Below are 70,628 nucleotides of genomic sequence, written 5' to 3'. Positions count from 1 at the left end.
ACAAAGCCACAAGCCAATACAAGCCTACATAGGCCAAGACAAGCTGCTAGATATCGACATCAGACATAAGCCTAGGAAAACCCGATATGGTACCTACGGGAACCAAAGAGAGGAATCTAGCGCTATCTCTGATCTCGCTGGATGCGGATTTGAGGAGGAAGGCTACCCTGTTGTCGACTACGAGTCAGATCTTCAGACCGCCACGTCGACAACAGTTAGATAGGCTACCCCAAATATTGTACCGGTGTGATTATGATGAATAAGATCAACGACCGGCTTCGGCCAACAGGATGTAGGGTTATTACCTGATAATTCAGGGGCCCGAACCTGTATAAAAATCCTCGTCTCCATCTCTTTTACCTCAGTCTTGCGTATATCTTAGTACCAACGATCCCCATACTATGCAAATACCGGAATCGCGACATCAAACGTCGACAATACTCCATCCGTATTTTAATATATGACACCGTTGACTTTTCGACTAACGTTTGACCATTCGTTTTATTCAAAATTTTTGTGTAAATATAAAAATATTTATGCCATGCTTAAAGAACATTTGATGAATCAAGTCACATTAAAATAAATGATAATTATATAAATTTTTTACATAAGACGAATGGTCAAACGTCAAACAAAAAATTAACGGCGTCATGCATTAAAATATAGAGGTAGTAATACGAACGGAGTTTTCATAAGAACACATTCCTTACAAACCTTGACTAGGATTGACCTTCTTCTTCTTTTTTTTTCTTATACAGAGAATGGATACCGTTGTACACAACCCAACAACCGTCCATCCACTCGTCCAGGCGCTCACACCCCCGCAATCCATTCCGATTCGAGCAATGGGCGGCGCCGCCTCCGTGGAGCCGAACCGAACCCCAGCACCAGCACCACCACCACCACCACCGTAAGCCTCCCTCAACGACGACATCCTCCTCGCCCTCCCGTCCCTCCATGCCCTCTCGTCCGCGCGGTGCTCGCCTGCAGCTCGTGGGCTCCCGCGCCGCCCGGCTTTTCGCCGGGGTTCCGCCGCCTGCTCCACCCACCCGGACCCTGCCCCCTCGGGCTCTTCACCGACCACGGCGGCCTCACCATCCTCCCCGGCACCCCGGACTTCGGCCGCCGCCGCCGTCGCCCTCCGTGGAGCCACGAGCTGGAGGACTACGCCTCCCACGGTTGGCATGCCGTGGCGTGGCGACCTCCTCCTGCTGAACCCACAGGAGGCTCGCCATCCTAAACCCCTTTGATCTGGGACGTGTACTTCATCCCCGCTGTTGCTCGGTGGCATCGTGCTGGAACAGGAAGAGCATGGAGCTTCCGCGCTGTTCCGGTTTACAGGGATGAATTCAGGCTTTGTGCTGCGGTCTTTTCGTCCTCCGAGACCCATGGGATTGGAATTGGATCATCCATATCGCCATCCATGGGTTGAGTTTGCTGGAGACAGCAACATGAGGCAATGCTGGCGTGCTAGTGGATGGCTCGATTTACTGGCCTTACGATGGTGAATGACGCTGAACACCGTGGCCATGGAATTCTCCAGGGTGGAATTACCATGGGAATTAATGACACAGGGGTTGCAGTTTTATGGCTGGGGAGACTAAGGATTGAGGGCTTTGCATTGTGTATGCAATAGACTTCCTCATCCTCATCTGGATCCCTAGAGTCGTCAGGAACGGAATTGCGAGATGGGCATCACAGAAGATATTCTCTTTGACACCCATATCTCAGTTACAAGGGCATGAGAGTTGTGTGAGTTAGGGCTGGTTATGTGTACTTGGCAACAGTGGAGGTCATCCCTGATGACCATGCCCCCTACTTAATTCTTCTCACTTTGCCTGGAGAACATGAAGCTTGAGAGACTGTTTCAGGAGAGATTTCAGGAGACCGTATATGTATGGCCTGGCTTCCTTTGGTTTGTGATGATGGGAGCTTTGGACATGAAGTTGAAGGCTCTCAGTGACAATCATCGGGGTATGATTTATCCATTCTCTAATACTGTTTTTTTTTTTCAGATGCATAAAACAAATACCTAGTTGACAAAGGTTGTTCTGAAATCATTTGATACACTGAATTTACTGATGGATATATTGACCATTTGAATCCTATAGAATGTTGGATGCCGGTCGGTTCCGTATTTCCTTTGCTGTACCTGTTATTCGGCATATTGCTCCTAGACTCCACCGACAATGTATTTATGTCGGCATTTCTTTTGTCATTTACGGTGGAAAATAAACCAGGGATTCTAGTTTTTACACTTCTGTCATGAAAAATAACTTATGCAAATGCCTAACAGTATTTCTTTGGTGGGTAGTACTAGATATATGAGTAAAATGCATGGAGGGTCACCTAACTTGTTTAGGTGTGTCATGTAGGTCACTTCACTTTCAAAATACACATATAGGTCACTAATGTGAATTAAGCAAGTCATTTGCCCATCTAACTATCTACATGAGCATACCTTGTACACATGGCATGCCACCTATAATTGAAAAAAATGCTCTCGGACATGTGCAGAAAACCGCATGTGTATTTTTTTTTCCTTTCTCACAACCCTAGCACTTGGAAATACACGAAATTAGGGAAACCAAATCATTTCACTTATGCTTGTTTTGATGAGTTCTTCTAGTTCTCAGTCCTTTATCTTGCTTGCCATCAAACATGGTGACGGCGGCTGCGGCGACAAGCTATGAATGTAAATAGCAATGGAGGCGAAATCCTAGGCGGCAGCAACGACAAGCTTAAACAGAGATGGAGGCGCAATCCTAGGAGACAGCGGCTGCGGATACCCAGCCAATTTTTTTAATCCTATGTGGCACGCTAGGTGTACAAGGTGTGCTCACGTGGATAGTTAGATGGCTCAAATGTGCATTTTGAAAGTAGAGTGACCTATATGACACATCTAAACAAGTTGGATGACTCTCCATGTATTTTGGGTTTGTAGATGCTTTTTGTTGTTCTTGCCCCTTTTGTATTGACAGCCAAATAACATCTTTAGGCTTTAACTGCTTGACTAAATTTTTTGTGGTAATTTTTCTACCTCTTTTCTGGTGGCTTAGTTGTCCCTTGTGGTACTATTGTGTCATTTCACGATGTCAGGTAGTCATTGCCTTCACGCGCTGTAGTTAACTAGTTTTTCAAATGCTATTTGTCTCCCCCAAGGCCCTAACTTTATGTGCAAGTATATGTTTAGTTAGGAATCAAATAGATCTTTCATGATCAATTTGTAATGAGATTTATGCATATAGGAATGGCCATAGTAGTTATGTGGACTGCAGTCTTGCATAGTAGTTATGCCACTTAGTTGCCATTATGTATCAATCATCTAAATCATTATTTTTCAGACTTTTACCTGCTTGGCCCACAAATCTTCATCTCTCTATAAATTAGACTTTTACCTGGTTGTCCCACAAATCTTCATTTCTCTCTATATATTAGAAAATAGAAAGCTATTTTCATAATTTTCTGTTCTGCTGTGTTCCTTACGTGCCAGTGTCAAATATTGCAAACTCATTTTTTCAACAATGTGTATCATTTACTTCGTATTTGCTGCATCGATTATATATTTTCCTCATTAATGTTTTCTTTCCAGTTGTTAGGTATGTTACTTAGTGTACTCTTTCTATTTCTCTTTTTGAACACCTTTGATACTTTGCGCCAATTCCATGAACAAACAAATGTTAACTACAACACATGACAACACCAAGTACCTTAGTGTCAATCATCAAAAGGAGCATCCCAATGGGTTTTACTTTTGAGAACTTGTCATCCCTGACCTTCAACACACTGTATATCGAGATGAATGCTTTTGATGCCTCATTTGTAGGCAGTGACGTGAGCTCCTGAACAGAGCCACGCCGCATGGTAAGAATTAGATGCACTACTTCTACCGTGATGCATAGCGACTCTCCAGGCGTGTTGTTGAGTTCAGTTTGGTCTTGATTTGTTTGAATTTCAGCTTGATCTGTTAGCCGTGCAGCAAGCTCTCTACTTGTCAGTTTCTCCAGCTTTATATTGAGCAGGTTCCCAAAATCAAGTTCTTTGACCCTCTTACGTGCATCATGAAAGAAGAGTTTAGCTGCAGTAGTCACAGAACTAGGTGGAACCAAAGATGCACATTTATACTCCCCCTGGCCTTGACTCTGTCCCCGGCCATGACTATTACCACCTAGCTAGCAAGCAGGAGAACCTTTGCTAAGAAAAGAAGAAAAAGCAGAGCAGGCAAAAAACAATAATTATTAGTATCACGCATAAACATTAATCATTCACCTCCAAATCAAGAGAGAGAGAGAGAGAGAGGGGGAGGGAGGGAGGGAGGGAGGGATCCTTATTATTAGACTAAGATACTAGGGGAAGGTCCTATTATTAGACTAAATTAAACAAGATTAGAGCTGAACAAATATAGTTATAACAAAAAAGAAAAATAAGCACTGCAGCCACTGAACGGCCACAGCTCGGAGTTATTTTAAAATATGTTAGATCTAAATAATAGAATTTTTCTAAACAATAGCACATTTTTAAAAGAAAAATAAGGACTGTCACTGGGACGGGCATAATGTAGCATATTAAGACTGAGTTATTTTAAATCTAACATATAGAATTTAGATCGAAGCTTGTATTTTCGAGTAGCATTGCTATAAGGAATAAAATTGCAATCCTTTAGGAAATCATGATGCATGATAGCTTTGTTGATTTTCTAGAGCATTTTTCTGAGCAATGCTGTTGCTTGTGACAGCTTGGTCCATGTCTTAACTCTTGCTCTACCTCATGCTAAATGCTGTACCACTATTAAGTTTTTATTTTCAAATGATTTCATTAATTGGAAAATTTAGGTACCAAAATTCTAATTTTCTGTGGTAATGGAGAATCCGATTAGTGAAGCTCTTAATATTGAGGGTAAGTATATGAGGGTTTCTGTCTAACTTAAATAGGATTGGCAAGAAACTGGATGGTTCACATTTTCAAATGATTGCTCCCACTGTTTGGATAGGAAGGTTAATTAGAACATGCCAAATATCTATGGTGCTTGATTTGGATTAGCGACTGGGTTAGCTATGGAACTATAAATGAGTTCTAACAATAAACAGTGGCAGGTTCGATGGTGGACAGGATGCTCTTCAAGGTGGCATGCTGTGGTGAAGAAGTAGAACAACCTTTGTTACCATCATCTTCTGTTTTTTTTTATGAATATAGCCGTTGCTGTTGCAAGGCTGCATGCCACCAACTTGGTCTGACAACCCCAGTTCAAATCCTCGGATACATCCCTATCTAGGTACTTCATATCTTATTAAATCCATGTATTTTTGTTACTTTTCTTTGGGTTTTTATTATTAAATATAGTGATTTTTCTCTTAATTGTCATTTGACACTCATGATACCTTCTTTAACTGTGGATATGTTATGTGAATGTGTCGCTTAGAGTTGTTGCTAGATCTTTCCATTTGTAGTACACCCTCAAGGCCTTAACTCTTTAACTATTAGTTTCATGAACTATAAACTATTAAAACAGGAGGTTGTTATGGCCTCACCCATGGATGATGCTCAAAGAATATGAAAAACAGAGTCATGATCACATACCTCATGCAGTGTGCTTCACAACATTCTACTGAAAACGGAACACACAGCTTGAAGCTCGCATGCTGAATTCAGGGTCACTGAATGGCAGGGCAGCTCTCCTTTGGCAGGGAAAGGCTAGCAGTTTATCATCCATTAGCTATTCAGCTCCTCTTGCCCTCCATGCCAGAGGAGAACTGCACTGTGATTCTCACCCTGACAATTTATTCAATCTGCCCATTACTGCTCCTCTCGTCATTCTTTGCTTCCAATATTTTCCTTGCTCTGTATTTTAATTGTTGAACTCAGGTATATATAGCACAAAGATCACTGAGTAAAATCTGGATATGCCTTGGAATATGCTACCTAAGCTGACAATGCTTGAGCAGCTAATAAACTGTCACTTTTGCGTTTGCATCTTATAACTGACTGACCCCCGTACCCTTCTGGTTTCTGTTGCTAATACAAAAGGGAACCAGTCTTGAACATGAGCTTGAATTCGATGGGCCATGTCTGGATCATATTCTTTTCCATTTCGTGGATCCTGCTGATAGCCTGATATTATGCCCTGTTCTGGGACATTCTTATGGATCTTCCCCCTGGGTGCTCTTGAAGCTGTATATGAAGAATCCGTTACTGCATCTGATTCTTTCACAGCAAAGGACAACTTTTATAAAGTAATACTTTGTACATGCAGCCTGAGGAGCTCGCCATATGGTTTTGATCAGATCAAATCACTGCCGAAATCTGAAACAATGTTATTATGATATTATCAAGCAGTGACATGAAAGAGAACTTGTTAGTTATGAAATGGAACATAAATATAACTTGTATTTTCAACAGTAGTAAAAATATCATACCGTTGTTAGGTGTATTAAAAATTGGCTCATTTTTTCCACATCCCCCCATAGCCCCAACACACACCCACACCCACACACACACACACACACACCCCACCACCGAAGGTCCAAACTTTACAATCAATCTTTGATGTGGTTTGGCCATGAGCAATGATTCAAAATCTAAGAAATCTCTCTCTCTCTCTCTCTCTCTCTCTGTGTGTGTGTGTGTGTGTGTGTGTTTTATTCGTTTTATGGACGTTTTCCACTTTATATTTTGTTTATGCCACCTAGGATGTGTTTGGAAAAACAAACCTTAGATTTGAAATGAGTCAGTACAAATTAAAGCGCCATTTTTGTCATACAAGTACAATAGGAAATTGTAACCCAGCAGTTCAGAATACAGCAAGTTAATTTAAAATCTTTGCACTGCCTTCTCCATCTGCTTTAAATGTATGCTTACACCTTCAAGAGTAGAATTAGCTCCAAACATATGCAGGTGGGTGAAGTGTACATGACTTAAAACCTTTATGGTTCTGTATATTAATAGTGATCCCAATTAAAACTGGCATACCAACTGAGCCAGGTTCATACGTGACTAGCACTGGATGAAAAGGGAGCACTCTGAGCCGTGTCAAAACAGTTCTGGTTGATGAATCAATCATGGGCAGAAGAGGGATGCTGATAATAATGAATTAGCTAAGAGCCCAAGATGAAAAGTGAGTCATGTTTCTACAAAGTGTTATTCTTCACTGAAACACTACTAGACATACTTATGAAGCGTATTTTAAGATGTTTGTGATCATAATTACAGTGATGAACTTATATTTGGTTGTTTTATGGACAGTTCTGCTTATTAATCAGTTATGCTACTTTTCTTTAGGAACTGTAAAGCCATGCGAGACCTTCTGGAAGGAGAGAACACTAAGACAAAGAAGTTCAGTGGTTGAGCAAACTGAAATCTTTGACTTTGTTGGTAAGCATGTTCCGGTCAATGTTGCACTAACGATTTGATCTCGTAAGTGTTATGCGGCTTTTCGATGCCCAAGAGCTGCTTGATCCGCACATCTTTTGGTACTTCTCCAAAGAATAAGTTGTGTATCAGGTTTCTCCAGAGTTTTGAAAGGGCATGAAATGAGGAAGAATATCCGCAAGGATGTTCCATATAGCAAAGCATAATATACATGGACATTTTCACATGATAAAGAATATGATTCATGTGGTCCACCAGTTAGTTGCATGTACATTGACTCGATTTGAAAACTTATCATTTTGTGTTGTTATTGATATTTATTTTTACAAACTTGCACTACCAATAGAACTAAAGGGAATAATATATGTGGAAAAAAGCTAGACCTTTTTTAATCAGATGATAATAGTGAGCATTATTTTTATATGGTTCATTTTTTTAGAAAGGTAAATGAAGTCTAAATAGCACTTGCTGATTTAGAAGTATATATGCATATCTTGTCTGTGTCTATGACTCTGCTATAGGTAATTATGTATAAATGCCTGGTAAGTTAGAAAACAAAACAAGGAAAAGATTGTGGCCAAAGAAGAGTGTGGACATAAGGTAAATAACAAATGGAATATTTTTCTTATGTAGCATGTACTATATTGCTCTGTGAGAATCACAGCATGAGTTCTCTGGCATGGAGGCTGATGGCTCTAGGAGGATCTGCCAGCAATGCTATGGCTATCCCTGGCAGACGTGAACTGCACTGCTATTTGGAATAAACCCTGCTTTGATCTTCCAATGTCTTTGAGTATGTAGCTGCCGTTTTGGGTCATATAGTAGAATGCACGCATGGTATTTCTTCCATGGATCTTCAAAAACCTCTGGAATTATTTCTACATCCTTATAAACAAGACCAACTTTGGATTTGGAGATTCAATAATCACTTCATAGCAGCATAGGAAACTGACAAGTTTAAATTTGGAAAATCAGACAAATAGCATCATACCCATGTTGTAGCGTGGTCAACAACTGTTTCTATACATAGACTCTCTTAATTTTCGTCCAGTGTCTTAGTCACTTAGGATGTGGGTACTTGACTGCATGTGACTCAAAATCATAAATTGCTAATTCCCAAACCTACTGGCACTGGCTTCTTTTCCTTTTTGTTCTTAAAGTCTTAACAGATCACTATGGTGTTTTATTCCTTGCACATATGTTTTCTTTGCTCGGCTCTTGAACATGAAGGTATGCGATAACATCTGACAGAACTCCATCACATGCTGTATGCCATAGCCTTGGCCTTGTGCTAGAACCAATGAATTTGCTTTAGCAGCGGAATTTTGTCCAAATGATTTAGACTAATATCTGTATGCTGAGTGGTAGCCCTTCTTATTGCCAGTTATCTCCATTGTACAATCCTTGGTAGATAGATGTGTTGTAGAGGACTGGGGACTAAAGATAACTTCCATTGAAAGCTGTGGATATCTTTGGCCATATCTCTACAAGCCTACCATTTCAAACAAATTTAACTTTTCAAGTCAAATTCAACCAATGAGATTGTGTGACACATACCAACTGTGATGGCCTGACAATTTTATCATACATGCTCTTTGCAACATCGTTAGTTTGATACTTTGATTGATTATCTCATCCATTCAATGGGTAATATCTCTTGTTAGTTACTTGGTTTTTGAGCAAGTTCCTTTTTATTAGCTTATATAATCATCATTCTTTAGAAAATTATAGCATGGATTCCCAACAAAAATTACGGTACCTATTTCATGCTAATACTAAATATCTCAGGACCACACATTTGAGAAGGTGCCTGGGAGGTTTGGAAACATGTTCATCTGAGGTGTGCTGCAAAATTTGGTCTGGGTTTAAAAACAATAAAGAGGTTTCCTCTTCTTATCCTGTGTAGTGTTTGTGGAAGTAATTTGATGCTTTCAACCATATCATGCTTCGTCTTACTTTTAGCCAGCTATCTTCATATATGTAATATGGTAAGAAATGCATGGACTGAACCTGTTTTTTGTGTCACATGTAAAGCCCCCTTTTCTGCCTTATTTGCAGAACCATAACTAACTGGCTATTTACTGGTGAGAATCTTTGTGCAATGCTATCTGGAAAGCTTGTAACTGGGCTAATTTCCAAACCTAGCTGTTTTTGAACACCAACATATTATTTACTATGCTGGGCAAACATGTAGAAAGGAAGACCCGGAGATGGTTGTTGAATTAGCCAGTTTATTATACTCTGATGAAGATTGCTGAAGCAACACGTTGGATTTGCTCATGCCAGGATGATGGAACTTTTAGATGGTAAAAACACGCTAAAAACGACATTTTAGTCTTCTGATGTCCTTATGTCATGGGATTTAACTCTGTGATCAGGTTGAGATTTCTCTCTCTCTCTCTCTCTCCTTTTTTTTTTCTTTTTTCTTTTTTTTTTGTCGAAGAGGATTTACACAATGTAACAGTTCTGTTGGGCGTTGCGTTGGTGGTCAATAATGCTTTTCTGAACCTATGTATGAATACCTGGCATTAGATATCCTTTGTGTCGAATGATATTTTGTTTTTCTGAATCTATGTATGAACAGCTGGCATGTATGAATACCTGGCATTAGATGTCCTTTGTGTCGAATGATATTTTGTTTTTCTGAATCTATGTATGAACACCTGGCATTAGATATCCTTTGTGTCGAATGACATGGTGACTGACAAACCATAGAGCTTGAATATCACCTCAGGTCTCAGTGATGCAATGGGCTTTGCATTCAAATCGTTTATAAGCACCTTGTATCAAAGAATGCTTCATCGAATAATGAAATTAACCATGCCAATTCACACTTGAGGTGTTTATAAGCAGCAGTTTACTCCAACGTTTGGCAAGATCAGGGAAGCGCACGTCCAGGTTTCTCCATATCTTATAATCATATTAAAAAAAAAACAGATAAAGGATTAACACGAATGATACAAAAAAGAGGGATCAGGAAAATATATATTCACATTCTCATTACACCTGATTAAATCTGTACAAATGTCCTACACGGAACATTCGCTATTCAAACATCATCTGAAAAATACATGCCCAATTTAAGGGCACGGACGGAGTACAATAAAAATGAAAAATAGAAATTCAACATAACAGCTGAAAGGTGTCCTTGTGTTCATCCATTGCAATAAACAAATTGTTGACATTCTATCCATTGTTTCATTAGAACCTTTGGCTCCATCAATCGAGGTGTAGAATCATTGTCGTTCCTTTAATTCTCTAAAGTATTCGCAGAAATAAGTACGCAAGTGCAATTACCATTCCTACAAGCTGCTCAATTGCTCAAACATGTCGCGGCAAATACCTATACTTCAAAGAATGACAATGTTCATGAATTTCCTCTTTGCAAAAGCCAACCACCATTTGTTTGGAGTACCATTAGCTCTGTATGCGCAGTTAAGCAACCTTCCACTTGTTTCCTCCCTTATCTGCTTCAGATAATTCCTCAATAGTTCTGAATCCAACAGAGAAATGCTTAATTGAGATCACATTCCATGAGAGATGGAAAGTTACTGTTTTATTTAGTCCCTAGAAGTAAAAAAAAAAAACTGATTATACTACAGTGAACATGCAATTACAACTTGGATGTTCCTAAAAACAGTTGTCAATAGTCAGTAAGCAACTTATTGCTTCTATACCCAGAGCAGACTTATAGTTTAGACCATAGAAATTGACAAAAAAAAAACATATATACAGGACATCAAATAAGGAGTTCACTACAGATTTAGTTAAATCCAAAATAAAAGTATCTAAGACATAAATTGCTGTAGTTTGGAAAGGTCCCCTTGTAATCTCACAAAAGCTAAATTTCCAATAGGCTTCATTCTTTTGTTTTTTTCCCTAGCCAGGACAAATAGTATGGTATAGAAGAAAAGCAGCATGGATAAACAATTGGGGGAAAAGAAGAAAAACTAACTATTCGAGAAATAAGGCAAGCTTTTCTCTAGGAATAAAAAGCAACAATGATTTCACACAGTTGAGAAACTACTCCCTCCGGACTGATAATACTTATCGTTTTAGACAAGGGTGAGGTCAAATTTTAGAATCTTTGATTATGAATCATTTTTAAAATATGGTGACTACATGTATAGATTAGTCTTAAAAAGTACTTCAATAAAATCATATATTTGTTAACACCTTTATACATATTATAATGAAAAATAATGGCCAAAGTTGTTTTTTGGAGAGCGTGCTCTTGTCCAAAACGACAAGTATTATCAACCCGGAGGGAGTAAAAGAGAATACAAGCACACAAATGTGGTAGTGGCGGATGAAGTCATATACCTGCTTCCTCCTGAGATTGGGGTAGAGTGAAAAGACCAGGGAAGGGAAACCCTGGTTCCCCAGGCACAGGAACTTTCTCCAAACCCAGATTAATGATTGCCTTTGTCCCAACAGCCAGTGTTCGGCAACCTTCCAGCCTTTTCAGGGCAATATTGATGTAAAATGTCAGATAGATCAGTAACTTGTCTGCTGGGCTTTTCACATTGAAGTTTTTGAAGAAGACATTTGCTCGGAAGAATGTAATTGCTTCATCAACAATGTCAGCCTTGTCTGTAATAGCACGACATAAATCAGCAGCTTGGCATGGTTCTGTCAGAGTGAAACCATGGAAGTATATCACAATGTATTTTATGTTGTCACCGTGTCAGTATACCTTGATCGAATGCTGGCGCTGGGCCCCTTATATGAGTTTTTAGTGGAAGCAAAGGACAGCCGCATGCTTTGGTAATCCCGGTGTCATCAACAAAGCTAGAGTGATAAACCTGTCCACAAGTAGAAAAAAAGCATATGATGTTCAGATAACGGTACATTGCAAGCAAGTGAGCAACAGCGATCTAACAAAACAAGGTGGAAATACAAGGAAAATTAAAGGTGAAAACCGAGCAAAATTCTTGTATTCCACACAGGGCCTATAACACACCAATCTAATAGAACAGGTACTAAAGTATCTTCCGAGACCTCCATTCAAGAGTGCCACAAGCTGCCAATATTATGTACAGGAGCGGATCCAACTTGGGACATGGGGGTTCAAACTTCTCGGGGAATAAACAAACTATTACTTGTATTAAGGTTAAGGCTCTGAAATTAAGGGAAGAGCTTCTTCCAGATCTAGAAGAGAAGCTAGGGTTAACGAACGAACGAACGAACGAACGCAAGCAAATTCCAGACAAAAGTAGTCCCGATGGGAGAGAGAGAGATGAATCAGAAAGAGGATGCGGATGCTCACCATGAATCCTCTCCCCTGCTCTGCTCGCCCCGATGGAGATCGCCGCCCCTCCCCTGTTCAGCCGCGACTCGTCTTGGCGGCGCAAGGAGCGGAGGAGACAAAGAGACGGGAGATTTTCTTTTCTTTCTTTTACGCCACAAAGGGAAGGGGAAGACGCTCAGACTCTTACTATTGGGAATTATTAAGAATTTACTGCTGGTCCCACATGTCATATATGGACGGACGAGTCTACGGATCGAGTGTCTGATCGGTTTGGAGAAAAATCGGGCGCTTTACGTGTAAAACTATTTTAAACTGATTTTTCTCTTAAATTACTTATTCATATCATAATCCGATTGCACCATTAAATTCGCTGCAACTAAATCTTCAAAACAAGACCACACAGGCATATATTTCGACGAAAAAAAATTTAGCTTATTATTGAATTATTTTTAAATGTTGCACGATGTTCCACCAGGTATATCGGAATTGTTTTACTAAGTAGATCGAAAATATTTCACTCGTTTCAATTGGGTGTTGTTTCACCTTATATAAAAACAATGTTTCAGCAAATAGCGAAAGAATGTTTCAGTTCACTGCAATTTTTGATCCATATATAGTGAAACATTATAAGTACACTAGGTGAAACATTTTTCGGTGGAACAAAGAATAAATCAAATTCCCTTAATAGGGAGTTTCCAAAATATGTGGGGTTTTTTTTGTTGCAATGGAATATTTCAGTTCACTGCAACATTAGATCTATACATAGTGAAACATTGTGAGTACACTACGTGAAACTTTTTTTGTGGAACAAAAAGTAAACCAAATTCCCTTAATATAGGGTTTTCAAAATATGTGGGTGATTTGTTGCAATAGAGTTGTGTGTGTGGACAAGTGGCAGGTGGGGACAGGGGACATGTGGTGGGGGCCCAAAGAGATTGCTGGTGCGCACGTGATGGGGGAAGGGTGGAGCGACCGATTTTTTCCCCTCCCCTCGCGTGACCGAGAAGGAGCATTCTCGTGTCATATACACATAAGGATCCACGTATTATAGATTGTGAGTAGTAAATTCTTAATTACCATATTTTAAAAATGGTAAAAAGTTAAAAGCTCTAGACGAGTACTCTCACCTTTATGATATCTCAATATTTTACTACTTTATAAGACTAGCTATTTCTTTATAATGACTAGTGGTCCACATTCTAAAAATTAACAAACTCAGTTAGCGATTTGAGTCGACAACAAACTCTTCATACTACCAGTAACCACTAACTATTACTCCACGCACCACCACCACCACTCTTTCTTTATGAGCCACCATCGTTCCTCCTCTCCATCTTTGCATGCGCAACTGCACCCTCTAGTTGCACTCCATGAGCCATCTTTTTTTCCTCTCCCTCTTGTCATGCATACTATTGTAGCGACTCACGGAGGCCGGAGTCGACCCGATGAAGAGTGGAGACGCTAGATCCAGGCTCCTTCTTGCTGGATCTAGCGGTTCCCCAACTATCGGGGGAAAAGAAAATGGAGAGAGAGAGTTAGTGTGTGGTTATCGAGTCATTGGACTTGGAGATGGATGAAATAGGTTGGTCCAAATTGAAATATAAAGTTAGTTGTTCTGTAAATGAAAAGAATGGTTAAAGGCTGACATAATAATATGAAAACATTTAAGAATACATAGTACGAACTATAATTCACTTTTTTTTCTTTAGCACAATTAAAGATGAGTTGTCTGTTATCCGATACTCCTGTGATATACAATCAAAGATGAGTTGTCCATTACCCGATAGTCTTGTGATATATTAAGTATTGTTGGGTCAGCGTACTTGGCTATTACTAATAGTCTTATGAGTTATGATATATTGATGCATGAAGATGCAGACTTGTACTAACACGGGCTGATTAATTATAGTCAGATAGATTTAGCTAAAAAAAGATAAAATTAATGCCATCAATTTTGCTCAACAATAAGGGATTCGATTGTGGTCTCCTTTTCTTACTGCATGATATATGATTGTAGGTATTTCCGTAATTCTTTCATATTATTTTTTTCTACATATACATTAATTTGGACTAATACTTTTTCTCATAATTAAATAGATAATAAATCATTTTTCATATTTCTCCTATAAAATGTGAAGATGGCATTGTATAATTTGAAAATTATATTATAAGTGTATGTAATTTAATGTGTATGATATGAACTTATAGCATAAGATTTAACTTTTTATAAAAATGTTGCACGATAGTAGATAGGTAATGAACTAAATAACCATAAAATATAGGGTAATTTGGAACCATGCCATTATAATTTTTTAAAGTTTGAGATATGCCATCGGTATCTCAATGACATGTAGGACCCACATGAGTCAATGACATGTGGGTCAGGATGGCATATATCAGATTTTGCAAAATTATAATGGCATGGTTCCAATTTTCCCTAAAATATATAGAGAATCCATCGTGTGTTATTGATTTTGTCCTTATTCTATAATATGTCACTAGGTTTGTCGAGTTCTAATATGCCATCACACTTTGTTTAACTTCTATAACATACCATCGTTGTCTACTTAGCATCTGTTAGTATTATATAATTTTATCATAATGACCGAAATAGCCATGGGACGAAAAATTCCAAATATCATATTGTAAAACTTCCAAAGTTTGAGATGAATATCTTCTCTGCCTTGTTTATAATATGATATTTCGGAATATTCAGCCAAATTTTGGAATTTCTGTCCTGGGGATATTTCGGTCATTAGAACAAAACTATACAGTACTAACGAAGTCTAAATGGACGGTGACGTATATTATAGTGGTTAAGCAAAATACGATGGCATATTGTATAACTTAACAAACTCAAACTCAGTGCCATATTATAGTACAAGGACAAAGTAAGCGGCACATAGTGGATTCTCTTAAAAAATAATCTAGTCAAAAGATGTTTCTTTATTTTATTCGAAACAAAACATTTTTTTTACCAAACACATTAGGAGAACTTCGAAAGAAGGTAAGAAAAAAAAGGAGGTTTAGTCATTAGCTCAAACACACGTGGGAAAAAGTTACTCACATTCATGGTATGGTATATACTCACATTAATCGATAATATACTAATATTAACAAAATTATTCTTCGTCTTAATACGGTGTAAAACTAAAGTTTTAATCTTATATTCTTCTGTTGTTCCATCTTCTTCTCGCTTTCTCATTCTTATTTATTTTTTATAATAATATTGCTACAATCAGCACTAGTACTTGCACATGAATACTAGTAGCTAACTCATATGTGTGTGCTCTGTAATATATATTATCTATGTTTTTACATGAGTAAACAATAATTATTATATTTGTTAATAATATTGTAATTATATAAGGTACCTAACTAGTTTTCTAAGAAGTGGAAAGATATTTTTATTAAACATAATCTAGAATGCTATAAATAATCATATAATTTTTTTATAGATGAATTAGAGATCGACACTTGTTGAGAATCCAATGATAACCATGCGCCTTGCCACGGGATTTGCTAGTTTTATCGTCAAATAAAATCAATGTTTTAAATAATTAGATGTAACTCTGTATATAAACAAAATAAATGATAATGTGGCTTCATATATAGCCTCTGCTATTACAATACAATTCATGTTTTATTATTTTAAAACGTCATTGTGTATTGTTATGATATACGTAAGTTATTTTCATGCACAATATACATGTCGTCATAATTAGAGTAGTTTGCACATCTTTACTTTATCTCAAGCTTATTTCAAAAATAAGTTTGGATTAATAATGCCTAATTACTCTATGTTATCCAATTATTTATAACAAAACAAAATTCATATCTTATATAATAATTTCATATTAAATAAAGAAGATAAGTTTGCATTATCTTGGATTACTTGGGAGGAGAAAACATAATATTATGTGCAAAATGGGTAACAATGTCACGCCTGCTTATAATCTAAAGGAAGGTGACTAGATGAGTAGCTTCTTGATCCAACGGCTGATAACTATGTACTAATGCGATCCAACGGCTTAGAATTATTGCTGATGTGGCTTCTTGCATGCCATGATGTGGCTTCTTGCATGACTTGCTTTATATAGGAAGATATGATTGTTTAAGAAGTGAGTGATGATATTCTAATTAGGATGTGTTTGCACTACAACAAATATACATTGTTGAGACATTTTCCTAATACTATAGAGACATTTTTAAAATGCCTTTACAGTGTTATAGAGACATTTTAAAGAGTGTCTCATAAGTGCCATTTGGTGAATTGTCTCTACGAATTAGAATTATTGATGATGTGGCTTCTTGCATGCCATGATGTGGCTTCTTGCATGCCTTGCTTTATATAGGAAGATAGGATTGTTCAAGAAGTGAGTGATGATATTCTAATTAGGATGTGTTTGCACTACAACAAATATGCCTTGTAGAGACATTTTACTAATACTATAGAGACATTTTTAAAATGCCTTCCTAATACTATAAAGACATTTTTAAAATGTCTTTACAGTGTTATAGAGACATTTTGAAGAGTGTCTTTTTAAAATGCCTTTACATGCATTTTTAAAATGTCTTCCTAATACTATAAAGATATTTTTAAAATGCCTTTACCGTGTTATACAGACATTTTGAAGAGTGTCTTTTTAAAATGGCTTTACAGTGTTATAGAGACATTTTGAAGAGTGTCTTTTTAAAATGCCTTTACAATGTTATAGAGACATTTTGAAGAGTGTCTCATAAGTGCCATTTGACGGCAACTATAGCAAATCAATATGAAAAAGAAAGAAAAATATTATCTCTTACCAATCCTTGAACTCATGACCTCTTGAGTTGATCATTTTTTATCTTCAATGTACTAACCATCTCAACCTCATATAATTAAATGTAAATATGTGATTTGTGTTACTTATATCTAGTTACTTGATATATATTAACATTTGGAAAAATGTCTTTACATTATTTTAAATGCCTTAAGAAAGTGCCTTTACATATGAGGCAAATTTTAAAGTGTCGAAAAGATGTCTCTAAAAGATAAATTTAACAAAGTATGCTAAAAATGTCTCTAAAGTGTCTCTAGAGTAAAAATATTTTAGGCGATTTTGAAAATGCCTCTAAAAAGTGTCTCTAGACTATAGAGCTTCAAAACTTAGAGGTATTTTGAAAATTGTCTCTACAAAAGAGCCACTACAAAATGTTTTTGTTGTAGTGTTGGCAAATGAGTTATGAGAGTAGGGATTGGGAAAGGGAAATGAATGAAAGGCTAGGATTAAATGAGGTGTGATGAATGGATGGACAATATTTATCTCTATCCCATTTGCAAACAAAGTCTTACTAGTTACATGTCTATGTATTACAATGAGATTTAAAGATAAAAATAAGATTTAGTTTATTTCTAGTCCAAGTTTTATGATATATTGGGTTTTATATTTATTTAGAGATAATATTGTATAACAAATAGATAGTTTATTTTTTTTATAAGTAGATTAGTTTATCGTACACCCATTTATAAAATCCTACGTCCGCCACTTATGTATACTAAAGAAGGTTATGGTCCTTTAATCGTCTACGATAATAAAGCAAAGTTCTGGCAAGTAGCAACTTGTAAGATTCCACTACATTTTTTCAACTGATGGATCGACAAGTCTAGGACCATAAAACTAGGCAACACCACCGTGCCACCAATTTACAAGCGCAATTGCTGTTTCGGTTAAGAGGAAAGTACATAAGCTAACGAATTCTCTGAATTGGTCGTACCCAATCCTCCGTTGCTCGTGTATAAGCCAGCAGAACAATCTCTAACCACAGCGTGTGCATCAACATCGATACTAAATAAACTGCTCTGAACTAAGGGCAATTAATCACAATATGTACAATGGGGAAGGGGAAAAGAATCCCAAAACGGGCGGTGGCGGAGCCTAGCTGATCGCATCGTGTGTGTGGACGGCGAATCAGATTAAGAAATCAAAGCAAACTTGAGGTGAATTCTTGCAACATGGCGTACCATTTCTCTTGGTCCCAAGAAACCAAGTAGGAGGAGGAGACGAGAGGGAATCTTAGGGAAGGTAGGTGGAGGCCGCGACGCGCTGAAGCTGGGTCCCCCACGACCAAGATAATCTCGACCTCCGGCAAGCTCGCGTAGACAGCTTCGAGTCGTCGCCGCTGCGGCCACCGCCGCCGCCGCCGCGCCCACGACCTTATGTCGCCCGCGCGTCAATCATAGCCGCGCCCGACAGATCTGAGGCCGGAAGGGGGCGGGCTAGCGGCGCTGCAAGGGGTGGAACTCAAAGGGGAGAGAAGGGGGCGGGAAGGTAGAAGGTTGTCTCTCGCCGGGATCTGAGGGCGGCGGCCGTCGCCGTTGAGGGGGAGAGAGATATGGCGCGTGGACGGGAGAAAGGCTGAATGGGGAAACTGCTCCGGGCATGCGGAGGGGCATAATGGTCCTTTTGAAAATAAAAAAAAAGTAGTGATACTTTTTTTTAAGAAGGCACTGGGTTCCACACAGAAAATTAAAAATATATGAATTGATATAAATCGGTTTTTCTGATGAAAAAGGAAATACTAGATAGTCCTGGTTGTTGATAAATTTTTTGTGTGGTCCTAAACTCCTAATAATATGTTATCTAAATTTTTTTGGAACATTTTTTTTATGATTTTACTAGTTTATCTTATTGTTACGATAAATAATAGGTCATCAGGGGGCAAACAATTCCACAAAATAGTACTCCCTCCGTCCCATAAAAAATAAATCTAGTACCGAATTTGACATATCCTAGTACTACGAATCTAAACATACATCTGTCTATATTCAAAATGCTAGAATGTGTCATATTCGATTCTATATTCGTTTTCTATGGGACGGTGGGAGTAGATCCCACACCACTCATCCTTTCTTGTCATCATCACCGGACGCATGTGATGGCAGGTGACAAATAGCATTCGTGTTCTTTGCTTGCTCTCGTTGTTCTGTTGTCCCTTTTAATTATTCATTTTGTCTTCATCGATCATTGTTCTGATGGATTTGGCTTTTCTTTTAAGATCTCACATTGTTGTTTGCTTTTCATTTAAAGTTTCACCATTATTGGTTTTACTTGTGTCAGTCCATCACTTGGTTTTATGCTCTTTTTTGCTTGGTTATTCTTATATGCAAATTCTGTATCCCTTTGTTCTTCGGGGCTAACTCTCTAATGGATGCCAAAGAAAATTGAACTGGGTGTAATTTAATATAGCTTGACTTTCTATGCTTGATGCAAGCATCATTAACAACCACGGCCACTGAAAGTTGGTTTGCAAGCTGATTGGAGCATGGTAGAAGACCTCCTCAGCATAATTTGTTTCTATTGCTTCATGACTCTCTCCTGAGTATATGTCTTGTGTAATGCACTCTGGTATGATGGTTTGAAATTGGGTTGGTGAGACCTCAGATTCTTCCTTGGATCTTCTCATTTTCTTTTGATAGTATATCGTTCTTTGGGGTTTTTTTTTATCTAAGAGTACATTGGAGATCGCTAATAAGAGTGGTGACTGGGCGGCTCTGGCATACGGAGATTTTAACGGCTCTATGAAAAGCAATGCTTTGACATAATCCAGTATAGTGTTGGTGATCTTTTGTGGCTATTTAGTTGTAGCCTCCGCCGTTGGCCTCGTCACCTCCAACTGCTCGTGTTTTTTTTTTCTTTTTAGGTGTTTCCATGTGTGGGGCTGTGAGCACTAGAATGATCATAGGATTTGTTGCCAGAGTTGGATACACAACCATTGTGCGCTCACTTCATTTGGCTGAATGAGCTTAATCGAATCAGCCATCTGATGGGCTTCGACTGAAACGCCCGTAGCTCAATCAGCCATCCGATGGAGTCCTATTTTTTTTTCCACATAATACAATTTAATTATTGCATAAATGATTTTTTTCTTAGTGTTCAAATGATCCCTCCGAATTTTCATACACCTAGTTAAATTTCGAGAGATTACAATTTTATCACATATAAGTGGTCGACATTTGCTCATTTTTTGACTTGTGTCCTCATTGGGTCAGGGTTGTCGTAGCTATATGATCCATGTTTGAGGAGCTTTTGCCAGCTACACTTTCTCCGAGAATTAGAAACTCTCATAAACAGTACTACATTTTATTCAGATTTTGAGAAGCTATAGTTATAAAATTAAAAAATAAACTACAAGCCATAAGCTAGAAAACCCTATTTTTCTAGAACAATCAGCTGTTTCTCACCGTACAAACTAGCAGATTTTGCTTAAAATCCACGCTTTCTTCAATTAATACAAACTACGAGGGTGTCATCGTAAAGCACCGCCACAAAAGCCCTACCCTTGAACCCTCTCCCACCCCGCCTCCACATCTCCTTTGCCGCCGCCGCCGCCGCCTCGCCATCCCGAGCGAGCATGCGGCCGCCCTCCTCCACCTCCTCCCCTCGTCGCCTTCTCGTTTGCTAGGGCTCCGGCCGCCTTGCCGTTCCTTCCCCTCCTCGTCATCACTAGGGTTTCGACCTCGCGCCGCGGGGGAGTTTGTAGCCCGACTGACCCGAAGCTGTTGCCGCCGCCCGCCCTCCCGGCCGCGCCATGGTGAGGCTCACCGCCGACCTGATATGGAAGAGCCCGCACTTCTTCAACGCCGTCAAGGACCGCGAGCTCGACATCCGAGGTTTGCGCGCTCTTTCCTCCCTGCTCGCTAGATCTAGGGTTTAGTGTTCTTGGCCCTCTTTTTTCATTCCCTCCGTCTCGGTAGTTTAATTTGTCTGTTGTGTTTCTTTTACTTGGCAGGTAACAAGATCCTCATCATCGAGAATCTGGGCGCCACCGAGGTGAGCTCCACCAGCTTCCGCAAGCCTTTTCTTCCCTTAGCTCCATTGTTGTCTCATTTGAAGTATTATGATGGGTTCTTGGATTGGTGGTGGAACATGCTTTACTCTTGGATGTAGCGTATGGGAGATTAGTAGATATGGGTGTGCCCTAGGTAGTGATGCAAGAAATGTAGTACATAATGCTACTAAGTTCGTAGCGTCAATTTTGTGTTAATAAAGCTGCAATTGAAGTGTTTTGCAAAATAATTTTACAAAATTTGGGGCACTGCATTTTGTCTCTACATGCTGACGATAGGTATGAGAGATTACTAACATATGAGTGTGCCCTTCTCTTCTTTTTGGCATTTTGTTGAGGTTCTGCCATGGTTGTTAAGTTGTAAAGTCAGGTTGAGATACCATCTACTGGCTAGTAGACTGGTCGGAGCATAGTTGAGGACTAGTCGTTGAGTTGACTACTCTATCAGGTTGTTATTACATACATAGATTGCTTCTACTTCTAGTCTGTTACTAGTAACTTGCTGCGCCTGATGGACCCAATGAGCTCTCAATCTCCCTTTCACTCAGCAGGGCCTGATAGGCCAAGGCACCAGGCCTCCCAAGCATTCGCTCAAGTCTCAACTCCATTGCGTCTTCTGCGGCCAGCACATGGAGTCGTGCCCCCTCAAGTCGTGTTCCCTCAAAGACTTTAGGACTAACCGTAGCACCAGTCGTCACTTTTTGTAGGACTTGATAACTGTCGGTTCTGCATGTTTCTATTCTATGGATGTTTAGAGGAAATAAGTCCCACATGAGTCTGGAAGAACTTTTTTTTTCTTTTGCTGATAGAGCTATCTTATATGTACAATGTGTCCATAGAATTTCTAATCGTTAGCATGCTAACGGCATACTTTTTGTTGTTATGAGTGACACATTTCTTGGTTTTCCTTTCTCATGTCAATCACCTATAGTTAGATAATCAGTATGGTCAATTTTATCTTTTTCGATCTCTGGAATGGAATAAAACTCATATTCTCAGTTGAGTATGTGTTAACAACGCTGCGATTTGAAGTGCTTTGCATAATAATTTTACAAAATTTGGGGCATTAAAATTTGTCTGTACATGCTGACGCTAGGTAGCTTAGCACTTCTCTTCTTTTTGGCAAATTTTTGAGGTTCTGCATGTTTTTCTTCTATGGAAGTTTAGAGGAAATAAGTCCCACACATTGTTTTTTGCTGATAGAGCTGTCTTTTAGTTGTACAACGTGCCCATGTAATTTCAAAGCATTAGTATGTTAACAGCATACTTTCTGTTGTTATGAATGACATGTTTCTTGGTTTTCCTTTGTCATATCAATCACTTGATAGTTAAATAACTAGTATGGTCATTTTGATCTGATTTGATATCCCAAAAAATACTCATTCTCATTTCAGTATTTGACCCAGCTTTTGTTTTATTATCTTCTTTCTCCAGCATGTTTAACACTTCTGTTTGTTACTTTGCTCTCAAATAGGACCAATTTGACACAATTGACTTGTCAGACAATGAGATTGTCAAGCTTGAGAACTTCCCGTACTTGAATCGTCTTGGCACTCTGTTAGTTAACAATAACAGAATCACACGTATCAATCCCAATCTTGGTGGTAAGATTATATATTTTATCTTGTTATGATCTGTTTATCATTTTCATAATTTTGCTCCAGAACTTACCTTCAGTTGCTCCTGTTTCTAGAGTTCTTGCCAAAGTTACATACATTGGTGCTTACAAACAATCGTCTTACAAATCTTGCGGAGATCGATCCCCTGGCATCTCTTCCAAAGCTTCAGTTTCTTAGCTTACTTGATAATACTGTAACCAAGCAGCCAGACTACCGGTTGTATGTGATCCATAAATTGAAGCATTTGCGGTTGCTGGATTTCAAGAAAGTGAAACAACAGGTTAGCAATGCTGAGGTTCTTTTTCATGTAAATATGTTTTTGTATGAAATTTGTTAATCATTTAGTCTTAGTTTTGTTCTCTTGAAGTTTCTGTAAAAACTTCTATTTTGAATGGTTTATTTTTATTTAAATTTCTCAGTATTTTCTTCCATTTGATCTCTAATGGTAGTTTCTAGCACTAAACAGTAAACACCTTTCGTTTAGCTCTATGTGCAATGGTGCTTCTATGAACTCTCTTTATATCAATGTTTCATAAGTTAACCGCTTCTTATTTTTAAAAGTTTAATGGAGCCATAAAATACATATTGTGATATTTTGCATGTATTGACATAACACTCATTAAGGTTGCATGTTTTATTTATGCAAGTATGTAGCATACGATTATTTCAAAGGAGTTCAAAATTAAACAGCATTGCAAGCCTATATAGTTTATATTATTGTACATATATTTTTTTCACAAAGGCATTTTGAAATATGTGGATCTATGCAGAAACTGCGTTGCTGCTTGATTACTTTTTACTTATTCCCCACAGGTTGTTCATTCATTTCCTTTGGAATGACTGCCAAAATGATTTTGGAATGGACTGCAGAAGTGCTGGCAGGAAAAAGGGCAAAAGAGCGACTCTTTAACTTTGTGTCGCAATGAATTAAATACATGAATGCCTTTTAGTTTACGTGTTATTTTTAATATTATCTAGTGTGCATGTATTTGTGTTAATTTCTGAAGTTATGCGTGAGATCTTTTGTTTTTGTAGGAGAGAATTGCAGCAGCACAGAAGTTTCACTCAAAGGAGGCAGAGGAAGAGGCAAAGAAGGTGCCAGCCAAAACTTTTACTCCTGGACAGGTGGTGGATGCTCAAGATACCACAATGGAGGAGCAGGGTCCAAAAGTAGTTGCTCCAACACCTGAGCAAATCACAGCTATCAAGGTACTATTGCAAGCTGTGCAAATAACTATATTATTTAGCTACTGCATTAAAAAAATGATTGTGGCTATGGCTTCTACTGGCTTGTTAGTATGCTCTTGATTTTTAACTTTGATAATTCTAAACTTTAACTGTTTGTAGTTAGTGTGGCATTTGGCATTCCTAGATATGTGTATGGCTCTCTGTTGATGTCAATATCTTCTATGTATGGTGGTATAGTACAACTACCTGCAAAATTCAAGGTTTAACAATTATTCCATCTGCAGGCTGCCATTGTGAATTCTCAGACACTTGAGGAGGTTGCAAGGCTTGAAAAGGTAGCATGTCCTTTCGTTTAGCTCCTGTGCTTTGTACAGTTTGGAACAGCTAACTATGGGCTCACATTTCTTTTTCACTACTGTGATGATTAGGCACTGAGCACTGGCCAAATTCCTGCTGAATTTGCAATCCCCAAGCCAGATGCTAATATGGCTGATGCTTCAGAGGAAACTGAAAAGATGGAGACAGATGGTCAGAACCAAGAAAATGGGGCGGATGAGAAGAAGCAAAATGAAGAAAGCACCCCAATTGAAGAGGTAATGATAATATTTGCTGTATAGTTTTGCTTTTATTTCATATGCCATCATGATATCAATTGCTTCTCCTTACAACTTTTGTATTATTTTCACAGGATTGAAGGCATATGCACACACTGATATAATCTGGCACCAAGTTGGTGTTAGATTTCCGTTTTATTTGTGGGGGCAAAGCCACATTGCGATGCCTGATCTCGTTGAATGCTCTCGCTGGTCTCTAGCATAGTACCGGTATTTCTGTATCTTGTGAATGCTAACATTTTTCAGAAGATGGAAAAACTATTTGCTGTGTTTAGGAAACAAGCTTGGGGTGTTTTATACCTTCCAGTACCGCTAGATTTCTTGATGTTGTAGACTGTAGACGCTGTTTCATGTGGGGCATGCGAGATGTTCACTCTTATTTTCTGGAAATTTCCCCCTTATTGCTCTCTATTGGGAGGCTTTGAGTGAGTTGTTTGAATGCATGGCACCATTTCAAAAATTCCCCGTAGAGATGTTTAAGGCAGAGATGAACCTAGGCCTTGTTTAGTTCGCGAAAAGAAAATTTTTTGGGTGTCACATCGGATGTTTGACTGGATGTTAGAAAGGTTTTTTGGACATGAATGAAAAAGCTAATTTCATAACTCGCGTAAAATCGCCTAGAAATCGCGAGATGAATTTATAAAGCCTAATTAATCCGTCATTAGTACATGTGGGTTACTGTAGTATTTATAGCTAATCATGGACTAATTAGGCTCATAAGATTCGTCTTGCAATTTTCATGAAAACTATGCAATTAATTTTTTATTTTATCTATTTTAATGCTTTATGCATGTGTCTAAAGATTCGATGTGATGTTTTTGGGAAAAAAAAAGGAACTAAACAAGTCCCTATTTATCCATTTGTCCATTCTTTCAAAAATCTGGAATGGAGATATCTGCTCAGAAGTTAACATCAACTGGCTACAATGTACTACATGTCACGCATTACTTCTCATGATCATTACTTAGAAAGGAGCCAATCTTGCTATACAAATATGATAAGGTTCTTGATGGAGTTGATGTAGTCATTTTAACTAGAGATTAGTTTAATCACGCTGCGCCTAACTTTTTTCTACATCAGTTTGGTTGGATTTGACGTTTCTCGTAATCTCGTCAGCATTGTTGATCTGAATAACCTACCTATATATATGGATCGGAAAAGATTGGGGTAGGGTCACGTACCTACTGGCAGTTCATCTGTTCATGTCTTCAGGAATCAGGATGCCCAGAGAATAGTAGAACATCATATTATTCTCATGAATGCCAATTGCTTTTCTTGTACTTTTTCCTAACTAACCTAATCAAGCTCAGGCCCATAAACTGAAAGTCTCAGTCCATATATAGTTAATTGCATAATGGCAAGGGGGTTTCATTTCTCTGGTTATCGTGTGCTACTCTCCCCGTTTGAAAATATACATGCGTTCTTGTTTTTCAAAAAGTCAATATATGAAAATTTTGACTAGTACGTCACTTAGCGTTAAATTCGTTTATGAAGATATTTTCATTTGATGTTACTTTTATAATTGTTGATAATACACTATGTCGAAGTGTAAGGTTGGAGACTGTAAAAATCTAACACCTTATATTTTTCAAACGAATTATTACATACCGTTGGATCACGATCGGACGGTCTAGAACGCAACCTTCTTACCTCGTGGAAGCATCTCATGGCTCGTGCCAACCGTGAATTGCTCTAGCTAGAGGCCGTTTTTGCATCTTATGGTCCAATGCCCTATGGGTATGGGCACCATTGCATGGGTGGACACCGTCCATGATCCCATCCCCCTGTTGCAAAATTTGCCATCATGCGTACGAACCAATCCAGATTCAGATATCTCACTCCATCTCCATCTCATCTCATCTCATCACAGCGATGCATCACATGAAGCATATGGAAAGGAAAGGAAAGGAAGAAAGAAAGCAAAGTTCCATTATAGCTGATGCCTGGCTAATTAAACACACCAGCAGATCTTGTGCCTACCTGTTCTGAAAGGTACTAGTAGGAGTTAACCAGAGTCATCAACTTTTAGTTAATTAAATTAACAGGCATGTGAAAAGTTGGCCTAGCACAATGCATGCACTAATGATGCAGCCATGCATGCACAACACTGAACACCGGTAAAGAGAAAATCCTATAGGAGCATGTTTCTATTTGGGTTACCCTCGAAACATTAGTTATAAAGTTAAATGATTTTAGACAGTAGTTACTCCATCCGTCCACAAATATAAGCCTTTACGTGAAAATTAAGTATTTAAGGTTGTTGTGAAATTGCTTGATATGCCCCAAAACTTGATATTTTGAGAAACATCATACTCAATGATACAATACTGTAGAAATGTTTATATTTAAGGAAAAATTTTAAACGCTAGAAATATTTATATAGATAGAGATAGTATGCTACATGCATGTTTTAAAGAAACTAGCATCCTCAACCTTCAAAGTCAGGTGACATTAATTGTCACTAATATATAGGCCCCATAAGAGCAAGTTTAATAGTATAGCCAACTAATAGATCCAATTCATGTATAACCAATCTAATAGCTTATTCATACAATAGTTATATACTACTCTATTAATACCTGGTCCTACATGTTATACACACATTGCGTCTTGGAGTCCGTGCTACAGCTGGCTATAAATCTATAACCCGCTACCCTTCTCTTCTTATTTATCTCCTTAAAATATGTTTGCAGCTGGCTTATAGTCTGCTATTGTATCTGCTTTAAACCTTAGCTCACATGTCAATGATTAAGTCACCGTGGACGTGAATCCTAATCCGTTAAAAGTCCCCTCTAACCACAATCTCCAACTGCAGAAAAGGCAGCATGAGATTCTTTCTGCTCTCTCACTCCCAGCCCCACAACCACAAAAACACACACACATGCATGTTGTTCATCTTGGCAGCTAGCTTGCCCTGCAACCAAGCAAACACAACAGCTCACCTGCCTCTTGCCTCTCTGCTTGCTGCTCCCTGCCATTGTCCCTCACACACACACACACACAAACTACACACCAATCTGAATCTTTTTCCCTCAGCATGAATCATCATCATCGTCATCAGCTATCCATATCATTCCATCAGTCTCCTTTGCTTCCTTCTCCTCATGCATTCTGTCTGCCCTGACCAGGACATGCTGCCATGTCGACCTGCCATTCTTCACCACCATCGCTCGTGGACCTCGTGAGCCTCCCACCTTCTTCTCCGGCGGGCGGCGGCGGCGGTGGCGCCGGCGCCGGCGTGGTGCAGGTGGTGCCGCTGGACGTCAGCGAGGAGCTCCTGGGCAAGTTCCAGGACACCAGCGAGTTCGGCTTCGAGTACGAGAAGAGCGGCCTCTGGTCGCCGCTGGTGGTGCGGCCGGAGGCCCTCGTGCTCGCCGGCGGCGGGAAGCGCCGGCGCCGGAGCTGGAGGAGGAAGGTTTGTGGTTTGCACTGCACTATTGTGTCATGTGCTCTTCTCACTTGTGCAGAAATGTGTTTGACAAATTTCTGCTTCTGAATTCCTAGCTTAATTAGCTAATGACAGTTCTTGTTTCTGATGATGCAGGTGTTTTGCTGCTGGTGAGTGACAGTCTGACATGCATGAAGCATGGGGAGCTTTGATCATTAGGCAAAGGACTCATGGATATGATTCTGCAGTTTAGGGAGTTTTTCATGTAATTATGGGAATATTGATTGGATGTATAATTGCGTTTCACGGAGTAGTAATTTCACCTTGCCTTCCTCTTTTTAATTTTGGCTTTGTAACGAGGAAACATGTAGAAAATTAATACTCAAATGACTTGTGTGTAGTAGGGATTGTAGTGGTGTGTTCACTGATTTTCAGTTTGGTAGAAAACCTGATACTGTGCAAAATATATGAATGCTTGTGTTTTAACTGTTCATTTATTTCTAGTGATATGGATGTACCTTGTTTTCATATTCATGGTTCATTCTCTCTTTTGAGGGGTTTCATCTTCCTATTTCTTCATCGTATATTTTAAATAAAAAAAAGGAGGGGTGCGTTGCAGTAACCAATAGAGGGGCAAACTAAAAAGAGGCATAAAAAGTTTGAAAAAAAAAAAACTGGAACTGTAAACTTCTCTTCTCTCTGTATGACAATGTATTTGATTTTACAAAATGGTCGATCTAGATTCCAATGACGCTATCTACAGCACACAATTCAGTGAAAATAAAAGCAACATAATATACAGAATCTGCTACAGAAAGAGCTCCAATGCTCCATAACCTTTGAGCTCTTGATCGACATCCATATGTCTTCTGAAGATGTATGCATATCTTCTCATACAGATACAGCAGATTAAATATAACACAAACTCCAGAGGATATACTACTTTACATAAAAAAAAGAAACAACTGTTCCTTCACATACTTCACAAAGTACTTCCCATTTGGTATTTTGGAAACCACATGACTGCAAAGATTAAGTGTGGCACATATGCTCAGGTACTGCAACTATTGGTGGTTTATGAATCAGACTTGCATATTTATGTAATTCTGTTCATGTTCAAGAAGCACCTATCATGAAGTTAATTTATGAAATTCAGCGTTATAATCTCATATATCTTAAGTGGTTAAGACCTAAATACAATGGAGAATTACCATGTCAAGATTTGTCAAAGCAGTTGGGCGTTCTGCATTTAACATGTTCTTCAGACCTGAGCAGGTGTTCCTTCTAGTGCCTCTTTACCTGTTATGCCAGCTTTGAGCTCTTTGAAATACACATCATAGTCTTTCTCTGGAGGAGGATTTGAAGGATCAACCACGAAAGGTTCACTGAATGGAACAGTGCTCTTGACCTAACAAAAAAAAGTACATGAGTTAGCTTACAATGAAATAAAATGCCACAATTTCCTTCTGAAGTTTTGTTGTCCCAAGTAGTGTCTTGCAAATGAGTTGCAGAATTTTAACCTCAAAGGTTTTCTCTACTGCATTTGGACTTGCCAGAGCTGCAACACAAATGAAAGCAATTTCTTCCCTTGATATCTTTCCCTGAAAAAAAAAATACAGGAAACTTATATGAAACTGATGCTTTATTTGATCTTATGGAGGAAGAAGAATGGCGTGGCATCTTATGAAGGCAACAAACAAATGCTGCCTCTACATACTGTGATATTATCTCCCTGGTCAAATATGAGGTCAGCTCCAGCTGGTTCCTCTGTTAGAGCACATGGCCGCACAATAGTATATGGAATGCCACTTTCCCGGATTAAATCCTCACCCTGAAAGGACATGCGATAAGCATTTAGACATGATGTGAATCAATAAGCACAAATGCACAATAATAAAGGAAAAATGGCGCATACCTTCAACTTGTAAGTTAGAATGGAGCCCAGCTCTTTGTTCATGCGAACAGCAGGAGGTTGTTTACTTAAATCCAGGCCTGGTCTCTCAGGTCTTGTAACTCCTGCAGAACTAACATGGACAAACCTGCAAGTAGAATTGTCATTTATTCTAGTGAGTCTTGATGACTTCCAAACAATCGGACGATTACAGTGCTCATTTATTCTGATGATGTCATATAGTAAAACTAGTACAAAGAACAAACCTTGGAGTGATTGGCTCGTTTATGTATGCTCTAATACTTGAAAAGGGGAGCTCGAATGGACCTTCTGTAAATGTTGGGTTCAGCTTTCCGTCATACTCAAACTTGCTAAACATGAGCTACAGAATTATCACAGCAATTTCAGGTTCAGTTATTCCTAAAAACTTATACCAACACACGAACACATTGTACCTGTAAGGAAGTAACATTGCTTGCATCAAAGGGTGCAGCATCAGGCATAGTGCGGGCACGGAATACAGGATTCAGTGAAGAGAAAGGTAATTTAACCTGTTCCATCAATAAGAAGCATAGCTGTAAGTTGCTGAAACAAAGGGACGTATTTTTTTCAATAAATCAACAAATACAACATACACTTTGCCATTCCCCCTTAGTCGTGTCAAAGCTTGCAATGTAGCCGACAGTATCCCATTCAAAGCTAGTGCGCACAATAAGTTTATACCGCCTCCCGTCACCCTTAACACGTAGTTCAATACCGTCATATGCTGACAGATCCTCAGGCACTGTAAAATTCTGCAATCAGAGTAACATATCACAATAATTGTTAGGGACATTTAACTTTGTACCACTTTTAAGATGTGGCAATTAATTATTTGCCACTCGCTGTTTATGACATGTGGGTCCTCATTTGTCTATGACATGTGGGTCCAGTGGCAAATCATTTATCACCATCCGTAAGAGTGACAAATAATTACTTATTCCTAATAGTTAGGACATGGAAATAAAATATAAATCAACACACAAAACGGCAGCAACTTTGTTTTTTTTTTTTTGGGAAAATACATGTCAGTAAGTACCTTTGTCCTTATACTAGTGAAGCCACCGTTATTTGAAGTAGAGACAGTACCTAGAATACATTGCACAGACCTGCTTAGACTAGAGGTTTTCCAAAGAATTGCCACATCGCATATACAAGGAGTCGAGGGATCATTAAAAAAAAACAAAATACCTTTGAACAATCCGGTTGGTCCATCAGTTTCACTTCCTGTTGGTTGGATTTGGAATGTGCTTTCACTAACACCTCCCATCACAACATCATCAAGTGCTCCCCAAACAATCTTTCCGGATAAGTTGCCTAAATAAAATAACTAACATGTTGTGATAAGGAAAAAAAACTTATATATTGAAAGACAACTAACATACAAATGTATACACATGTAGGGATGGAAAAATAAATTTATACATGATTCAGTTGCAAGCAATTCACTATTTTGTTGTTTTGAAAAAAATCACTGTTATGATCACCATAATTACTAAAAACTGGATTTCCCGCAGATCTTGCACCAAAGTTTTTGGGTACTATGGAGGTCCCCTAATGAATATGAGTTGAGTTGAGTGTAGATTTAAATCTCCGATATTTCTTTCAAAAAACATTTTGGTATGGAATGAAAGATTTACCTGTGCCCCCAAAAAGCAGTTTCCCTTCAGTCAGACCCACACTGTTCTTGACAGCATTAATCAAGTTTTGCATTCCAAGGTATTCTACCATTTCAGGTGAAGGTCCCTTGATCTGATAGGCATAACAAAATAATATAATGAACTAGCTTTTGAACGAGAAAAAGTGCAAACTGATGCAATATTTCCATGTTGTATGTTGGGAATGAGGATGTCAGTCATCCATTGTTACTTATATTCTACAAGAGAAGGAATGTATTGATGCAGCTACCTCAGGTTCAAAAAACTTGATGCCCTGCATGAAGATGAGATTAAATGTAAGTTTGTAGGGTGTAAAGTAGAGTACGTGAAATATTGGTAACATATGATAGGGCATTTGGCGTACCTGTTTATACTTCTGCCTGTCTGGTGTATCGCCTTCCTTTGGCCCAACTATAACTGACACTGCATTTACCACTTTCTTAATCCCTTTGAAGTACTTGGGATCAAGTGAATTTTCCTTTGTGACATCTCCTATGATCTGACACAAAATAGAAATTTTAATAATATAAATATTCAATACTTCCGTCTTTACAGGTGTGGAAGATTCAATAACCACATAAACCATATGCAAACTAGCAATGAGATAGGAAGGTTCATTATATGTAGTGAATCATTGCATATACGTGGTCACTTCAAACAAAATGTCATAAAAAATACACAGAAATTTTCACTATCATTTAAGAACAAAATTCCCTAGTTTCATTTCATTCACAACTAGAAGGTTAGCAGAAATGTAACAGTGAGACTTACCTCAGGCAATCATATTGCTGGAATACATTGGGTATTGGGTAAGGGTAATGCATATTGGAATACATGGGGTATTGAAATAGACCTAGTTGGTTGAAACTAAACCGCACATGGAACATGAATCTAAATCCAGCTAAACAAGTGGCTTACCAAGTCTACATCAGGCCCCAGCATGCTCCTCGCCTTCTCTTCATTTCTAGCCTGAATTGAAATTTGAAATGTTAGATCAACATTAAGAGCAGCAAAGATCCAACAAAAGAGGGAGAAGTTGGACTATCCATGTAATAATGAATGAAAACAGAGAAGCCAAAAGTAGATAAGCTTATTGTACCAATACTCGAACGGGTATTCCCTTATTCCACAGGATATCAACCACTCTTCGTCCAACGCCACCGGTAGCTCCAGTGACCAGCACCACATCAGAAGATTCCATTTTCTTTGGCACCTCACCAGGAGCAGAGCCAGTGAAACTGCTAAGAATGGACTCTACAATCTACAGATTGAACAGACAAAACATGAGCACAATGCCAAATGTGAAATAACTGTAACGAGAAGAGGTGAAAAAAAATCCCAATACAGTGAGTAAACCTTGAGAGGATTCGGTGGCCCGTTGAAGAAATACAGCGTCCTGACAAATCTGCCGATATCCCAAGATTGCTGGCCTGCAAAAGCTATCACCTCTCTCCGAGACAGCCGCGACGACGCGCGGCGTGCTGGGCTGTATATGATCGGAGAAAACTGCCTTGAACCGAGGAAGATCACCCTGTGGTTCCTTCTTGTTGAGCAGCTAGCAGCGAATCCCCCCTGAAAGTTTAAAATAAAAAATGAAAACAAAGCATAAATTCGTTGCAAAGATTTCATGGGGATTCATAAATTTAGCTTAACTAAGCAAATGGTGTTTTGATGCAGCAACATCCTTGAAATGAAAACAAAGCATAAATTCGTAGCAAAGATTTCATGGAGCATATATAAATTCAGCTCGACTCAGCAAATGGATTCAGCTCGACGCCTCGACTCAGCAAATGGTGTTTTGGATGTAGCCACATCCTAGCAAGGATCAGCGAGTCAGAAAAAAAATGGAGAAAAAATAGGTCCCACCGAGATTTGAACTCGGGTTACTGGATTCAGAGTCCAATGTCCTAACCGCTAGACCATGGGACCTTGGTGAAAGATAAATCCAGACATATTATAAAATCGATTCTCTTCGGAACATTCCCTCCCATTCGGAATCCTAACGAACTAGCGAATTCGCGCCGACGATTCGATTCCACGAGCACATCGAACCGAAGAATTTGTGAGAAAAATCGGAAGCGCGCGGGTTTCTTCGCGGCGGGATTGATCTTGCCCTAAGTCCGCTAAGACCAATGATGGCGGCTGAAATGAACTAGCGGAAGGGGAACGCATCGGATTCCTGCAGGAATTTCACGCCGCCGTCGATGGAGAGGACGGCGGCGGCGGGCCGGCAAGGCGAAGACGGGGTAGGGCGTGCGTACTCACCCGGGGGTTGGCGAGAACCGGAGAGGAAGACGAGGCGGCGCAGCAGCTCATCTCTCCTCCTCCTCCGCCCTCCCGGACGGTGCTACGAGCCCTCACCTCGCGGCGGCGGCGGCGACGACGACGGCGGCGATGCTGCGGGAGAAGTTGGAGAGTGGAGTGGAGGGAAGAGGATACCACGGCCACACAAAACTCTTCCGAGTCCTCGGGCGCCCACGTGGCCGCCGCAGCACGGGCCACGTACGCCTCGAGATTCGTGCAGTGCTCGAGTCGCGCTTAGATTTTTATTTTATTATTTTATAATTCTTTCCCTCTCTCCCGCTTCCCTCGTCGCCGCGCGCTGGCGCTCGTGAGTCATGCCAGCCTCGCCGGCGTCGCCCGCCGCGCCGCGCCGGATGAGGATGGGCTGCGGCGTCGAGTGATTCCTACGGGGTGGGTGCACGAGCGTGCACGCGGCGCGCGGCGCCGACAGTCCGGGGGCGGTGTCCCTCGGCGTGGCCTCCCCGTCGGCGGTCGGGGGGGCACAGATGGTGTCGGCCCTCCGCGTGTTCGACGAAATGCGTGGCCGAGCATGGCAAGGTTCGGATGTTACCTTTTCCCTAGCCCTTCACATGCTACCTTTGCTGTTCGTCTTGTTACTTGGGAAACCATGAAATAGCTCGATAATAAAATCGTTATAATATTTCATTCATTCACACATTGATGAGGATGTTACATATTACAAGGGACAAATTTACATGAGATGCACACTAGCACACTGCACACAGTACTGCAACTAAACTGTAACAAGTATCGGTGTTCCTACTTAAAAAGAGTTTCATCGTGCTGACACTGGTGCTGGGGACAGAGGGGATGAAGCGTCAAAATTAATATCATCTTTACTAGCTGCATCGTAGCCTGCGGATGTTTCCGTGTCGATCGCGCCTTCCAGGACCTTCACAACCTGTGACATGGCTGGTCGTTTGCTGCAGTCGCGCTGCAAGCACCAGACTGCTAGCTTGATCACTTCTATTATTTCTTCCCCGTGTAATTGGATTTCTTCGTTCTGATTGTCCAATATATCTAGAACTTGGCCGACCTTGATTTTCTCTTGAAGTAGATTGATTAGGTTGTTGCTCGCTTCAGGCTGATTGTTATCCAGGTTTTTCCTTCCGCTCACAATTTCCAGCACAACAACACCAAAACTGTAGATATCAGCCTTCTCGGTAATTGTTGATGACAACCATTCTGGTGCTAGGTATCCCCTTGTTCCTCTGATTTTTGTCATGACATGGCTTTCATCCCTATCGATCAGCTTTGCTAGACCGAAATCAGATATCTTTGCATTGAACTTGTCATCAAGGAGGATATTACCAGGCTTGATATCAAGGTGAGCAATCTTCTGTCGGCATTCTTCATGAAGATAGGCCAAGCCTTTTGCAATATCCAGTATAATCTTGTATCGAGTTGCCCAACTGAGTGTACCTCTTGGGTTCTTTCTGAAGATCCACTTGTCTAGAGACCCATTGGTCATATGCTCGTAAACAAGGAGCCTGTGAAACTTGTCAGAACAGTATCCTATCAATCTAACAAGATTGATGTGATGGATGCTTCCAATGGTGATGACTTCGGCCATGAATTCTTCTTTTCCATGGCCAATATCACGCAAGCATTTGACGGCAATTTTAACATTTCCAAGTTTTCCCTCATACACTGGCCCAAATCCTCCCTGTCCCAGCTTTTTGCTAAAGTTATTAGTCGCCTCTCTCAGCTGTTTGTAGGAGAACCGTGTTGGCATGCCAGCCAGTCCTTTAAATGGGTCGTCATCATCCATCTTCCTTTTCATTATTCTTCTGATGATGAGAATAATTATGCAGATAACTGCAACTATAATAGGAGCACCAACATGGTAAACTAATGGATTTAACTGTTTGCTTCTTGGTGGTGGAGGTAACATTTGCACCTTGATGTATGCAGATAAATTGTATCCAACTACTTCAGGCTGATAATTCATGAGTGAGAAAAGCTTTGGCATTAGGTAGCAAGAACCATTAGAGACATTGTTATACTTGAAAAAGGCTGCTTTGCATGAACAGGCCTTCAAGCAAGCCTCCTTGCAGCTATATTCGTCGGTGGTCCAATTTTGTCCTAAATTGAAGTACATGACATTTGGGAGGGGGAGAAGCTGTTGATATTGGGTCAAGTCACAAGACAGAGGAATTGCTAGGGAGCAGCCCATGTTAGGTTGCCGGTTGTCCAATTGGCGGAAAAATTGATCTTCATCCCCAGAATTCCGACTCGGGCAACTGCATTGTCCTTCGGAACAGATACCATAATCTCCACATACTGTGGGATATGCACAATCATCAAGATCCACATGCAGAACATCAGCCTGAGGTTTCCACGAAGTACCATCCCATCTATAAACTCTCAAGTGCCCATCATTCTCGAGGCTCATGAACTGTGCTGAAGATGGCGACGGCAGTGATATATCGAATAGATTGATATCAGTATTGTTGAAGCTAACAAATGCTGACAGGCTACCTTTTAAGAAGGAAATGTAAGTCGTGTAGTTCTTTGCTCCATCAGAGGATATGTTCATATTTGGCTGAACTATGGCATCAGTGATATTGAATCTTCTTTGATAATAGAGCTGTGGTGGATCTGCTTCGATGAAAGCATACAAACCATTGTCAAGTACAGTGAGATAGAACTGACCTTGAGTCCAGTTTGTTGCCAAGGAATCTGAAGTAAGCCTCTTCCCTTGCCTCAGTGACTGCCCAAGAAGGAGCGTGTCAGTTGGGTGCTCAAATGATTCCCACACCGTCTTCCCCATTGCGTCGAAGAGAACCATATTCCCAGTTTCAGCAAGATTCAGACCGACAACACGGCTGTCCGATGTGTTCGTCGACCAGACCAGAGAACCATCGAAGTCTCGCAGTATGAGATTGCCATCCTTGAACTGGAGTGACGCATTATCCTTCACTGGACGGGACCTGTTGGCTGTCCACATGATCCGTGGCATGGACGAGGTATTGAAGGCAGGGTTGCTCGGATCACCAACGGACACCGAGAAGATGGCAAAGAGAAAATCATTGCAAGGAGCGGTGCAGATGAAACCACATGCGAAGAATGGACTATACCATGTAGGATTCTGCCTAACAAGAATCGCTCTGATCGTTGAACCATCTGGGTAGGTTGCACTGTATGGGATGGTGGCATTGTTGTTCGTCCAAAGAGAATTAATGTTGGCAATGGGGCTGGGATAATCAAAGGACCAAGAATGGGAGAAGGGAATGGGCAGCGAGAACAAGAGGAGGAGGAACAGCAAGCTTTCAGCCCAAGGCATGGTTGGTATGTGAGTTCTTCTTGGATGGGAGATGGGGACAGATTATGTGATCTTTTGTTTGAGACGAAAGGTTTCAGAGCCTCAGATGAGAGGCTAGGAGTATGGAGCTTGTTTTGGGAGGCAACATCGTACAATGGCAGGTGCTCGTGTATCAGGTTAAACAATTGGACAATTGGATGAGTGGAGAGTTAGTGGTGCTCAGGTCCCATTATGCTAATATAATTTGCACAGGAGAAACAATCTGCTGACGGCTGTTGATACTTGATATCCACTGCCACCTTTCAATGTAGTTCTGTGCTACATGAAGCAGTCAATCATATAGCTTCTCATGCCTCCTTTTGCTAAAATGATAGGAGTGTATTAACCCAGGTAATTTCTGCAAACCAAGGTGCCGTTTGATCAGCTGACTACTTACTGCACAAACTGGGTCAGGAATCAGTGGGCCTTTGGTTTGTTAGTATAGACTTAAACAAATTGTTGGAAGGTAGTCATGTAGAGCACTAGTTATTAGCAGCCAATTGTAGTCATGCAGCGCACTCATGCAACCGTGCAGGTTCAACTTCTTCACCGACATCAGCAACCTGATGAATTTTGCACGCACGGTCGTTCTTCCCGTTGACATATTTGATAATCTCGATGCTGGGGTTTGCAAATCTTACATTTTGTACTTGTATATTTCAACAAGAAACTGGGTCGGTGACTACTTACTAGAAGCAATGCTATTTGACCGTCATTCCTTTCTTTCTCTGATTTTCACTCTAGAATTTATTTTATGGAAACTTAGTGAAACTTTTCGAGTTTTATTTTCGTGTTTGATGGAAAAAAGAAGCCTTGTTCGTACATCTTTGACCTGGAAGCTCATACTCGTAATGACTGGCTTGCTTAGTTCGACTGGGATACGATTTTTTTCATGTGTACTCTCTGACGTGAACAACTGAAAAATACAAGTCTGTTGCTGCAGTTTTGGTTGGCTAGCATCACGACTCTTTCTAAATCGTACAATCAAGATCAGCCGTGGCATTATGACTTGATGAAGACTTCGGCAGGGAGTACCACAGCTTTTGCGTATGAAGGTAAAGAGTAAACACGCATCTGATGTTACCCAGGTAATTGACAGTATTCTGCCTAATCTTTTTAATCGTCTTCCAAAGCGTCCCGTCAGATCATAGTTAATGTTACTTGTTGGTACAGAATGTGAAGCACACACTGACTGATTGGAGTTTGATCCGAATCAGCTGCAATTATATTATTGACTGCAACTTTAGCAGTTGTAGCTGCTAAGTTGGATCAAACTTAAACGGTACAGATTAATTTGATACTGTAGCAAAAGTGTTGTAATATAAAACATTGCTTATTTTACTGTTGTTCGAGTACTATAGCAGTGAATCTGAACTGTTGATCATTAAAATAAACGGCTGAAAATACATAACAGTCCTATGATGCTGGTTAGAGTTTATAACTGCACCGGATCTCAATCCGATTAGAGTTTTAACTGACGTGTTTTTATTCACGCATCCATGAACGTATAGGCAGCATCTGCGTTCAGTTTTGCTTGATTGCAGTATCAGCTTTTCTTTTTTTTTTCTTTTCAATTTTTTAACCCTTTTGTATCCGCACAGACGTTATCTTTATTTTCCGTTGGGTTTGTTTACTATGTTTCTGATCCATTCAAGGCCCATTTTCAATGCATAATTTTACAGGGTTTAAGACATTTCAATTCTCACATGAATAAATAAAAATTTCTGCGTTCCAAGCATGTTGGCCAGCGGTAACCACTGAAATGTCCCAGTTTGATCTTTCAACTCAACTGAAGTCGCTACTCACGCCATTGATATGTGTGGTTTTCCTCTCATTTTTCTACAGATGAATTTGATTTGATTGGTTGCCGAGACATCCATGTTAGCGACCCCGACCTGAGCTCAAGGCAACCACAAATCCGGCGCCGAGAACCATCCTGATACCGTATCTCCGGTTGCCAGATCGAGCTGCTTCAGCACATCAACCTCACGGTCATGAGAATCACAGGTCCAGCTCATAGCCCAACTGAAACGATCAGCCACAGGCCTTGGAGATCAGCATATCATCCACATGATTTCCGATCCAATTCGCACGCAAGGTACGCCAAAACTCTTCCGAAATTCGCCTAATCTGTTACTGTTAAGTATGAATTCTGAAAAGTTTCTGATCACGGCAAAAACCGGCATGTAAAATGAAAATGGCCCAAGTGTGAAAATGTGCAGATTTTGGGCGACGGTCTTCTTCGTCAAGCCGAAAAGTCGAGAACTGGACACACGTTTTCGTTTGAAATACATGGCTACCGACCCTGGAAGCTGACGAAACGGTGAGGATAATTAAGTACGAAAACGTGATCATGGTGTGAATTTGTACAGGAACCTTGTTAGGTAGACATCAGATGAGGGAAGATATTTCAGGCAAAAAATGTCAAGAGAGGTGATGAAGACTGATGGGCTGATGATGGTAGGAAAATTCAGACGATCAAGAAATTCAGATGATTGAGAAGGTACAGGAGTCAGTTCCATACTCCCATATAACAGAAAGATTCTCTGCACCACCCGCTATACAACTAGCAAACTTCGATTGTTGTCTTCGTTCAGATTGTAGCCAACCGAACTAAAAAAGATTCACACATAATTTGTTCGTATCCTACTGTACCATATGTGATAAACATATAGTAATAATTTTGAAGGTTTGGCAACTTTGCCAAGAACTGTCATGCAACTGCAAAAGTCACCAATTAAGATTTATTCTTCTCAAAAGGTCATCAGTCCAGGTATCCTGACTTGATCCACCTTTTATTATGGTTGTTGCAGGCTTGTGCTCCTTGTTCAAATGGAAGCAGGGAAATTTCCATCAGGAGCGTGATATTCCACACGACTTCTCCCGAAGAACACACCAGCTCGGTGCCTCGGTGAGTGGAAACTGGGTTCCATTGTGAAATAAAACTTTCTGATACCAATCAGGTTACTGCCGCCGGCGCACCCTGTTTCCATTGAGCTGTTGTATTCCAGAACATCATCTTTACTCACCGGTAGTGTTTTCTGGCCTTCAGTGGATTGATGGTCCCCCTCCTCTTCAGTTGCATGATCAACTTTGTCCTTTCAATCTTCTCCTCAACAAAGTAGAGATTGTCCTAAAGTAGCACAGTTTCTACACCACTCATTCTCTCCCAACAATTTCCATGCTGGAAGAGTTCAGATTGGGGGGGGGGGGGGGGGGGGGGGGTCTGTGTTGATAGTGCAATTTTTTTTGTTCATTTCCTATGCTAGAATAGCTAGAGTTACTTTTTAAGATATACTACATACTTAATTAATTTTAAGCTGGCTTTTGTAGAGTAAATGTGAAAGTCTATGTTGTATTGCAATCCCATTGGTGAAATGAAATACCATTTCTTTCCACTGTTGCCTCAGTGTAAAGCTTCTAATTAATTTAAACAGTTTACAGCATACAGCATACATATTTGGTGCTTTTTTATAAAAAAATAAAACAAAAATTGGACAATTTCCGAGCTTGCCAAGGAGGAACATCAAGCTGGAACTCTAATTGCACATCTATATGTCTGCACAGTTATCCACATTTCACACACAAACATAGGAACATCTGATATATTTCGAGTATTAAATCCTTTGGATTAAATTTTGTATACCTTCATTGGAGCATGAAATGAAAGAATTTTGGGGACAAAACTCACCAAATGTAACCATCCATATAATCCAGGGTAGAAACCTTTCACCTAGGGCACCTGCACTGATATCGAAATCGGGTTTGACAATTCTCCACTGCCAAAGCTCGCAGCACGCCTTAATGTGTTGTTCCCTACCAATGAACGATCAACGACTGTCAATGTGCTCCCTAGTGCCATTGCTGATGGCATTTGGCTTCTCTGGCACATCTTGACAATCAGGCTTGCTTTCTTCTTGGCGCGCTTTGTTCCGTTGAGGGTGATGGTCTGTATTACTGTGTTCAACCCTGGAATCTTTGCTACTCTCTGCACCAAAGCAGAGCCGCCCCGACGACAAATCTCATATAAAGCTGAGACTGCATTTTCCTTACCTTTTGGAGTTCCCCGCCGCATTAACCCAACAAGGCTAGTGATCACAGTTTCAGAGCTCCCAACAAGATGCACGATGGATGGTTGCTTCATCAGCAGGGCCAAAGCACCAGCAGCTTCCTCCGACACGGTGTCATTCCTCAGCGACTGAATTAAAGCTACAACTGCGCATGACTCGAGCATCCGAGCTGAGCTTTCTGGATGTGTTGAGAGGTTGAAGAGTGCCATCACCGCATCTTTCTTCCCCCTTGATGTCCCCTTGGTCAGCATACTAGCCAGCTCCTCAACAGCCCCAGGCTCATTCATGATCAGTTTTTTGAAATTATGGACCACTGATAGACTAAACAGAGTGGCCGCAGCATTCTCCTTCGCCTCTGTAGTCCATCCATTCTGTAGAACACCGACGATAAGCCGCAAGCAGCCTTCCTGTTCCATAATCCGTCCCTTGTTTGGCTCGAAGATTGACAAATTGAGCAGCGCTGTCACTGCATTCTCTTGTGCCATCCAATCATTCGACAAGAGCAACCTGCAAAGCAGCGGAATCGCACCCAAGTCGGCGATGAAAGCCCGGTTTTGCTTCCCGGTCTTTGCCAGCAACCGAATTTCCTTAGCAGCGACTGCCTTTACATTTTCTGACCCGTCCTCCAGCATCCTGACCAAAATCCTAGCTGTGGCCTTGTTTGCCTCCATTGCAGCCCGACTACTGCAAGATGCAGCAACACATTCCGCCATCCCCTCGTTGCTCTCGGGCGAATCATACTGCAAGCCATACACCCCACACCACTGTGAAATCAAGCTGCGGAGAGCACGGTTCGGCACAAGCCGGTGATCTGCAAGGGTTTGGCCGGAGTTGGGGCAGGTGGAATGGCCCTCCTCGATCCACTGTATGATCGACGGCCGGTCATACGTCTGCCCGGTGGACGCCACCACGGGATCACGCATCAAATCCAGAGAAATTGGGCATGAGAACTCCTTTGGCACCGAGAAGGAGGTGTCATCGCCGCCGCCAATCGAGAGAAGCCGCTGCCTGTTGCCCGACAACGGCCAATCCCGGAGCGCCTTCGCGTTGCTAGGGTCGAACACGGCGAATAGGCAGTAGCGGAGCAAGGCGAGGACGCTGCCGACGAGCGGCAGGTCGGTGTCCTCTTCTTGGCTCAAGATTTGCTCCTCCAGGTAATCGATTTCTGCGCGGCAAGAAGCCGCGGTGTAGATGCCCATGTCGGCGAGGAGCGATTGGAGCGAGGGGTGGTCAGGTGGCTGGCCGAGGTCGAACTGGCGGAGCGCATCCATGAGGCGTTCCCGGAGCGCCGCCTCGTCGGGGTCATGGTATTGCGCGGGCGCGCGGCAGCGGCAGTGGGCGCGGAGGAGGTCGAGCAGGCCGGTGGCGTCGTGCGAGAGGCGGAGTGATGCCGCCGGGAGGACGTCGAGGACGACGGCGAGCTCGGCGTCGAGGTCGCGGAAGGAGGCGGCGAGGTGCGGGCTCCGTAGCAGCGCCCACGCGCGGCCGGCGGAGGCGACGTAGGAGACGAGCAGCTCGGCGCGGAAGAGCACGACGTAGAGCTCCCGGAAGCAGAGGTTGGCCGCGTCGGAGAAGGCGCCCGCCGCCGCGGTGTCGAGGAGGATGGACTCGAGGATCGCGGACAGCAGCGCGAGGCGGCGGGCGAGCGCGTCGACGTTCCGCCGCTGCGACGGCGGCCTGGCCCCCGCGACCAGCGAGGCGGCGAGCGACGCCACCGCCCGGAGCAGCGTGGCCCCCGCGAGCCCCGTGGGCGCGAAGAACGCCCCCGCCAGCGGCAGCCTCCGCCGCCGCGGCGCCGGCCGCCGCAGCAGGAACTCCACCGGCGACGACGCCGACGCCGCCGCCGCCATGCCCCACCACAACCAAGAACCAATCAACCCCAACCACTCCCCCCTTGGATTCTTGCACCCCTTTGACGAGGGCAATTGGAGGAGGGAGGGATTAGGTGAGGGGGGCGTTGGGTGAGGTCAGGTCAGGTGGAGGTGAGACCGAGACGAGCGGTGGCGCGGAGACGGTCGGTGCCCTGCGCGGCGTGGCGCGGCGCGGCGAGGGGTGGAGGAGGAAGAGGAGGAGGAGGAGAGGGCGGCGTGTTCTAGAGGAGGAAGGGGAAGAGGGGAGGAGGAGGAGCGGGTGACATGTCAACCTTGGCTTCGCTGCTTCGGTTTCGTCTTCGCCTTTCTCTATCTCTCGTTGCGTTGGGATCCGCGGTTTTGCCGGGTTTTTTTTTTTATGGTTTTGGTTTTGGTTTTTTTTGGCTTGCGGCGCCGCGGAGTGTGGGGAAACGCTACGCGTACTGGTGGGGGGGTTAACTTTGCTTTCGGGAGGAGTGTGACACTGGTGGGCTGGGCCCACCCTGCAGACAGAGCTGTCCGACCTTATCAAGGTTCAGACATTTTGTTTTTTTTTCTTTTTTTTCCTGTCTCGCTCTACGTGGTTTTGAGATGGATGAAGATAAAGTGAGCGTTGGCAAAACGAGAAAATTATTATTTTATGATTAATTGATTTTTAATTATTATAAACTTAAAAATTAAATTTATTTGATATTTTTAAGTGACTTCTATATAGAAACAATTTTAAAACAAACGTACCGTTTAACAATTTGAAAAACATGCTAATAAAAACTAAGGTAAAATCTGCATCGTAATTAGAAATAAAGAAATACTCCCTCCGTCCCAAAATATAAGCATTTTTAGCTATAAACCTAGACACTAGCCAAAAGTTGCTATATTTTCGGACGGAGGTACTAGCAAGATATAACAGTAGAGTTAACTACTACTACTGCTGTATGTAAATCCATCTAACCATAATATTAGGACTAACATGTATAATTATAAGTACATGTTAAGATTTTATCTTAGTTTCCGTTAGCATGTTTTCTAAACTACTAAATAATGTATTTCATGCTAAAACTTTCTATATAGAAATTGATTTAAAATATTAAATATATCCATTGTCAAATTTATAATAATTAAAACTTAATTATGTGCTAATGGCTTTCTCATTTTACGTGCATCAACTTAATCTTCATCTTTATTAGTTTCAAACCTAATTGGCTATAAGTTTATCTTCAAATTTTTCTCCTCTTCCTTTTTTTTCACTTATGTATTTAATTAATACATATATCTTGAATCACTTCATTATCTAAAAATAATATCTTGAAGCAATTGTAAAGTTAGTTTGATCGACTAATTTCTTTTTTTTTCTCACTTCTCAGCTAGTTACTACCTCCATCTTAAAATGTAAGCATTTTTAGCTATGAATCTAGATAACTGTGTGTGTAGATTTATAGCCAAAAGATATTATATTTTGGGACGGGGATAGTACTCCACTTCTCTAAGGTCAAGTGGGAAGAGCTTCATGTAAAAAAAAAAAAGTGGGGAGAGCTTACCTAAAGTTACAAGTTTAAACGGTACTCTGTGTTAATTAAGTCCATCTTTTTATATAAATCATGAATTAGCCAAATCAGTGATCCACTTTTAAGAATATTCCAGTGTTGCTAGGTCTTGGCAATTGGCGTTCAAAAAGTACTCTACTGTAGAAGTAGTATTGATGTACTAGTACGTCCAGTATAGTATTGATTGGTATGGGGAGGTGTGCAATGGTTGGGACGTATGCCTGCCATGAAAATCCAAGGTCAACGCTTGTGCAGCGCAACGGTCTCTGTGCCACCGCAGCAGACTGGCAACAAGGGCAGGCAGGCAGGCAGCAGCAGACGTGGAAAACGACCTACCTGCGGGTAGGAATAGGATACCATACCATGGCATGCACAGTAGTGGAAACTCGTAGAGGTATGGAGGTAGGAGTATTTTGTAAGAGACAGAGTTTATTATCTAGGCAAAATTTGATACAGGACACTCAAAAAAACATGTAATTGGCTAGGAGACATCGTAAAAACGTGACACGGCTAATGGACACTATAAAAAATGTGTAATTGGCTATAGGACACTGGTCGTATTATTTTATTATTTCCGAGTCAAAAGAGGTGAAATTGTTTTTAAAATGACGAGATTGCCCTTGACGCCATCTTCCCCCACCCGAAATCACAGAAGTTTTGTAGCTGCCGGCGAGGTAGCTGGCGCGGAGGCTGACATGGTCGGGGAGGGACAAGAGGTGGAGGAGCACGATCTAGCGACTGCGCTTGCCTCCGCGTCCAGTCCCTGCTAGCGCGCTGCTGCGCGGAGCGGCCACCTGCTCGTTTGCGGTGTCTCCCAGCCAATTACACGTTTTTTTGTGTGTCCTGTGGCAAATTTTGCCTATTATCTATGGGAGTGTTTACTTATTTGGGTGTAAAGTTTTTAAAGTATACGGATGAACATTTGAATTATTAAACAGACTAATAACAAAACAAATTACAAATTCTGCCTGTAAACCGTGAGACGAATTTATTAAGCCTAATTAATCCATCATTAGCAAATATTTACTGTAGCATCACATTGTCAAATCATTGCGTAATTATGCTTAAAAGATTCGTCTCATAATTTACATGTAAATTGTGCAATTGGTTTTTTTCCCACATTTAATGCCCCATATATGTGTCCAAACATTTGATGTGATATTTTTTGCCAAATTATTTTTATCTAAACAAGACCTATATCTTTTTAAAAACTTCTACTCCCTAAAAAAAATCCTAGTATGAGATTCGTTTAACTAGGATATGACATATCATAGTACAACGAATTTGGATATTCTCGAAGTCTAGATTTATTGTCACATCCTAATACGAGGTTGGTTTTTTACAGAGGGAGTAGTTATGGTGACAGTAAATCTGTCACTTCATTATTGTTTTTGTAGTTTTTGTAAATTACTTTATAATATTTTCTAATATTATGAAATAGCCCAACGTTTGATTCAAACAAGTAAATACCATATAATGATAAGATATTTGATACCAAATATATTTTTTATATGACATATTATATATTTTTCTTCTTCTACCCAAAGCGAAGCTTGAGCATTTTGCTAGTAGCTATAAGTTTATATTAGAGCTAACATGTATAATATAGTATTAGTTATAAGGTTGTCTATAATTTTCTTCTCTTCTCTCACATATGCATTTAACGTATTTACTTTGGAGTATACAAAGAGCTATCTCTTAGAGTGGATACAATAGCAGACTACAAGCCAGCTATAAACAAATTTTGAGGAGATAAAAGAGGAGAGAGAAGAGCAGCGGGCTACAGATTTGTAGCCAGCTGCAGCACGGACTCCAATATGTAATGTGTGTATGACAGGTGGGACCAGGTATTAATAGTGTGGTATAATTTATAGGTAACTATTGTATGACTATAAATAATTTGGAGTCAGTAGTGGGCTATACTATTAAACTTGCTCTTATGAGAGCTAACATTCTTTATTTTTCTAATTTTCTCTCACCTCTACATAAGTTTATAGTTGGCTTATAGCCTAGTATTAAACTTGCTATAAGGGTTTGTTTGATTAATTCCTATGAAAAAGGATTAGAAAGGACTAGAGAAGAGATTCATGTAAAAATAGAAAGTAGGGAGCTCCAAATACCGCTCAATTCTCTAGAGAGGGATTAATCGAATAAGGTCTAAGTCATGTGCACATTCACTCGAAAGCTCTCTTGTATCGTAGGAGTACCGGATCACTGAAAGGAGTAATGACTGAGTATTACTATTGTATGTTATCTACTTCCTTAAAAATCTCTAGTATAAATCGGTAGTACCCTGCATGCACAATATAGAGCACACGTATGTTTGGACAACATTTTCTCGATATGGTTTAGACTGTTTCAAAATACGTGACCAAAATAACAAAAATTAGTTTTGGACTGAAATTTTAGTACTTATGCTTCTAGCAGTCTAGAAGACAAGATTGAAAAAGATAAAAATAAAAATAAAAAACTCTTAAATAAATTCTAGTATTTAAAGTTGCCTAGGGCTCAAACAAGCAACTCATTTGCCCTATGCTAATGCGATCCTTAGGGGTATGATTTGATGATAAACCGAGTATACATGCTCTCACAACTCGTACCATCATCTATTATTTAATAAATGATAAAAATTTATCGTGCCCGAGTTCCAACATTATTTTCCTTAGCTTGCACTCGAGACAGGAGAGAAATCTAAAGTTTATTGCTACATACCCCGCAAGTGCAACACAGGTTAATGACTAGTATTACTAACTAGCGACGAATAGACATTGGGAGCTAGATATTGCCATCGACGGTAAACTTTCCAGCTAGTTGTAGATTATCCCATGGTAGCTAGACATTTCACTCGGCCGCTCATATTAGCCCAACTCCATGGTCGGTGTATTCGATGTAATACAACGTATCCAAACCAATTGAGTCATTTCATGTGAGGTACCATAGTGGCTTAGTATGTACCCTCGATGGGCGGTCAAGGTATGTGTCAACAGACCTTGTCACTAAGGCCTGGATCACCTATATCACATTGTAAAATTATGAGAGTTTAATCTTTTGGATTCTACCTTCCTTGATAATGCTTTGTTACTTGAGAAAAAGGGGTGTGCAAAATGGTAAGTAGTTCTAGAACCTGGCAGCCGCATCTCCAAATATGAGTCGACAAAACTAGCTATTCTGTAGTCATGATAAAATTGATATCTTTTTAAGGCATGCAAGGTAGTCTGATATCATAATATCCCTCCAAGTAGCAATGGTAACGGTCTAATTAATGATAATCAAAGCGCCAACTCCCGATGCTTTGCATCATATCGACATGTTCCCACGTGAGTATATATATTGTGTAAGCTTAGTGGACTTACAAATAATATAAAATCAAGCAAATAACAAATAACAAATTTCTTTATAAAATTATGACATTTCTTTTACAAATGAAAGAACATAATTTCTTTTAACAAAGTGACTATACAAGGTGGGTATAGGTGGATCGAAAATCTGAACTCAAAGAGCACACACCAAAAGTTAGTTAATTTAATTTAAAATATTACATAGCAACAACTTAGTGCATATTAAATATTTCAAATATTTCATATATTTTTAGGTGAAGAGGGCATGTGCCCCCATTCAACTCCCTTGAAGCATTTAAATTGTTGATATTATTATTTTTTTCATTATAGTCCAACAACTAAGAAAATTATGTGAACATAAATAAGTATAATTTAAGGCCTATTTGATTTATTGCCAAAATCATATTACCAAATTTTGATGCAAAATTTTGATAAGGCAACAAACAAAACATGTGCCAACCATCACTACCCTACCAAATAATCTTCATTCTTTGAAGAATAACCAAAGTTTGATAAGTCTCCAAACCAAACATTTCCTTGACATATTTTGAGCCAAGATCTCAAAAAGAGGAGGCATGAATCCACATAAGATGAACGAATAAAGAACAACAACATGTCAAGTTCAAGATTTGGCTTCCTACCACCTACTTTGTGGCCCAAGGTGTTGGCTCTAAGAAGGGCGACAGACTTATGGTAGACGCTGAAGAACATGGCGTGCAAGGATATCTTTTTGGGCAGAGAAAAGGAACAATGAGACATTTCTCAAAATGAGTTGGATGCCAAGTAGATCTCATTTTACAGTCTAGAGCGGTTCGTATTTCAAGGAAAGTGGGTGACATTCCAGATAAATTTTACTATGCATAGTTTGACGGTTGAGTGATTTGAAATCTATCCAAATTTTATAATCTAATCATGCATATACACCACCCGGATGAAAGGATTAAGGTGATCAACCTCTTCCTAGTTAAACAAAAATTTGCTTAGGTTATATGTGTTGATAACTTGACTTTGTGTGGTTTACATTTTAAATTAGGTTCAAGACTACTATCAATTTAGTACATAGGTGATACCCTATACATATGTACTTACCTAGCTAGGAATATGCATAGCCAATCATACATGGAAAGATATCTTCAAACATGTATATTTAGATAGGACAATAAAGCAATCCCTTCTATTAAGAAGGGACATGTAGTCGGAATCGGGAATGATAAGGAATACATACTCTGCCGGTATATACCTTATTGGATGCCGAGTTTTACTTAGAAGAGAGGTCATACTCTGATATAAGTACATGGCCTCTTAGGGGCAAGATTTGATACAAATACAAGGTTTCCTAGGAGGGAAGGACATCAAATCTTATCTCAAGCCATGGACATTTGCAAGCCACAATCTGCACACTAGTTCAACTTTCAGAAGGAGCCATAACTAACGCCAACTACATTGCCTTCACATTTTCGCCGAGATTACTTGTGTAGACCAGATTATGGATCCACCTCATGTATTATACTTTGTTGTGATACTTTCAATCAATACAGACAACATAATTAGGCCTACCACCCATATTGGAGGTCCAAACCTATATATAATTCCATGTATGTATCTCTTTACTGTATCAATGCATATATACTCATACCATCCATGCCCTACATCCTCAAATACCATAGTCAAGATCTTACTTGTCGACGAATGTAAATCAATGTCTCCTGTAATATGAACACATCCCCCCTCCCCCCTCCCATCCCCCAAAAAAGCAACAATATGTAAAAGAAGTTGTACTTGGATTCCATTTTTATGTTTTCCCACTATATATAGTTTTCGAAAAACCATTTGCAAAAAAAAAAAAAACAGCACCATCGGATGTTGAGCCATGGTTCATATTAGAGCAAAGGTAATAACGAGGTATAAGCCAACTATAAGTTTAGATGGAATAATGGGGTAAAACTATAAGCTTACGTGGAGAACAGTGATATAAGAAAAATGAGGAGTGTTGGCTCTTATGCAAGAGCCACATTTACAAATGATACAAGATAAATGTATTAAATAGATAAATGAGAGAGAGGTGAAAAAAAATAAAGAACATTATAACTAACCTACTCTCTCATTCCATATTGATCATCATATAACCAAAAACTACAAATTTCAAATTGATCATCATATAACTCTTGTCCCTTCGTTTAACTTGAAGCATTAAATACATTGCCACATAAAATACTCCATGCCATCTAGTGTTCATAGCATTAAATACATTGCCACATAAGCAAAAATCCTATGTGGCAAGAGAGTTAATGAGGAGAGAGGTAAAAAGATGAAGAAATCATTTCTCATGCAAGAAACCATCTCTACACAAGAACTAAGAATGAAAACAAGGTGATAGGTGGATAAAAGGAGAGAGAATAGAGGTGATTGGATGAGAATTTAATTTGAAGACACCATCCATTGGATACATAGTTTCTACCCATAGTATCTATATGACATGGCAAATATGGAAACTACTTTATAGTTTCTGGGTTGGGGATGGTCTAAGCGCTCGTTTCTTTTGCATATAGGGAGTTTAAGTCTACATGCTTCTCGATTTATTCTCCATCACATACTCACATTAAATAAAACACATACTCCCTTCATTCAAAAATATAATAACTTTTAGCCTTCAAATTTTGTCCCAAAATATAACAATTTCTTCATCAGCATTCTCTTCTCAACCAATCCACCATTCGATTTTCTCACCTACATCCTCTTCTCAACCAATCACAACCTTCTCACTTTTAATTCTGCCTACTTTTTTAATACCAGTGTCTAACCCTTAAAATCTTTATATTCTAGAACGGAGTAGTAGTTAAGTCTTTCTTGATCAATATGGAATGGAGGGAGTATTATACTCCATCCGTCCCAAATTATAGGGCACCCTCTTTTTAAGGAAAATCAAACACGATAACTTTTGACTAATAATCGTAGTAACCATATATATGCTAAGTATTATACATGTTATATCACTAGATTTGTGTTTTAAAGTATTTCATATGATGTTAATTTCATATTTGTTGGAAATATAACATGTACTAATATATTAATGATCAAAGTATGTCATTGAAGACTGTGTAGAAAAAATATAGGCGTTATAATTTAGGACGGAGGGAGTATATGTTAACTCTGGTATGAGTTTATAGATAGTACTTAACTCTACTATTAAACTTTCTCTTTAACTCTTACCCTCAGCTTTGCCTAATTTACACCAATATTTTTTTTAAAACACAACTCACTCGACCATTAATGTCTTACTGTAATTTACGAGTCTGTCCATCTATTATTCTAAGCCCCTGTTTGGAATACGGAAAATTTGTACGAATTATATGAGAATTAACTGAATTTCTTGGCTTAATTCGTGTCCACACGTGAGCCTGCCGTCATTTTCTTTGACAAAACGTCGGATTACATTTCAGAATATATATACTACCAGTACTTAATTAGTTACGTGGCTTAATAAAACATTTCAATATATAGCACGCAGAAAGTTTTTGTCATCTGAATCAACTTGCGTTGTTGTCGTTGTCAAACGTGTTCAATTACTAATTGCTTTCCGGAGTGATTATTGCCAAACATTCATAGCGAGCGGTTGAATTTTTCGAACGAGATTTTGCAGGTCGATCGAGGTGACATACTCCCCGTTTCTTAAAAATCCAATATAATACTAAATATGATACATTTTAATACTATGATCTATTTCTAAATTCGTAGTATTAGAATGCATTTTTTTTTCTTTTAAGACGGGCGAGTACGTACAGTTGAGGGATTAACTGGTGTGGTGCGTTTGTATGTGGTTGTAATGTTCAAAGGCGACCTGAATTAAAGGATGTGTGATTTGACGCTATGATTTGAACTGTTCATGGTCAATTATGCAGGCTGCAGATAAGAGGGTTTGGTTTCTTGAATCCAATGATCTGATTACTGATGTGAGGTGAGGTAGAGAGGGCTAGTTTTCATCTGCATCGATCAGCAGCCACACTGATTGGCTGATGTCGATGAACAAATAATACTAAAAAGTTGGGTGTTTTTGTTCTTTAAGACTCCACACTTCCAGATAAGTTATGATCCATTCGCGAGTATTTGCAAATTGCTAAACACACATTTTTTTTCTGTTTGTTTATAGCCTGGCCCAAACAGCTTAATAATATGTGTATGAAAAGCCAATATAAAAAAACCACGTTGAAAATACACTGCAATTAAAAAATTAAGTTCAAAATTTAAATTTTGGCAACGGTTGATTTGTTGCAGGGCTAACAAACTTGATTGTGTTGATTGAATTACGACTCTGCTGTATTAGAATAGGAGAGCACGCAGAAAATTTAACAGTGGATGACAAGAACTTGATATCTATGAGAAGATGTAACTTACCTATCAGAAAGAGCTAGAATAATTAATTTGGTGATCAAAGCAACATCAGGAAGTCTAATTAATTATTGAAAACTACGACGGAACTGACTTCGCCATCGTCAACAGAAATTTTAGCTGCTGCTTGCACGAATTCCAAGGACGATGATCTGTCAAAGACCCAAGAACGATTCTGCAAAGCTAATTTATAGATCCTGACCAACCAAGAAAAAAACTAACAAAAAACGACACTCCATGGGGAACCAATTTACTTACCACAGAAAAAAAAACCTAGCTAATTAAAACTATTTTTAGAAAAAAAAAACGGTTTCAATTTTGCAAGGAAGATGAATTACTCCATCCTCAACCTCTGCATCAAGGCTACCCAACCAAAGTTCCTGTAACCAAATAAATGAGAAAAAAAACAGCGTGGCAAAAATTCCGTATAAAATAGATTAAGCGCAAAAATGAAAACGCAAGCTAAGCACATAGCTTATTAATAGTTCACCGTTCAAAATGGATGAAGAAGCTCATGATGATCAACTGTAAGTGTGCTGCTTCAATAACCACAGTACATTGGTCCTCCTGACGATCAAATATGGAGCCAACTGATACTTATAAATAAATCATTGCGCAAGGCCAAATTGACCAAACTAAAAAAGTAGTTATTAAAATATTTCTATGCACAATAATCATTAGAATTTAGAATAAAAATAGAAAAACTGTAGAAATACAATAGGAAGAGTTTTACGTCAGAAACATAATTAAATAGTGGGTTTTAGATCCATATATCCTACGTGTACGTCATTCTTACCTGCGATCTCTAATGTTTAACAGTTCTTACACTTTATCAACGATAAAATTCCATAATTTTGTTCTCCAGTGAGCTGCATGCGGTCGATGGATCCAAAACAGCAGTCGTTAATTTGCTGCCGTACTACGGCATTCTTTCTCTGGATTCTTCTTCGTCTTCCACTAAATTCTACCGTATTTCTACACGCAACTTGTTGCTGATCGTTTTGTTACACGATGATATATAGGAGTATGTCTACTCTCTCCGTCCAAAAAAACAAATCTAAAACTGAATATGATATATTCTAGTACAATAAATCTGGATAGAGATATGTCCAAATTCATATAATTAGGATATGTCATATTAATTAATTTTTTATGGGACGGAGGGAGTATGTATCATGTGTGGTGTGAAGCCATCAGACTGATTTCTGCTATTGTTTTCCTTTCCCAGTCTGGTCTAACCCCAATCCTGGGGTGCATCCAGGTATGGCTGGCACATGCTTAATTAGAAGCTTACCAGTTACCACCAACCACTTATTGACCTAATAAAAGCACCCAAGACCAGAGAGCTCACAGTAGATTCTAGAGTCCAGCTGATAACCTGGTAGGGTCAGTTTAAAACACATAATTTCAAGCTTTGATAATTGTGGGATATCCCGAATCTGCTCCTCTATCATATAAACATGATTTAATTTCGTTGGTCTGAATAAACCTAGCTAATAATTGGTAATGTACTCTTTGAGAAAAATTGCGAAGACTATTGTACTGAATTATCCATATGATTACAGATGTAAATTAAATATTTTGTTAATAAACTTAACAAATATCTTAGAAAAGGGATATGAGCAATGCAGTAGAAGTATTTTTTATGAAAAATCATATTTTCAAGATAAAAAACATATTTTCAAGATATGTAGAACAAATAATCCGCAACAATGATCCGATGAAGTGGCTCAAGAGAACTTGTCACAAATATTCTAAAAGAATTTGTATATGAACTTCCAATAATATTGCATACTACTCTAAAGACTCATTTTTAAATCCATCATACATAGAGGGAGTGAGAGAAAAATTCTAGCATATTTATATACTATTAAAACTGACATTTTTTATTCTTTTAGGCTAAATAATAATAAATTTTAACATCATAATATTAAAAGTACATGTAAATTTTCCAAAAAAAAAATCATAATATTTGTTAGTTACTGTGCATGATGTAATGTATCCGAAGTAAGTGTGCATACGATAAGTTTCCATGCTACTATGCATGTCACATGCATTTGTCATTTATTTGAAGTTGATAAGTTCAGATGATTTTCTGAGAAGTTAAACTAATTACATGGAAATGTTGTAAAATTACTGCATTCAGAGGAAGCTTAATATGTACTCCCTCCATCCGAATATATGTGCACCTTCTAGATTAGTAGTTTTAGGATATGACACATCCTGTCTTAGATCTAGCTATGTTGCTGACCTTAGGTTCCCTTTGTACAAAGGATCGGCAAAGAACTTCAGAGCGATTCAATTTTATTTTGACATTTCCCCCATAAATCCCTTTGGTTTATAGGAAAGAAAGAAAATAACTATGGATTACATTCCTCTGGCTCAATTTTATGGGGGGAAAAATAAGAAAGAGTCCTAGCCTCTTAGAAATTTTACTTTGTTTTATTTCTTGTGATATCCTAAAACTTATGGAGAAATAAAACAAAATTCAGAGCAAGAATAAAGCAAAGTCATATACAGATAAGTCTATGGCTTACCAAGTCTAAAACTCAATTGGTACTGTCAGTGATGCTCTTACCAGCAGGAGGAAAAAAAAACAGATACTTGCCCGTTGTGTCGAGAAGAAAAGGCGGCTGTGGTTTTGGATAGGGATGTTCATCAACGGTTTTCTCAACTTGTTCAAAACCGGAGACGAGTAATGTTAGTCAAGTAATTAGCTTAGCCGCCTGTTGGACACACGCACACACAACTACAAAAACGACTATAGCTAAATTTGGACATTTTGTTCAAAACCGAAAACGAACAGGTCATAGTCTGAGATAAAGGATGAGCAATATCCATCCAAATGTCCATCCATCAGGTTGTTAAATTATTGGATTTCACATGTGACCGGGGGGGGGGGGGGGGGGGGGGTTCACAACCATGAGCTCCGAAGATGAAGTCAACAGACAACAACAGTACAGTAGTAGGACGGTGAGTGAGTCCCCAAATCCCAAGATATTTTCTCATCACATCATGCGAGTGCCTTTGCACCTTTCAGGCAAAGCAAAATGGCAGCTCCCTCCTCAATTTTCTTCCGAAAAAGAGGCGCCGGAGACCACAAGACGTGCCGCCCAACAATGTAGATTGCTGCCATGTTATCACTTAATCTATCCAGATCTTGTTCAGTCGTAGTAGTAGTCCTACATATGCAGTCCAGTTCATGGCCAGGACCACCACCGCTTCGGCTGCTAGCTTCCCAAGAGTGGCAGACAGCTACATACAATTCAGGCCCATACAATTATCTTTTCCTTCTTCTCTTTGATTATATCTCCAACGATTAGATTATTACAGGAAGAAAGTTTTTTCAGATTAGCTGCTAGTAGATGATGCATTGGCCATGTCGCCGAAAAACGGCCAGCTTTTGTTTTTGTTTGGACCCCAGCTTCCTGTTGACTGCTGTTGCTGCTGCTCACACGTCAGAATCCTTCAAAAGAAACCACACTTTGTCACGCGGAGACGCCTCGTATTCTCCCTCACATGGCAGGATCACATATCATCAAAAGTTAGGCCGCCCATGGAGTCAGAAAATCTGAATTCTGAATAATTCAGAATTGACAACACGCACACAGATGCAAATCCTTCCAGGACTGTCCAGTCAGCATCTTGGTTTTGCAGGGTAGGACCAGCAGTGTAAAGAGAGAAGAATGAGACCTCACTTTCATTGACAGCTCAAGGAGAACTAGGATAGGAGCTGCATTTCAGCTGGTTTGACATTGGACTTGCCTGTCATGACAGATGGCCCATGCACCACAGGCTGTAACATAACATGGCAAGACCAGAGCTCAAGCATGCAACATGAAAGGTATTGAGCAGATCAAAATTACTACCAGGCTACGGGTTGCTTTCTGCGCGAAATTACATTTTGGCTTTCCCCTGAACCGCATAGAGGGATTCCGGATGCCAAACTGATATAGGATCACCACCTAACTAGAATGACCATCTGCCGCATCTCATCTTATGGGTGGTTACAACTGGTGAGAAAATGACCCATAAGCAGCGGCAGCAGCTTTGTGCTTTTGCACAACGACTAATGGAAGTTGATATCAGTACACTGGGGGTAGATAGATGCCGAACGATGGCAGGAACGGGGCATCAGTACCTGTAGCCGCTGTCAGCACCATATTTGCTTCTGATGTTGTAGGGATCATACTTTGGGTCACTGTAGTCTGCGGGCTTCACTTCCGCAGGCTTGGGCTCCGGATGACTAGTCCCATAAACAGCTTCCCCACTCTTCTCCCGGTGGCGGTGGCGTAGCCGATCTTTTGGGACCTTTGAGCTCACTTGAGGTGTTTCGGATGAACCGTAGAACTCCGCGTATTCCTGCCTCTTGGAGGACCTGTGCTTGCTTGACAGCGTAGAATCCCTAAATTTGGATGATTTGACACTCTTCTGGGCCTTCGGTGCTGTTTCGTTTACTGGGTTAGGACCATGGAGTGTCTCGGGTCTCATTGGAGTGCTACTTAACTTCTGGGCTACTGGGGTCTCCTCTGTGTCTTCAGGCATCACAAGCCTGTCTTTGAGTGGAGTGAGGTCTGTTTTTCTCTTCCCATGTTGCAGGCGTGATGGGACGAGCCTGAGAAGCTGATTCCCCACCCCTTCAATAACAAGTTTCAGTAGATCACCAATAAGAGTCCCAAGAGAAGGCCACCCAGCACTTGGCTCCTCTTTCAGGCTCTCCACAACCAAAGGTGGCTTTCCCACGGTGCTGCTCTCCTGATGCTCATCTTCAGGTGCTTCGATCTGCAATGGCATCCACACAAACTACTATGTAAATAGTGGGTTCAAATTCATGAAACAAATACTGGGGATTCTCTGCTTCAGTCCATTGTAACTGAAAGCAAGAACCTGATAATAGTTTAAAGTGACTAAGAATTCTTCATAACAAAGCTTCAAGAATACTGATACTGCAAAATGCAAGTGAAAAGGACCAACTGAAAGCCAAAATCCAGCATATAAAAAGACAACCGAATCCCAAAATGTAACAAACAGAAAACACTACCTTTTCAGCAGTTGATGACCCAAATCCATGTTGCACAACAGAGAAAATATATCCGGCAACAACAGCACCAATGACCAATATGATATCTGTGAAAATAAACAAAATCAGTGATCAAGTCTAGACATGTTCTTTTTCTTTTGAAAAATGGTACATAAACTGCAGCAAGAAGTGAACTAATGATAAAAACTAACATGTTCAACAGGTAAATGAACATGAAAATAATTGTAAATCCCTACAGCTCTGGTGTCATACAGTCATAATTTAAGATAAGTTAGTGTAGAAATATAAATGATTCAGCCAGAAACACAAACACAACACCAACTGCATTATTACCTCTAGAAAAAAAGAGTCTCTTAGGGATTATGAAAAAAAACTAGTCATTTACTCAAGTAACTCAGCTTTCTAAACAAGATTTATCATGCAAACTCCAAAAGTCTAAATAGAGGAAGAGGCCCAAAATATGATATAAAATTACAGATGGCTCACTAAGAAAGCTGCAAATCACTGGCCATAGCATGCCCATCCACAATTTATTTGATACTATTATGCCAGTTCCAGGATGGCATATCTCGTTATAAATGGTTGAGAAAGTCATGGTCTATACTACACTTGTATTCAATCAACAAATTCATTTATAGCGATCCGTATGTTCAAAAGATCTGCTACAGACTATGTTTTCTTATGGCGCGTGCTAGATCTACATTACTGATATGGCACTAATAATATTACTTCTGGTTCAACTTGACAAATCAGTATGCTACCATAGAATTATAAATACAGGGATACATGAAGTAAAAAACATCTAGCAATTTTACCAACTTCCAATTCAGATATCATTTCACATCACAACTTTAAAATAATAATAAAAAAATCAGAACGCATGTATTGGGACCAAAGCGGTCGAGTGAGCCACACTTGATGTAAAGAAGAAAACTGTGTGGTGATCAATTAATCATCCATAAAAATTCAAGGATAGCACCACCAAACAGAATTAGCACAAAACTTAAAATAAGGCCCGGAAACCCTTTTCTTGTTCAAAACTGCCTCAAATATTCAGCCAGCTAACTCCTCTCTCTCTCTCTAACATAAACAACATTTTCTTAATGTTCTAAAGAACATGACGGATAGGACAACAAGCAAAAACATCTAGATGTAAAGATTACAAACATAAAAAGTAAAAATAGGAGAATGGACCTGACGATAGAAGAGTTGCATCCTGGTAGGTACAATCTTCTTGCGGAAGGGCAATTTTCCTAAGTGCAGCATTTCCACGGTCAATAACCAGCAAAGAGCACATTTTCTTCACATATACCACATCAAAATCAGCAGAGAACTTTGCATCTTCACTTGGACCATCCCTATAACCTGGGATGTTTGATTTCCCACCAGCAATGGTGGTCACTCCTGCACAGAAAGTTCATTCACTTCATTCGCCTAGTACTAACACAGAAATAATGCATAAAATACATATGTCATCCTTCTGTTTCTAAATAGCTGTCACATTTGGCTTTCACAGTTCAAATATCGACCAATAATAAATTTAAATAATTAATTAGGTAAAATGAAAATGAACTTTCATATTTGCATACAAAGTACAATAATAATACTGTACATGTAGGTATTTACATATATATTGCAAACAGCGGTAAGAGTTTGTATTAGGTCAAAAGTCACAGCTGCTTTGAGAACAGATGTAACATTAAATTGTAGCACACCTGATTCCCCAATCTTCCGAATTGCTAAGTTTGCTGTATCAGCAACATAGACATTTCCTGTATCATCCACGGCAACGCCTGTGGGGCGTTTGAATCGTGCATCACTTGGTTTGCCATCTATATGGCCAGAATGCCCCTGGAAAGAACCAGCAACCAGTCTTCCTCTGCTATCTGCAGAGGTTGTAATATCAGTCCCAGTATCTAGTATCTACACTACTAGTACTAGATGATATTCCCCTGAGCACAAACAAATGTGAAGTTCTCTCTCCATCTCTCACTACCTGAAAACCGATTTTATGCATGGATTCCTAAATTCAGTAAAAAGAAGGTATTCCTGAATCTTCGAAATAGATGACATTATTTTCATGGAAATATCAATTATTTAAAAATTGGTATATAAATTCATTAGAGCTACATAAGAAGAAAATGAAAAAAAAATATTTGCATATATGCTTATTAGCCACTGATATGTTTAACAAAGCTAATTTTAAAGTTTCATGCCTTTGGGGAAAGAAGGAACAAACTCTGATCACTCCTAAAAACAGTCCGCTGGATGACGCACCAAAAAATGTTCCATGTCATATATTACATTCATATTTAAAATAACCAAGGAAGCGCTGAGCTGAGGATGGCAAGAAGAAAACATACACTCGGACAGTGGCGGAGTTATTCGCACAATGTTGCTATGTGCCGAGTCCACTGCAAGGAGCTCTCCACCCTCAACAGGGGACACCCTAATGGTGTGTGGCGTGACGCCAAGCTTGTCCCCTTCCACGAGCGTCTCCACAAAGTAGCCGCTCTCAAACTGCAGAGCCACACCCCCATCTGCCGCATCAGAGAAACACCATCAGCATACAAGGACACAAAATAATGATAATGAAAAAACACGTGCTGTCCACAAACACATTCACTAAATAAAATGATGCACTCTGCTAGATCTGGAAGCCCCTAAGTTCACTTTAGTGATGTGAGGATGCATGAAATTGAACATAGGCAGTAAACATTGTTTTGCTTAGGTCACACGCACAGAGTGGCATTTGAACTCAAGTAAACAAAAATTCAAGCATAGACAATATAATACAAAACACTGGGTATGTTTGGTGAGCTTGGTCATCTTAAGAATACTCTGGTTAAACTCACTTCCTCACAAGAGACACCACCCAACATACTGATACTAACACACTTGCTAATCAGTAATCACAAGGTAAGTCGTCCGAACTGCAGAAAGCCAGAAACAAGCAAAAATAACCTAATAAATCGTCAAATCACCACTCCGCCAACTAATCGAACTTGCGCTGCTGACTACTACTACTAGTAAATAAACCCTGGAACAGTAGCAACTAGCAAACCAAGTCGGCAGCTATGGCGCTCACCGTACTGCGGGTGCGAGGGCTGCTTGTGCCCGTGCGACGACGACGACGACGACGAAGGAACCCGCGGCCACTTCACCACCGACGACAGCTGCCTCACGATGCTATCTGCAGAAAATCCCCCCCACAAAAACAATGTCAGGATCGAATATATCCCCGCCCATTGCACGCCGCCGCCACCCCCAAACAAACCGCGGCGCGGCGGGAGAAGAAGGTGGCTGGGTTGGGCGGGCACCTGCCGGCGATGGGAACGCGGCCGCGTCGGTGTGGACGGCGGCGAGGGAGAGCACGAGGAGGAGGAGGAGGAGGAGGGAGGCCATGGTGGGGAAATGGAATCTCTCCTCGCGATTCGGCTGCGTGAGAGAGAGAGAGAGGGGAAGGGGAGGGTGGCGGAAAGGAGTTTTTTTCTCTCCTTTTCTTTTTTTTTTTTTGTTTTTGCGGGGAAGCGGCGGGGTGGTGGACTGCTGCTGGTGTAAGGTCGGTGATTAAATGCAGGCAGCAGGTGGTAGCAGGCAGTGATGGCACTGGATGCTGCTGATCGATGCTGCGCTGCCACACGAGCGTGTCTTTTGGAACAATGCGTCATCTTGTGTTCAGAGATGCGTCAGGATGAGTTTTTGATTTGTTTTAAGTTTAACTAAATCTATAAACAAATATAGTATCACTTATAATATTTAATTAGTTTCATCAAATCAATAATTAAATATATTCATAGTAAATTTATCTTGAATTAAAAATGTTATTATTTTGTTTAAAAACTTGGTCAAACTTAAATCAGTTTGACTTTGACCAAAATTAAAACGTCTTCTAACCTAAAATAGAAAGAGTGCTAGATTGGGTTCTGCTTTTTCAGCTAATCGATCATGGGATTATCACGGGTCACACATTCTAATCTATAGTAACATTTTGTAAAAAGAAAAAAAAATACTCATCAGTATTCATTGGTACAAGTGTTTTTTTTAAATAAGAAATTTAAACGTTCGACCTAAATTTCTAAACTAAACACACCGTTATCTCTCTTTTTATTTAGCTACTAGTACTTCCTCCGTCGTAAAATATAATTACTTAACATCAGATTAGACACATTTTAATATTATAAATTTTGATATGAGCATGTGATATGTTCAAATTCATAGTACTGAAACGTATCTAATTTGATTCTATATTAGGCTGTGTTTAAATCTAGGGGTGAAAATTTTTGCCGTGTCACATCAGATATATGGACACACATTTGAAATATTAAACGTAGTCTAATACCAACAAATTACAAAATCCGCCAGTAAACTGCGAGATGAATTTATTAAGCCTAATTAATCCGTCATTAGCAAATGTTTACTGTAGCACCACATTACCAAATCATGGAGCAATTAGGCTTAAAAGAATTGTCTCGCAAATTAGTCGCAATCTTTGAATTGGTTATTTTTTAGTCTATATTTAATACTTCATGTAGGTGTTTAAACGTTCGATATGACAGGGTGTAAAATTTTGGGATGGGATCTAAACACCCCCTTACTTACGGATACTGTCTGCGTACTCACTCAATAATAAAATCTCCGACTTTTCTTTTGGGTTTTTGGCAGCACGGTCATGATTTAAACCACGTATGATCAAGCCCCAGGAGCTTAACATAAAGTTGGCAAGGATAGAGTGGGCCTGGTGCAAAATGGGCCTAAATAACGTCATAACCCAAATTAATTTGCTGACCGGCCCATGCATTCCCAACTCCTAACCTTGCTTTATTCGTAGATAAAGCAAATGTTGATGAGTGATGGCCGTGCTCATGGACTCATGGTACAATTCAAGCGCACAAACGACAACTAGCCCGAATTAGTGGCCGGTTTTAACGTAAGCAAGCTGTTTTCGTTCTTACAGGGAGGCAAAAGGCAATGTCTAGCTTAATTGGACTTTAATTTCTTCAAATGTTGTACCTTTGCAATCTTTACAGCAAAGCATTAGGCTGTGTATGTAATCACTGTAGATGACGAGTGTCGAAACAAGATTTCGGCAATACAAAAAGGATGGCTATCAAGCAGGAAAAGTGGATGGGTTTGAAGACAAGAGATTTATACATGTTCAGGCCCTCTCAACGAGAAGTAATACCCTACTCCTGTCCGGGGATTGATCCGCCGAGTGTATTATTGATCGTATGATCTGGGAGAAAAAGTTATGTCCCAAGAGGCACCCGAACCCCTCCTTATATAGGGGGAGGAGTCCGTATTACAAGATACATCCCATATTCCTAATGGAATATACAGATAAAGATAAATTACAATCGTAACCGACTAAGATTCTCGGATATTTCCTTGATACACAAGTTAGGAAATTAATCCCAGTCCTTTAAAGATATTCTATCTACATATGGTACCCCTATACCCAGTCGGATATGCATGTCATGTGGGTATGGGGAATCCATAATCTTCCCAACGAGTTTAAAGAGCACCGACTAATTTACTTCTCTTCACGTGCGTTGAATATTGTACATGTTACAGTAGCAGAGAAGCAAGGTTAATTTGTTCGAATTATCACTATTTCCATTTAGGGGAAAAAAGGGTCTCGTTCGAATTTCTCCCCATGCACACACACGGGGAAAACAAACATATGCCTTTGTACCACTGGGACAACAACTAAATCCACAGAATTGTTACCTTGACAGAAATTCAATTGCTAAAATCGTGCAATTTTTTAGTCGTCGGATGTTGTCCAAGGTTCACTCTGGCCATGCTATCCACGCTAAGATTCGTGCATGGCAAGGAAAGATAAATTTATTCTTTTGGATATTTTGCACATTTAATTTGTTCATTGCCAAATAAATGCTACCACTCTCACGAATAAATTACTTGTTCTTTTGGGGAAGCATCAATGGTGTGGTGGTAGAGTCGTGGGTGCGTAACTCTACCCACTAGGGTTTAAATCCTGATGCTCACAAAAATTACACATATGCAAGTTGGTTTTCAACAGAACTTTAGTGAGATCAGTATGTGCCGCTGGTTTCCATCGTTTAGAGCATGTGCTAGGGGACGCATTCGCAAGGGTGTGAATATGGTGTTGCACGTGTAGTGGCGTGTGTGCGTGTGAGTCTGTCGTGTAATTAAAAAAAACTTGTTTTTTGATACCAATTGTATGAAGATCAACAAAGAGTCATTTGCTATTTCTTTTTTCTTAATTGCGCGGTGCACAAATCGGCTCTATTTCCAATTTTTTTCCAATTATTTTCTCGCTAGCTAGAGAACAGTATCAAATCAAAAGTGGCTTCCTCCACATAGAGAAGGAATTAAACAAGCTAACATAATTCCAAGATACGATGCGAAAGAGACGAAATGATCGATCGACCGGTCGGATCGATCTATGTCATATATATGAATGCATGCGTATGTTTTATATGTATGTACCTGCCAACTTGCAAGAAATTCATCGCTTTATTGACCGAAAGCAAGGAACCACGTGTAACCACTCCTCTCTCTTTAATTTCTTCTTCCCTTGATTCACCAGAAATTTAATTATTACCTTCTAACTACCAGCACACACACATATTAGCTCTGCCTTCACGTACCAATTAAACATCTCTCTCTCTCTCCTAATTGCATTTTTATTGCTCTCTTCTTGTGTGTGTCAGTGTGTGTGTATATATATATATGCCTCCATTTCTCGATCAATGCAATCTATCGCCACATTTGAAAACCTCTAGGGTCAAATATAAACTTAAGATCGATCATATTTCATATAGTTAACTAGCTATAGTTTAGTAGTGTGAATATATTTATTGCCTATATTAATATATACTACTCCAATATGCAAGCGATGATGAGCTCGAAGAAGCTCTTAGCTCTCATTCTGGCCATGGCGGCCATGGCCGCCGCCGGCCTAGCCTTCCTGCAGGCGAGCGCAGAGGAAGGAGCAGCAGATGATCAGCGCCGGCATGCCATGGCGTCGGCGGCGGCGGCGGTGCCGTGGCGCCGCGTGCTTCGCCATCGGCCAGGGAGGAAGGAGCACGGCGGCGGCGGCGGCGGCGGGGATGACGGCGACGACGACCTCGACTGGCGGTCATGGCGCATCCCGCCGTCCGGGCCGAGCAGCCGGGGGCACGTCGCCGTCGACGCGGACGCGCCGGGGAAGGAGAAGAAGACGGCGACGGTGGGCGGCGGCGCGCCGTAGCTGGCCTAGATCATCATCATCTGTTCATCTTCCGTGAGCAGGGTAAGCTTGCAATAATGGACAATGGACGCTTGGTATGAATTAAGAATTAATTAATCGATTAATTACATGTCTTAATCAGTATATATCCGTGTGTCCTGTGTACGTGTACTCGTATAAATATACGTTTGGTTGCATGATGTCAAGTACGTATACTATTCAAGTGTTTATGTAAAAGATCTAAAAAAGAGATCAATGGAGTACGTGCTCACATGTATATATTTTGTGGTTTTTTTTTCTTGCTTTTCTTCTTTTGCGTGGATGTACTTTATATACACGTATATATGTGTTGTGTGTTTCTGTACTGTACCGTCTCTAGATTAAGAGAAATTAAATGTTATCAAAATTAAATATATTTATCAGAAAAAGTAAAAGCGCTGTTCAGTTGCTTAGAGTGAAAGAAGATTAGATTTGCTGACGAACTTAGGATAGGTAAGAAGAAAGGGAAAGCAAGCATTGAGCCGGAGGTTGAGGAGCAAAGGCAAGTTATGTCTATGCAATTGCATGCTGGCAACCATGGCACAATAACCATGCATGATAGATAGCTTTGGTGCCACGACGCGGCTAGATTTCTCCATACACGAAAACGAAACATGCCTGTTGAACAGTACCAAAAGATGTTGACAAGTTATTGGCTAGGAGACTAGGAATGTTTGTCATATATTGGTCATATGTTCATGAGTTTCACTCTATCTATTTTATTCATATCTTTGAGTTTTGTCTCGTTGGTATCTATTATATACTAAAAGCCCATTAAACTTCCTACAAACACTCTCAAACCGCCACGTGGCATCCTAAAAATACTCCCGAGTCGCCGCGTGGCATTCTAATGAAATAGAGAAATCTGACCATCGATTTTTACTTAAATAGATGGGCTCATTATTTTGGATCATTAGATTATCTTTAACGAAAAAAAAACTCCTGCCATCCCTACCTCCGTGCAGTCCCTACCTCCGTGCAGGATGCGTATTGTACGCTCCCTATCTTCCCTTCTTTTTTTTATCTTTGTTTCTTTCTTCTTTTTCTATCTTTATGAAAAAAAATCCCTACAAATAGACATCGTACGAGTAAGTCCATTAAACTTCTTAAAAACGCTCTTAAGCCACCATGTGGCTCCTACAAACGCTTCTGAGCCGCCACGTGGCGCTCTGATAAATTAGAGAAATCTAAGAAATTTCAGAAAAAAAAGAAAACATCATACCATTTATTTTCTCTTTACACACCATTAGATCTATATATGTAAAAAAACAAATGTCACGTACGTCCACACCTCTCCCTAGGTCCCTCATCTCCTAACATGTACCTACATCCAAAGTACGTATGTCTCCCTGCCCCTCTCTTCTTCCTTCCATTTATGGTAGCAAAATTTTATATGTAAAAAACACAACAACTAAATAATTAGAATATCTTATAATATATTCGATTTTAATTTGAACTATGTTTACCATATTTTGGTATGTACATATATAAGAAACATATCATTTGACATAAACCCCTTTATTGCAACTAAATAGTAACATATATCATGCAATCGTAAATGATCTCCTATTATCTCTCCTGCTCACTTTATTATCCATATTTTCTAGTGAGCAGTTCAGTACATAAAGAACCAAAAAATACTATATTAACTATCTATTATATACTAAAAAATCATTAAACTCCCTACAGATCCTCTTAAACTGTCACATGGTTTTCTAAAACCACTCATAAGACACCATGTAGTGCTCAAATAAATTAAAAGTTCCTAGAAATTATGATAAAAAAAATCAAACCATTGATTTTCCTTTAAATAGGTAGATCCAATAATTATAACTGCTACATCTCACAAAAATAAATCCGGTACCCCCACCTCCACCCCTACCGTATGTGAGCATGCATGTACGTACGTACCTCCACCGTCCTACTCATCTCTAGGATCCAATTCTCATATCCTATTTTTAATATAACTTATCCTATTTTCTACCTAACACATAATATATAGAAAAATAATAATAGCTAAATGATCATGACTCTCAAGTTACATGTACTTTTCACAGTTTATTTGACTTTTTGTATTATTTATAATTAAATTCAAGATCCATATTGCCCATATTTACTATATAGAAGTTAGATAATGCTGCTATTCTGACTACACATATTTGAGCAAAATAGCACTTCGAAAATGATGAATGAATTCAAATGTGTGGGTCTAAATCCAAGTTCAATCACCACCAAGAAGCTTGGAACCAGAATGCAAACTCTGGGCCTGAACCCGATGAAGGCGGAGCTATAAGACATTATTAGCGAGGTGGATACTGACGGCAGCGGCATCATCGACTTCTACAAGTTCCTGGACCTAATAGCGCACTAAATGATTAGATGAAGGGTAAGGACTAAGAGGAGGGGGGGCAGAGGGAGACGTTCCATGTCTTCGACAAGGACTAGAAAACAACTTCATCTTTGCCACCGAGCCCCGCCACGTCCTGTCTAATGTATCAAGAGAGGCTCATTGATGAGGAGGTCAACAATGATCCGCGAGGCTGATGGTGACAAGCGGATCACCACAAGGAGTTTGTAATTAAATTCAGAACAAAAATATAAAACAAACAATTTTATTAAAATACACAAACAAAAATTAAAAAAACACTAAAAATATAAAAAAATATAACAAGATTCCATGTAGAATATAAAATATCAAGAGTCACTATAAAAGTATAAGTTATAAATATCTAAAATTTGGAATAATAAAATAAGTATTAAAAGAAGAGATCAAATACAGCACGATACGGGGAAATTTAACTATTTGCCACTCTTGTGACATGGCAATTAACGATTTGCCATACCCTGTCAATGACATGTGGGCCCTCATGTATCTATGACATGTGGGTCTAATGACAAATCGTTAAGCACCACTCGTAAGAATGGCAAATAGTTAAAAGCCCCCACGATACGAGATTAAGTGCAATTTAAAATCCCTAAAAAGACAATTTAGAATAAAGTAATTTGATTTGAATACGAAGTCGAATTAAGAATCACTCAATCACTAAATTCAAAATACAATAAATATTTTTTAAAAGAATTTTTCTATCTTTATTGATTCACATGCATAAAAATTGCATGTATATGAAGCAATTAAAGAGAGGGCTAGCAGAATGGTAAAAAAATATATTTTAAACCAATGAAAGTTTGTCGAGATTTCTTCACGAAAAAGAGATATAATAAATACTCAATTAACAGTAGAAAATACATTACTTTAATTTTTTATATTTTAGAACTATTTTCGGAACAAACTAATGCACATGCCCGCGCGAATGCGCGGGCTATCTTCCTAGTTAAAAATAAAGTTTTGTCCGGCGGCTATATGCCTTTGAGTTTCTTTCCATCAGTTGTTGACTGCTACAAAATTTTAAAATAACTATATTGTTCTTCTCCTATTCTGAATTTCTTATGCGCTACCTACTTAAGAATATACCCCATCCATTTTATATTAATGTAAGATGTTTATCTTTTTATAAGTCAAACTTCTTTAATTTTGGTCAAACTTATAAAAAACATATCATTATTTTTAGAGCAAAACAAATATAGTATTAAAATAATATTCAATGTAAGAAATAATAAAAATTAATTTGATATTATATATATTATTATGTTTTCTATAAATATGGTTAAACTCAATGAAGTTTGCTATAAAAAAGTCAAAACATTATATAATATGAAACGGTGGAGTATATCTGAATGTGAAATTTTTAGTTATAATAAAATCAAAGGAAAATATTATTTGACCACAAATTTGAAAAGAAAAAAATATTTTAACAAATTTTAAAAATTGATAAAATTCATACAAAAGTTTCACTGAGAATTTTAAAACTAAAATTATTTTTACCTGTTCTCGAATTTTGGTGAAAATGTTGTATGAATTCAAAAAAATGATTTGAAATTTGTTTAAAATTTTAGTTTTTATTTTTTTTCCAAATGATTCTATTTAGTTTTTTATGAATGAATTTTTCACATGAGAACTGTGTTTCTCAATAAGTTGGTACATAAATATGAAAGGGGCATTCTAGTTTTAGAAAAATATAATCCAAAAATATGGATTTGGTAAGACATTTATAGACAGAAAACCTGTAATTAGAGGGCTTGAACGTGTATAAAAATCACGATCTTCCGTCGTCTCTTTTACCACAATCTCGTCCATTCCTTACCACCAACTATCCCCATACTCGACGGTATAGCCTGTCAAGAGTACTCCTAAATTTATATACCCAAAGTTTATGCTCTAAAAATTTATATGCCCAATTTAAATTTGAATTCTGATTCGGATTCAAATGTTATATATTCAGAATGGAGCTATATCAGAAGATTCTGCATATATATTTTTTATATGGGTAAAATTTATACGAATAATGTATATTTTTAGAAAGAATTAATTTTCCCTTATTTGTAGGATTTTTTTAAAAAATATATTCCCAACTTTATTTTCAAAATCAATCTACCCACATAGCCGGGGCCCGGGGGACACGGAGATGCGATGCGATCACCCGCGCGTTAGCCCCACCCACCCTCTCATGCTCAATCGATCAACAACTCGCCATGATATTAATACGAGATATTTAACTATCTGTCACTTTTAGATGTGGTAATTAACGATTTGCCATTGGACCCACATGTCATAGATACATGTAGACCCACATGTCATTGAGATAGGGGTGGCAAATAGTTAAATGCCAAATAGTTCAATGACCCCATGGAATACGGACTCCGACTCCGACTCCGACACGAGGAAGAAGCCCATATGGCGCACCTATATATTTGAATTTCTGTCGTCCCACCTCCTCCAACCTCTCGCCCCTGCATCCACCTGCGCGCAGGTGCTCGATCAACAACTCGCGCCGCGCCATGGATCCAGGCATCCAGCTCCGCCGTCCTTGCGCGACCTCAACGCCGATCCCCCCGCCGAAGACGACGACCACATCGTCCATCTCCACGGTGAGCCTCTGCCTCAGCCACCCTACTTCCCAGAACCGAAGCCGCCGCCAACCTCGACGGTGGTCGAGACCGTTGCCGTTGCCGTCGTCGCCGCTGCCGCCGCCGCCTCGCCGGCCACATGCCACTACATCTGGAGATTAATTCAAGCAATCAAGCCCCTGCTCACAATAGGGCAACGCAACAACAGGCAAGGTAAGACCTCTACCTCCACTGTGCTCTCAAGTCTCAAATTCTTTAAGATTAATTTGATTTGCTGTAAGTAAACTTTTGTATTTGAAAGATATGTTCAGGTTACTTCATTACTTGGCTGATTGCCTGATTCTTCGTATTATATTGGTTAAATGGTTAGGGTTTGGTCATTTGGTGATTTGGAGTAAAATTAAAATTATATATTATAATTTCTGGTGCTATGAATGATAGGTGAACTTTATTATGGAGAATTACCTTAAAAGAAAAGTGCCTGATAGCAGCAACAATGCAAGGACTTCCTGTCCAGAAGTAAATGATCTCAATTGGAAAGAGGAGATCAAATATGATCCTGGATTGAGGAAACCGATTGATGCTTATCATCCTAACCTGAGAGATAGGGCAAGAAGAAAGTACCTAGAGAATGGTCCTTGCTAACCTCGTACACTCAATTTTCCAACTACAAAGATATCAGACAGAAATAGAAGCTTTATCCCGGAATGGTTTGATGAGTTTGGTGGC

At 39.6% G+C, this 70,628-nt stretch overlaps 7 protein-coding genes, 2 long non-coding RNA genes and 1 other non-coding gene across 13 annotated transcripts; 4 read left to right on the top strand and 6 right to left on the bottom strand.

Moving 5' to 3' along the window:
• Nucleotides 1-785: 785 nt before the first annotated feature.
• On the top strand, nt 786-10,315 carry LOC127762145 (uncharacterized). 3 transcript variants are annotated; one of them, XR_008015393.1, is made up of 4 exons: nt 786-1,974; nt 5,094-5,272; nt 6,995-7,111; nt 7,276-10,315. It is a non-coding gene; the product is annotated as an uncharacterized LOC127762145 (long non-coding RNA). The 3 variants fall into 3 exon arrangements; XR_008015391.1 differs by having other exon boundaries at nt 6,979-7,111; XR_008015392.1 differs by lacking the exon at nt 6,995-7,111 and having other exon boundaries at nt 7,276-10,314.
• Nucleotides 10,316-10,323: 8 nt separating this feature from the next.
• On the bottom strand, nt 10,324-12,777 carry LOC127762144 (actin-related protein 2/3 complex subunit 3). Its single transcript, XM_052286529.1, has 4 exons — nt 12,635-12,777; nt 12,062-12,170; nt 11,689-11,958; nt 10,324-10,858 (listed from the first exon to the last, which is right to left on the bottom strand). The coding sequence occupies exons 1-4, from the start codon at nt 12,635-12,637 to the stop codon at nt 10,716-10,718; spliced, it is 525 nt and encodes a 174-aa protein (XP_052142489.1). The 5' UTR covers nt 12,638-12,777; the 3' UTR covers nt 10,324-10,715.
• An 8,137-nt stretch (nt 12,778-20,914) lies between these two features.
• Nucleotides 20,915-25,277, top strand: LOC127763485 (U2 small nuclear ribonucleoprotein A'). Its single transcript, XM_052288203.1, has 8 exons — nt 20,915-21,269; nt 21,389-21,429; nt 22,920-23,049; nt 23,139-23,344; nt 24,100-24,273; nt 24,537-24,587; nt 24,681-24,845; nt 24,941-25,277. The coding sequence occupies exons 1-8, from the start codon at nt 21,188-21,190 to the stop codon at nt 24,944-24,946; spliced, it is 855 nt and encodes a 284-aa protein (XP_052144163.1). The 5' UTR covers nt 20,915-21,187; the 3' UTR covers nt 24,947-25,277.
• Nucleotides 25,278-27,643: 2,366 nt separating this feature from the next.
• Nucleotides 27,644-28,821, top strand: LOC127764290 (uncharacterized). Its single transcript, XM_052289148.1, has 2 exons — nt 27,644-28,281; nt 28,411-28,821. The coding sequence occupies exons 1-2, from the start codon at nt 28,006-28,008 to the stop codon at nt 28,426-28,428; spliced, it is 294 nt and encodes a 97-aa protein (XP_052145108.1). The 5' UTR covers nt 27,644-28,005; the 3' UTR covers nt 28,429-28,821.
• A 259-nt stretch (nt 28,822-29,080) lies between these two features.
• LOC127764289 (protein HIGH CHLOROPHYLL FLUORESCENCE PHENOTYPE 173, chloroplastic) lies at nt 29,081-34,270 on the bottom strand. Of its 2 annotated transcripts, none has more exons than XM_052289146.1 (17): nt 34,108-34,270; nt 33,199-33,414; nt 32,942-33,103; nt 32,761-32,811; nt 32,207-32,341; nt 32,093-32,116; nt 31,825-31,936; nt 31,376-31,501; nt 31,224-31,273; nt 30,781-30,939; nt 30,601-30,696; nt 30,412-30,527; nt 30,170-30,293; nt 29,972-30,085; nt 29,775-29,855; nt 29,466-29,662; nt 29,081-29,381 (listed from the first exon to the last, which is right to left on the bottom strand). In XM_052289146.1, exons 1-16 carry the CDS (start codon nt 34,156-34,158, stop codon nt 29,516-29,518), a joined length of 1,764 nt encoding a protein of 587 aa, XP_052145106.1. In that variant the 5' UTR covers nt 34,159-34,270; the 3' UTR covers nt 29,081-29,381; nt 29,466-29,515. The 2 variants fall into 2 exon arrangements, with proteins under 2 accessions (XP_052145106.1, XP_052145107.1); XM_052289147.1 differs by having other exon boundaries at nt 29,081-29,277.
• On the bottom strand, nt 33,700-33,771 carry TRNAQ-CUG (transfer RNA glutamine (anticodon CUG)). Its single transcript has one exon. It is a non-coding gene; the product is annotated as a tRNA-Gln (tRNA).
• A 429-nt stretch (nt 34,271-34,699) lies between the features above and the next one.
• On the bottom strand, nt 34,700-37,686 carry LOC127764454 (G-type lectin S-receptor-like serine/threonine-protein kinase SD2-5). Its single transcript, XM_052289335.1, has one exon. It carries the CDS (start codon nt 37,430-37,432, stop codon nt 34,922-34,924), a length of 2,511 nt encoding a protein of 836 aa, XP_052145295.1. The 5' UTR covers nt 37,433-37,686; the 3' UTR covers nt 34,700-34,921.
• Nucleotides 37,687-39,209: 1,523 nt separating this feature from the next.
• On the top strand, nt 39,210-40,625 carry LOC127764455 (uncharacterized). Its single transcript, XR_008015880.1, has 3 exons — nt 39,210-39,548; nt 39,658-39,953; nt 40,264-40,625. It is a non-coding gene; the product is annotated as an uncharacterized LOC127764455 (long non-coding RNA).
• A 213-nt stretch (nt 40,626-40,838) lies between these two features.
• Nucleotides 40,839-43,718, bottom strand: LOC127764002 (U-box domain-containing protein 4). Its single transcript, XM_052288806.1, has one exon. It carries the CDS (start codon nt 43,368-43,370, stop codon nt 41,184-41,186), a length of 2,187 nt encoding a protein of 728 aa, XP_052144766.1. The 5' UTR covers nt 43,371-43,718; the 3' UTR covers nt 40,839-41,183.
• A 12,593-nt stretch (nt 43,719-56,311) lies between these two features.
• On the bottom strand, nt 56,312-61,205 carry LOC127763619 (uncharacterized). Its single transcript, XM_052288385.1, has 7 exons — nt 61,000-61,205; nt 60,768-60,872; nt 60,043-60,219; nt 59,395-59,565; nt 58,874-59,083; nt 57,680-57,765; nt 56,312-57,420 (listed from the first exon to the last, which is right to left on the bottom strand). The coding sequence occupies exons 1-7, from the start codon at nt 61,082-61,084 to the stop codon at nt 56,773-56,775; spliced, it is 1,482 nt and encodes a 493-aa protein (XP_052144345.1). The 5' UTR covers nt 61,085-61,205; the 3' UTR covers nt 56,312-56,772.
• Between the last annotated feature and the right edge of the window lie 9,423 nt (nt 61,206-70,628).

Source organism: Oryza glaberrima, chromosome 2, assembly GCF_000147395.1.
Source record: "Oryza glaberrima chromosome 2, OglaRS2, whole genome shotgun sequence".
Taxonomy (NCBI): Eukaryota; Viridiplantae; Streptophyta; class Magnoliopsida; order Poales; family Poaceae; genus Oryza; species Oryza glaberrima.
This window is presented reverse-complemented; position numbering and strand designations above follow the sequence as displayed.

Bases quoted from the DNA above. Each gene is read 5' to 3' on its own strand.
- LOC127764454 (XM_052289335.1), bottom strand. From the start codon at position 37,432: ATGCCTTGGGCTGAAAGCTTGCTGTTCCTCCTCCTCTTGTTCTCGCTG.
- LOC127764002 (XM_052288806.1), bottom strand. From the start codon at position 43,370: ATGGCGGCGGCGGCGTCGGCGTCGTCGCCGGTGGAGTTCCTGCTGCGG.
- LOC127764290 (XM_052289148.1), top strand. From the start codon at position 28,006: ATGTCGACCTGCCATTCTTCACCACCATCGCTCGTGGACCTCGTGAGC.
- LOC127762144 (XM_052286529.1), bottom strand. The intron at 11,959-12,061 runs GTATACTGACAC...GTGCTATTACAG, and splicing joins AGCGCCAGCATTCGATCAAG to ACAAGGCTGACATTGTTGAT. The intron at 10,859-11,688 runs GTATATGACTTC...TGTTGGATTCAG, and splicing joins CCAATCTCAGGAGGAAGCAG to AACTATTGAGGAATTATCTG.
- LOC127763619 (XM_052288385.1), bottom strand. From the start codon at position 61,084: ATGGCCTCCCTCCTCCTCCTCCTCCTCCTCGTGCTCTCCCTCGCCGCC. The intron at 57,766-58,873 runs GTCCATTCTCCT...TTATTTTCACAG, and splicing joins TGCAACTCTTCTATCGTCAG to ATATCATATTGGTCATTGGT. The intron at 57,421-57,679 runs GTAGTGTTTTCT...ATGCCATTGCAG, and splicing joins GGTCATCAACTGCTGAAAAG to ATCGAAGCACCTGAAGATGA.
- LOC127763485 (XM_052288203.1), top strand. From the start codon at position 21,188: ATGGTGAGGCTCACCGCCGACCTGATATGGAAGAGCCCGCACTTCTTC. The intron at 24,274-24,536 runs GTACTATTGCAA...TTCCATCTGCAG, and splicing joins AGCAAATCACAGCTATCAAG to GCTGCCATTGTGAATTCTCA. The intron at 24,588-24,680 runs GTAGCATGTCCT...TGTGATGATTAG, and splicing joins AGGTTGCAAGGCTTGAAAAG to GCACTGAGCACTGGCCAAAT.
- LOC127764289 (XM_052289146.1), bottom strand. From the start codon at position 34,158: ATGAGCTGCTGCGCCGCCTCGTCTTCCTCTCCGGTTCTCGCCAACCCC. The intron at 33,104-33,198 runs GTTTACTCACTG...TTCAATCTGTAG, and splicing joins GGCCACCGAATCCTCTCAAG to ATTGTAGAGTCCATTCTTAG. The intron at 32,812-32,941 runs GTACAATAAGCT...ATTTCAATTCAG, and splicing joins GAATACCCGTTCGAGTATTG to GCTAGAAATGAAGAGAAGGC.